Raw genomic sequence first — 72,089 nt, forward strand, 5'->3', positions numbered from 1 at the left:
GTAGCTGTAACTTAACATTGTAGCTGAACATTAATTTATATCTTAACATGTCCAAAAAATGGTAATTCTGGGTAAAATGTTGGACAGATAGTTGCAAAACGTCGAAATATTGAAAAAGTGTTAAAGGGCAGGCTATACATTTTAATTTAGGGCAGGCTATACATTTTAATCAATATGTTAATAGAATAGCAGGACAATTGTGTCCATGTATTTTACTTATGGTGAATACCATGTCTGTGGAGCATTTTTAACCTAAATATTGACCTTGCACAGAGAATTATGCTCATGCAACTAGTGTTCTTGAGTGTACTGGACCGGTCTTGGTTTCACAACCATTTTTTTCAAACCGCTTTTGTACTTGGTCTCGTCTCAGTCTCAGATTAAGAGGACTTGGGATTTTATTTCAAGACCGGTCAAGACCACAACTGCAGGCATATCATTAAATTGCCAGTGCATTATGATTTGTAAACATCATTAATGCGATTGGATATACAACTTCCTGCCTCAGATGCAATCAATAACTTATTTCTAGTTTGGTTTCTTTTGTGCAAAAATGTCACCAAATTTAATGCAAATGCCCACAAAATTCAACTTGAACAAGATCTTGTTCTGTATATTACTGTATAACATATGATACAATTAAGCAATATCACAAGAGCAAGAGAGCTGTCTTCACGAATATGAGCACGACTGCAAATGTGATATTGATTTTATACAAACGTTCAAAAAAATATATTATTAAGTGTGCTTGCTGAAAGCAGCACACTTATTGTTCTTCTTAAGTTTTGTTCTTATTATTATTATTATTCCCGGGAGAAAAATTTTGGCCAGCTCCTGCGCCTAGGCCCTTTGAGACAGAGACACCGTTCCAACTTTAAAACGTACGGTCAGTACTGCTGTAAGTTGCTCGCGAAGATGACATCACGAGTCCATGTCGTTCGTCCGCAATATTGGATTGAACAGAAAGCGAAACTAAATTTTCACAGGTCACAAATTTGGTCCGAACTTCACGAAACTGGACGTACATGATCCTTGGACTAAGCCTCACAAAAGTTACTAGAAGGATTTTTGATTTTCGGAAGCATTTGCCCGTCACAGCCAAACGAAATCAGCGCCAAACAGGAAGTCGCTCCGAAGGGAGCGAACATGTTCAGTTCGAAGGGCACTGCGCACAGCATAGGGAATAAGGGAACATCGATACATCACTTCACAGGAAGTGGAGAGCGATGATCACCCAACTGTCATTTCGCGCACCACGTCATCACCAGTCAGAACGGTCATAACTAACGATGGAGGAGTTTACATGTGTGTATAAGTATTCATACATTTCGCCATTGTTAGACAGTATTTTAACGGTTATTGTTGTGAATATTACATATACTACTTTTGATGATTATAATTTACCTCAGTGAATGCAGCCAGCTTAGCTAGTTTGTGAAGTAAAGTGATTTTATTTTAGGTAGTTGTAAAATAGTGCAATATAATTGTAAATATATAATATAATAATCAAAATTTAAAGATGTAGTCCTATATATATTTATGTTATATCATAATCTGCGCGACCCCGTCATTGACTTTCTTTGATGACGTTTGCAGGCCGTTTCAAATGAGCGGTTATTGTCAGTGAAGTCCACTTAAACTGATATACCGTGCTCAGGGAGTAGGGGAGCAGTGAACACTGCGTATGGACCCTGTCGAATGGAACGCACCTTAGATGTGTAAAAACAAGTGGAAAGCACGAGCGCGCCACTCTCTCCTTTCCACAAGCGCTTGCTGTCCCGTGGCGTCTGTCGTTGCTATGCAACCATGAACTGTGCTCTCCATGATGACAAGGAAGTATCAGCAAAAGATGTATTGATTTCTAGCCCTTGCATTAGCTTTACTACTAGATATATTTATGGAGATGAAAAATAATAAGGCGCCCTGTACAGCTATGATCAGCTGTTCGGCCGAGCATTCAATGTTTACGCTGCGAGCTGATCAGTTGGTTCGTTGCTGCCGCGCTCTATCACTCGCACACCATAAAGAGCAAATTGTTTTTTAATGTTTCAATTTCGTGATTAAAATGACATCATTTGGAAGCGGATAATTTCTTCACAAACAGCTCATTATGACTCAATGTTAGAATGCTGCACCTACACTCGATAGTGTGAATAAGATCAGCGCAACGCAGACCACTGCATTGACAGCGTGAAACATATGATCTGTCTACAGCCAGGGCTCAGCGGAAGACAGAAAATGCCGGTCCAGCGCTGATTGAGGAATTAAATTCGAAAATAAAAGACAGTTTGACATATTTTTTCTCGCATCTCGCATTCTCGCATTTTTTCTCGCATCTCGCATCTATCCACTACCTGCTAACGTTAGTGCACTGCACCCGAGCAAGCACACTTTGCAATTCCTCCGGAAATGCATTTTTCTAGTTTTTAAAACAATCTCAACATTATTTATGCAGTTGTAATTTTACCAATTCAGATGCAACTTCTGTGCGCCATCTGCATGATTTCATTTGATTAACAGCTCTATAGTGTCTTTTTATTCTAATTGTTTTTATTGATTAAATATAAGACATTTATCAGGCAGTAAATGTGGATTTTTCTGAAGAATTTGAGGAGTGCTGGTCTGGTCTTGGTCTTGACTCGGTCTCGCGTCTCTCGCCCTGCCTTGGTTTTTGTCTTGTCTTGGTCTGAACACACACTGGTCTTGGTCTTGATTTGGTCTCAGTTTGGTCTTGACTACAACATTACATGCAACCATGGTCAGTAATATTAATAAAATATTATTAAAATGTGTGTCATCAAAAAATCAAGATGGCGGCACCCTTTGACGTGCAGTTACTTCAGAAAGAACAAAGAGACAATAATTAAACTAAACTAAAGTGATATTGTTAAATTATTCGAAAACGAGACAAAAAGCAAACAAAATGCCACCAAACAAAATCAACAATGCAGTTGAGGAAGAGTTGGAAGAGATTCTAAAATCTTTAAACTTCATGTCGGATGAGTTGAGCAAAGTTGCTAAACAACAAGCTATGCTACTTGATCTGATGGATGAAGTTAAACAACTGAAGAACCTTGTGAAAGAGAAGGATAAGAAAATTGAAGGATTGGAGAGAAGGACTGATGATTTGGAACAATATACAAGAATGGAGGATTTAATTATAAATGGATTGGAAACAACACACTGAATGTATGCCAGTACAGACAAGCCGGTGAAGACGCCCTGCCAGAGGAACTTCAAACGCTGGAAAAACAAGTCAAAGTTCTTTGAAAGTAAGAATATGAACATTCAGAGTGATAATGTTGTGGCCTGTCATACCCTTCCCCGAAGGAACAGCGGACCAAAGCCTGTCACAGTTGTTCGGTTTGTGAATCGGAAACCCCATACCGAGTTACTGAGGCAAGCTAAGAAGTTGAAGGGTACAGGGGTCTATCTGAATGAACATTTTACCAAGAAGAATGCCGATATTGCTAGATGCGCATGCATTCTGAGGAAACAGAACAAGATACAAGCTACATGGACAAGGAATTGCAAAGTGATGATACGGCTAAATGGAACACCTGAAGAAGCCAAAGTACTCACAATAAGAGAACTCAAAGAACTGGACCAGTATGGATAAGTGAAGACTACTGTATGTGGAGGAATATCCATGATAAACAACAACTGTGGATTGTGTTACAAGTGAGGACTGTGTGGAGGAATATCATATGGACTCAAAAAATTGGAACATCTTCTAAATGAAATTGCATTGATGGTCTTAAAAAGATGATTTGATGATTATTCACTGAATTTGAGTAAAAAAAAGTTCATAATATTTATCAATTGACAAAGTAATAACAAAACTAAAATTAGGTTTAGTAATGAGGAAATAGAGTTTATGAATATACATTTTTGGGTGTTATAATAGATCATAAATTATGCTGGAAATCACATATAAATAATGTAAAAACAAAAATGTGTAAATCCATTGCAATATTAAATAAAATAAAGCATTTTGAACGAAAAAACATTATTGTATTGTTCACTCATTAGTTCCATACATTACTTATTGTGTGGAGGTGTGGGGTCATACATATAAAACTAATACAAATTCAATATATATGTTACAAAAGAAAGCACTGACTATTATGGACCAACAAATATATTATTTATTAATTTACAAGCTTTAAAAATTGTTTATACTGCACAGATTATGTATATAAAGTATATAATAATTAACTTCCAAATTGTGTTAGAGGCTGTTCGAAATAAGAGAAAGTCAGTATAAACTGAGATTAATGTATATGTTTAAAAAAGTAAGAGCAAAAACTAATACAAAAAAATAGTTGTATATCTGTTAAAGGGGTAAACATCAAGCATTGCGTTAGCTCGCATCTGCTGATAGCCAGCTGTTCCTGACGTGTTCCAATCCAGTGTCGACATCTATCACAGCGGCACATATAAACTCCCATTCCTTCAGCATTTCCTCCATAGCATCGCTGCTCGCATTTAAACTCCACCCAACCGAACCTGTCATTCATAGTCATTCTGACTATTTTGTTTTTCCCGTACAGTTCAATACATTGCAAGCTTTTCTATCATGTATTTGTATTTTCACAACTCATGTAATTGAGAATTGTAATTATGTAATGCATATACTGGTTCTGTTCTGTTCCCCAGGGGGGTTTGACTTCTCTCCCCGCTCTATCCAGGCAGAGCTGCATGGACAGGAGTAGGAGTTTTGCCCAGAACAGAACCATACCGCCAACACTAACTGTATGCTATAATGTTAATAAATGTATATACTTGGCGAAGTGGTCCTGACTGAACTATGGAATAATTAAAATTGTGTACTTCACTCTGTAAATTCAAGAAAATGTTTAAAAACAAGGTGATAAATAATTATATAACTCAATATGAATAATTTGTGTACGTCATATGTAAACTATTGAAATAATATCTGATATGTGTACCCTTGTTATCATGTATGTACATCTTGGAAATTGTCTTATGTAACTGTTTGTTTATTTTTAATGGATCAAATCCAGAGAGGAAAGTGACGCTCATTAAATAACCGTATAAAGGGTAGGCATATTTAGCATAGGCTTCAGCCTATTATGTATAAATATATATATATATTTTTTTTTTTTCTTTACTTTGGAAAATTATGTGTGAGGACCGAAATAAATGTTTGTTGTTGTTGTTGTTGTTGTAAAATGATTGACATTTTCATTGATTTATTTATCTGGAAACAACATGATGACTTATATCCAATACCATGCTTAATCAGTGATTCAGAGGTTTCATCAAGTAGACCTCTGCTGTGCAGAAGCCTCCAGTGCACGTGCTTGCTGTAAGAAACCTCATCTGGAGAGCTTTTTAAAGCTGTCTGTTGTCTCGTGGCTGTCCATGGTGCTGAAGCGAAACGGGCAAAGTCATACGGATCATGCATTAGAATTAATGCCACTCTCTAAATGTGAATCATTTATAAGTTACTTATTAGATGAAGGGTACGCTCGGCAAATAAAAACTTTCCTGATGCACATGACACCATCTGCACAGTCACGTGCGAAACGTGATACTCGAGATCCTACTTCTATGCTCAGGTATTCCCAGGATGAGAACACGGTGACTTTAAGATACAAGACATTATAAACTGGCATTCTGTTTAAAACTTTAAAACTAGAAGTGTTTGCGTTGCAGCTGTTGCTCGCACTGCATCAGGTTTAAGTTGAACTATAGTCTGCTAATGACAGCGAGCGCGAGCTACTACTCATCGTTTATTGAGATAAATCCTTTCTCGCGCATGCATGAACATGCACATGTACATGAACGTCAAGACGCTGTGGAGTTTGTATGAATGCTTACTTAATGTTTCAATCCGTACCGTCATCGCTCTCTAACACTCAGCAGATTGAAATGGAAGCTCGCGACGTGGCCTCTAATAAGATGCGCTATTTTCCTCGTTAATGTCACGTTTAAAACACCCTCCGGTTTTTAGTTTGTGTGCTCACTACGCAAATTATCAAAAAAGCTCCTCTGCAGATGCGCTGTAAGGACTGCGGATCTTCCTTAAGCGTTTGTTTAAAAATATCAGTGCAATATTCCAGGCGGTGGGTGAGTCAGTGAGAAGAGGGTTTGTAGAGACTGCTTCGAGGTGATTTTTTTGGGAGAAAGATTCGAGTCATCGGGATTTTTCGGTGAGAAATGCATGCATTCCACTTTATTTTGGGTGTATGCATGCATGCACTGCGGTTTGCCATGCATATTTTTGCATGCATGTCTGACATGCCTTTTACGTGGCAGTGCTCAATATCGTTGGTGTAATAATTAATAGCATGCTAATTGTGATGGAGATGATGCGCTTTGTGTTATTGTTCCAACGCAATGGAAGAGAGCGACAAAGAGGCGAAATCCGGGTAAAATGTAAGAGGATTTGATCCCCAACCACTGAAAGAGATTAAGTCGACAGCAGTGCAAGTGAAATTGTGCTGCATATAAAAATAGGACGGATTGGTCTTTCGATGTGAGATTGGTACCTTCCATTCTGTAACACAATCGCCATGTACTCAAGTGATCTAATTTTAGGGGCATAGCACAGTTGCTGCTCTGCTATAGTAAAGCTTTATTGTTGTGGATTTGGGTCTGGTATATGACTAATTTGCTGTAAACCGGGAAGAGTTTCGATGAAGAGTGCGCGAGAGCTGCGCGCGCTCAGCATCATCATCATCAGCAGCAGTAGCAGCAGCCTCGAGCTCAAATTCAGAACAGCTCGCATCTCAGAGCATCATCTCCTCGCATCCAGACATAAAAGACGTTTGCAAAAGTTTGACGATAAGGTGCAATCTATTTGACGTAAGTGTAGCCTATATGACTTGATGGTTGTGTCTTGGAAATTGTAAAAACCAGTGGTTGGGGGATCACGACGGCATTAGAAGGTAGTGCCATATTCCTGGAAATTTAAAATTGATTATGAGCTACTTTTATATGTAGGATGTTTATGGTGTGCATGTTTGCTGTGAACTTGGCTATAGTAGCGCACTGTTTGCTTAATTACTCCAATTTAATTACTACACGTTTAGGAAGAACCCCGTGGCGCACGCCCAATACTAATTCTGAGATACCTTGAGAGACATGCTTTTGACGACGCGCTCTCGCGACAGAACTCTAAAAGTGTGAATGTTATGGACGGTGTACGCATTATAATCCATGTGAAGTCAGGTAATTTTGCCCAGATATATCACGTACAGTTTTAATGTGTGCATCATGGAAGTGTGATCAAGGTTTTTGCATTAAGCTGTAAATCATTTTGCATGATGTTTATGTAGGATTAGAGCACCGATCGTGTGTGTAATGATTTGCGTAAATGCGTAGCGCCGACCGTCGGAATGAAAGCACACTGCTCTTGCCTATATTTTAAAGCCTATGTATAGAACTCTGTTCATATGATGCACAGCCTTATATGTGTATGAGCACAAAATAATAGTCTAAAAGGTGTAAGTGCGATTAAACATTTAGTGTTTGCGTAGAGGGCTTGTGGCTTCTTCATATGCGGAATGACTGCCGTATTTTGCCATGCACAACTTTGATATTTATCTAATCATTATCCTGATAATGCATATAATTGCTGTAGTATTAATCTACGCTATACATAAGCTGTAACGGGGGCTTGGACCACCACAAAGCACCGATTCACATGAACGCGCAGTATTTATGAATATGCTCAGGCTTTAAATTAGATAGAGGGTTAAAACGAGGAAATATGAACATTTTGTTCAGTACTTGTTAAACTACCTTAAAGGATATTGTGCAATTAAAGAATTTGCTTTTAGATTATTGGTAAAACTTAAAGGTTTAATTAGTTAACATTAGTTACAACTTCGAGTTGTTAAGAATGAATAATACTTCTACAGCATTTATTAATCTAAATTAATGTTAATTTCAACATTTACTAATACATGATTAAAATCAAAGGTTGTATTTGTTAACTTTAGTTTGTGCACCGTGAACTAACATGAGCAAACAATGAATGACTGTATTTATATTCACTAAAATTAACAAAGATGAATAAATACTGTAACAAATGTTTTGTTCATTGTTAGTTCATGTTAGTAAACTAATGTTAACTAATGAAACCTTATTGTAAAGTGTTACCAGATAATGTTATATGCAGCATGTCAAATTACCTTATTGTGAATCAACAAATCACATAACAAAGTTGCTGTTGTTAACTGTGAGTTACGCTAAAGATCTACTTTGAAAAAAAAAATTTTGTCTAAAAAAACCTTCAAGTTTAATCAGATTTTTAAGCATGTTCCAAATGAAAATTGATGCACTCCATATAATCACAAAGCTTTGCTTTTTATGAAGCAGATTATTACCTTAACTTTGTATTTTCTCTTCTTTAGTGAGGATTCATCCTTTGGAGAATGATGTGGGGTGGAAGGGGAGCAGCTTGGCTTTGGATTCGGGCCTGTTTACTGGTGACCAGTGTTCTGGCTGGAAAAAGGTATGTTAATGCACTTGATTTTGGTACATAATGTACTCATATCTTGGAATGATTAACATATTCTCTACTTTTGCTGATCACTCTCTGTTTTTTTTTATATGTAATGACTTTGATCTAAATCTAGGTCTTTGATCTAACCTATGATGTTAACTTAGACCAAGGATCAGAACCTGCGACTTCAAAGAGGATGTTATGCTAATGAAGCTTTCATTAATATTTTCATCCTGCTGTTACTTGCCTTTACTGTTATATTGCGTGGCTCATGGTGTGTTATTCATTTATAAGTGATTTTTTTCTGACATACATTGTGAAGTAAGAAAACAAGATTATACGTGAGTCCATCATCCTTAAGCAATATCACTGAATTAGTTTATTTAGTTGGAACAAGACAAAAACATATAGTTAAGATAGATTTTTTTTTTTTTTTAAACCTTCTTTAAATATTAAGGATAAATGCAGAGGTTTGTAATCAAACCTCTGGGAGGATGTGGCTTCAACGAGTGTACGTCCTGTTCGATCTGATCGAGTTTTTATTTTAAATTTACTGTTACGTTTTTATCAATGCTGCTTGGATTTTTCTGTACTATTAGCAGAGAATTATGCTGCGGTTTAGGAAAAACAACGACAACAAAAACAGTGTTTTAATAATGCATATAATTCCATTTTTTGCACAGATCAGTAATCATGATTGTAAAATAATCACTGCAACTCAAATGTTTTGCTTGCCTTAGATATATGTTATACGTTTAGACAGGTGACAGTCACAGTATTGTATTCATTCCCATTCATATTTTATAACAATACTTTAAAAATGCCATAGGCATACATTGTCTTATTTGTAAGCTGTGTGTGTGAGAGCAGAGAGCACTGTTGCTGTCTATATGACCTGTAGATGGGGTTGCTGTACAATGTTTAATGGAGATATGTTTTCTGCACATGGATTTTAAAAACATGGATTTTACATTGTGTTATTCATCACTGCATGGTTTCTCATTCACCCAATTACCACCAAATGTACCAGTATATATATATATATATACACACACATAGTAGTCTGCTGCGATTTTTCTCTGACTCTGAATTTTGTGCATTCTATTATTATTATTATTATTAACAGAGATAACAGCGGATATGTAATTTTAGGTCAGGCTGACATTACCAGTATGCTGTGAGTGTTGTATGCGTAATATATGAGACTACGTTTTCCTCTCATGACCCCTTTTCAGTGTCGCTCATAGAGTCTGTGTGCATGTGCGTGTATGTCTCTCTGCGCCGATGGGGGAAGGGTGGAAGTATTCTCATTTTAATTTTCTCGTTGTTTTTGTGGCAGTCTGTTGTTGAATTCAGTGAGTTCCAAAGTTGTGAGACCACTTGTGAAAAAAAAAAATCTCTATTTTGCATTTTTATAATAGATTAAAAGGTTAACACATTATTTTAGGCGACATGGTTACATTATTACATGTTCTTATTATAGTAATAACAGTAAATTAAATTAGATAAACCAAACCATAACCCTAATTGTATGGTAAGTACATGTAGTTAATATCACTCAGCACTTATTTAAGTACAATGTCACTACGTCACCTTAAAATAAAATGTAACCGAATAAAATGAAAACAGGAGAAAAGAATCCGAATTTAATACCAAAATATTGAGAGAATACTGTTTGTATAAACCAGCATGATTTTAAAATGTTTGCAATGAAATAGTGATTAAAATGGTCAGTATTGACCAGTCATAACCAATCATAACGTTTCTTTGAAAACAGTTAAAATCCCAGATTTTCAAAGTGAAACTGTTCAGACTTTCAAAGTTCAGACTTTTAAACCGCATAGACCTCATAAAATATGTTCTTTGTGACAAAGGAAATTCTGCTTGAGATGAGTACATAAAACAAGTGCACGACGTGCGCACTCTTCTTCTCGGCTAATTTTATTAAACTGCTTTGAATCGATTTGTCTATGTAGGTTTAGTGGAATATTCCTAGTGAAATTATGTGCAATAACAGATATGAAACAACAAGATACAAGGCGTGTGATGTCTCTCTTTTTGGGGGTCTCTGTTTCTTTCTGTCTGTCGTGCTCTCTCCCTCTATCTTTGCCATGTCAAAACACTCCGATCCGTGGTCCATCACTAATCATGATGACCTCATCCTCTACTTGAAATCTGTTTCCATGCCGAGCTTATTTTTGAAACACCGAACAGTCTGCAGCCGCACTTGTCGTCCAGTACCTTTTAGGAGGAAAAGAATGTCAATGATTACCAAAAAAGCAAGCAATTACGTATGAACGGCCACCGGTGATGGTTTTTAGGGGATGACAAATTGTTCACCATCCTTACAAGCTCTTAATCATAAAATACCATTTTACACTATATGATTAAACTGCATTTTGCTCATAATCGTTTGTCTGAAATACTTATGGGCAAAGATGTTAACAGAGTTCATTCTTTTTGCAGTCATAAGAGTGTCTTTTTAACATTTGGCTTCATGATGCCAGAACTCAGAATATCCACATGGAAATTTGCATATAAAACAGTATTTTAGCTAATTAATAATGCATCGTTCCTCTGAATATACCCCTTTGCTCCTAAGATGGAAGGAGACTTGTTTTTTTGTCTTCAGGCTAATACATTGCAAATTCTCTTTAAACTGGCTGGATGTTTGAGAATTGCCCCGAGGAGGGTGTCTGATTTTACACAACAGGGTGTGTTCTAGCCACCCTTTGCTGTTGATTATTGCTTTTGTTGGGTTTTGAATTAAACATCTGCTGTTTTGCATTGTCAGCTCCAATCAGAATACAGATGAGCAGAAAGACAACACCACAGTTTTCACCAGGATTCTGGACAGCCTCCTCGATGGCTATGACAACCGTCTTAGGCCTGGTCTAGGAGGTAGGTACAGGAGTTTCACTAATGCTTTACACATATGTCCCAGTTTTCAGCCTTGTGGGAGTTCTTTGGTTTTAACGGTAAAAAGAAAATGGCTTTCCAGATAAACTTCTGGTGGTAAATGTAGTCTAGGGGAAAAAGTTTCCACAAACACATACCATTCACCATTTATGTCTAGTCTGTTTTTATCTCTCTGATTTGATGCACTTACGTCAGCGAGGGTGTCATGATCTTGACTTGTTTAGTTTAATAGTTTCATTGTCATGTTCTGTTTAATTTCGTTTTCATGGTTCTCCCTGGTCCTATTTGCTTGAGTTCTCGTTTCTAGTTTGTTTCCATGGTTTTATTAATTACACACCTGTTATCTGTTTCTTTAATTTTCTACGTGTATTTAAGCCTTCTGTTTTCTTTTATCTCTGTTCCACGTTAAAGTTGATGTTAGATGTGCTTTCACATATCGTTCTCCGTGTTTATTAAAGTTTCTTGTTTCATCATCATTCTGCGTCACGCATCTCATCTTTGGATTTAGGTTCATGCTACCCATGACAGAGGGTCACGCTGTTATTATTTTATTAGGATTTAAACCATGTAAGCTTTTCTAAGTTATTTATTGTACCAAAAAACACTTTTCACTGGCCAGTAGCTCAATTTTATTTACTTGCCAAATGCATTTTTCCATCACAATTAAATCATGATAAGAGACTTTTTAAAGTGGCAAACATGTCCTTTATACTAGGGGTGTGCAGTGAAACCAATATCTGTATCTGTTACAATCTCAAAATTATTTGTATCTGTAGCCGGATAAAACCTAGACATGGGCGGAGCTTTAAACGGATTTCGTTAAATTACTTGAGAAGACTGTTTTAATTGTAATTCTGTTCCCTTCATAGTAATCATTTAATAAATATGCCTTGTATAACTCATAAATATATATTTTTTAAAAATTAGGTGTAGCGTCAGTTCTGGCAGGTCACGTTAGTCAAGCTCGCATCAGTGACTCTCAACTGATCCACATCTATCTATAGGAATACGACGTTAAATACAACATCATATTCTTATAGGTATATTACATAAAAAAAAAAAAAAAAAAAAAATGTGAATTAAAAAAATATATATTTTATTTGGACTCTATAAAATACCTGATTAGAGAACATTCAAGTTGATAGAAGATATTCAGTAGTTGAAACAAATACACACATCATGTGTCTCATTGTACAAGGTTTAAAACATTTAAATAGACATATAGTGTATTTGTATGATGTAGTATTTCAGCTTATATTACTCATGGTTATTATCTGCGATCAGTTTACACTCATTCACTTCACACACTCATTATTGCATAGTGATGCTAGAGGTTTATGTATAATTTTGTGCTATCCCCAGCCGAAAATATTTTTCCTATTATTTGATAGAATTCATTATTTGTTTTGAAGCCATTATCCGTGCCTTTACGGATAAGGTATTCGGCTTCGGGCACATCCATACTTCATACTATGGTAATTGTTTTTAATTGTTTAGGTACAGTTTTCACAAGCAAATGGTACATTTTCAAAGCTCATCAAAAATGCTTTTTTTCGCCAAGCATTTAAACATTTTCTATAATGTCTAAATCTATAAAAAGTATCATTTTTACTACACATAGGTGTTTCATCTATGTAAATCTTTCATTCAAAACTGCCTTTCATTATGCCATTACTATCAAATGTTTCATTTGCATGTCTTCTTGTTCAGTTTAATACTATTATAATACTATTATTAATGCATTGTACTATTAACAGATTATCAAAAGATGTTTATAGATGTAGGTGCTATAGAACTGGTTTGCAATTTCCTAAACAGAAAACCAAACAAAATATAAATAGCATATGCAATTTATCTCAGATAATAACCACAGTGTTCCGAAGTGGAACTTCGACGCTGCGTCATGGTGTTGATGATATGTGGGAACACTCCGGTGTACCGGTGCCTAAAATACGTGTGTATACATGGCAATTTTGATTAACTACGGCAGTTGGGTGACATCACAGGCACACCGACAGGCTATAAGAGGGTGCCAGAAGAAAATGTCATCAGCTCTTTTGTCTTCAGGAAGCCACTTTGTATGAGTGTGCGCATGGGAAATCTGAACCCGTGTTTCTCTGTGTTTGAAAAGTGTCATGCAGCATGAAAAGAAAAATTGGGTTAGAAAATGTATCATGCCCTGACCTCGTTTCATTACAAGTAGAGGATACACACGAGATGTGTGTCATCTGTCTTGGAGTGGAGCATATGCACGGTCAGCTCTCAAAGGGGGCTGGCTGTGTTCACTGTAACTGTTTTACAGTGATGAAGCTTTACTTCCACCTGGCTTTCTTTAAAGGGACTGTGTGTAGGAATTTCTCCCATCTAGTGGTGAAATTGTATTTTGCATTCAAACGAATAATGCTCTCCAGCGCCTCACTTTTTCAAATGCGCGTTGCATCTACGGTAGCCGTTATGTACCAAAAAGCTATGACAGGATGTCTTATAATAGCACTTTGAGTTTTTCTTCGGGTGAACAGGTTTGTTATTTAAAACAAACTGAAACTTGAAACAACGAAAAAAAGAATGCTACAGTATGAATTACTGACTGTAAAAACATTAACTATGGTAATTAGTAGTAATGCCTTCTTTACTCATTATATTTTTTGAAGTACGTGCATTGTTAGATATCATCATCATCAGAGCCTTCTCTAACGTTACTTTACTCAATAGCTGCTATTCATCAAAGAGCCTGTTTAACTTTTAACTATAAATGTTCTACTGTCTATATAATAAAGTACACAACCAAGCAATTAAAAAAAAAGCTTGTAATTAAGACCGTAACATTGACTTACCTGTCGAGAAGAAAGCAGGCAACTTCAGGGTCTCTTTTGAAAGCTTTCTCCTGCATTAGCTATCCCGACATTAACCCTTGTTTTTGTAATCTCCGGTCACGTTTCCTTTTACGGTCTAATTTGGACCTTTTCGATGACGAGGACTCCTTATCCTGTGACTCAGCATATGTATGAATGAACGGTGTATAAATAACCATGCAGTGCAGCGTTTTAAACTTGCCGCGGCAGTGACAAGTGCCTCTCTCTGCTCTGCTCCTCCGCTTCTGCTGGCTTCAGTCACTTGATGCTGGTTCTGAATGAAAACGTGTTGTGGAAATGCGTTGGCCTAGTACTTTTTGTCCCTCTCTGCTATTATAGTTTTTCAAGATGGCGGAACTACATGGAAGCCTCCGTGGACCTACCCGTCCCATGTATATAAAGATAATAAATTCTTCGTTTACGAGGATTAGTCAGATCATTGGCATAGGTATTTGTACACCATTGAGGGCATATTTATTAATAAAAATATTGATTTTAGATAATAAAATACCTAAAAAGCTACACATAGTCCCTTTAAGGGGGATAAGAGCCAGGTGTCTGCACCCCGTGGTTCCTGTCCTGTTGCTGCCGAGGCGGCGCAGTGACTTAGAGGTGGATATGCATCCAAGCCTCCTCGCTAAAACTGTAAGCATGGGCAACCAGTAGTTGAGAGTGGCGCTATAGCTCACTAGCCTCCTTCCTGTTTACACTGGATGTTGTAGCTTGATGGGAATACATTGGCTTATTTCCTTAGGAGACCTGACTAACAGGTAGAGTGCTTCTCTTGGGGTTCAGCGGTGACATTCTTTCGGTAATAGGGCACTTCAGAGAAATCGCAGTGGGTGTTGCTCCTACTGTGTGGCCCTCTCTAGCCGCGGAAGTAGCAGGCGGCGACTAGCTTTGTCGACATGATTCTTTGATGATCGGCAATGGAGAGCATGGAAGTGTGGAGCTGGCGTATGGGTTCCACTCTAGGTGCTCTCTCGCCAGATCTCCCAAGGGTACTTTTGCAATTTCTCCTTGAGGAGACTTGAGGGTAGATCAAACAGTTGAGATTGCACTGCTCTCTCCTGAGGCCTCTTCTAATCCTTAAGGACGGGATGCTTAATTACATGCTTCCTTTGGTTAGGTTGCCCTTTAGAGCTTATAGCCAAGGGATTGTTATGGTCGGAGTAGCAGTAGTTTAGTCTGCCCTCTTCCAGTTTGGAGTTGCTGGTGGACGCAGTGAAGCTGCTGCCTCCCTAGCTAGCTCGGCGCCCGGGACAGTTATACAGGTAAGTAAGGAAGGGAGGGTATTGAGCTGTGGACCCCGCACCTCAGGCACCTAAGCTCTTGGTCACTCAGTGCGCTATATGGTAGCTTTTGACTACAGCCAAGCTCGCTTGGTAAATTTCACAGCACAGTGATCGGGCATTTGTTCATACCCCCTTTAGTAACATTTTATAATAAGTTTACAGTAATAAAGTGTTTACAAATCATTTGCAAACTATTAGTTTATATTTAATTAATAGTTTACAAACTATAGTTAATGCATTAATAGACTATATACAAACAATGAGTTCTTCATACATTGTCACTGTAATTAACAAATTATTATTGTTTAATTAGCTCATATATAAAGAATTAAATCATGCATTGTTTTAAAATTAATTAAGTGCTTTAAACCTATGTTGAAAATCAAGCTTTTAATGTTGTTTATATGTATATGTGGTGTTTTTAATATGCTTTAAAACAAACCATGTGCAAATGCATGAGTCAACACCATTTTATACGTCAACACCTAAGTATGTTCTCCTTAAAACTACAGTGAACCAAAAACAGTCTCAAAAACACGGTTTGAAATCGCTGGTGTTTCTGATGTCATAAACTACCTTGTAATTCTTGGATCTCTGAGCTGGTGTGAGTGAGTGGAGGTGGGGCTCATTTGCATATTCACAGAACCGTGTATAGTAATTGAGGCAAGGGTGTAGAGTTCCATTCAAACTATTTTAAGGCATGAAGAAATTTTTTTCCAAGGAAAAAAACTTTTAAATGTAATTTTTGTGATCAAAGATTAGTTTTAAGGGATACAGTTATTGACTACAGGGGGACTTTAAGGTTGGTAAAGGTTGGTAAAGTTGTTGACAAAGCATTATCTAACTCTTTACAAATTAGCTAATTAAACAATAATACTTTGTTAATTACAGTGACAATGAATGAAGAACTTATTATTTGTATATAGTCTATTAATGTACAAACTACAGCTTATAAACCATTAATTATAAACTAATATATATATATATATATATATATATATATATATATATATATATATATATATATATATATATATACAGTGCTATGCATAAATGAATACACCCATGCTAAAGTTGACTAAAAAGAGGAATAAAAAATCATATTTTGGAAATTGAACTTAATGCCTTAATTAAAAAAATTAGGAAAAATCCAACCTTTTAGGACACCAATTTTCTTTGTGAATGAATAATGTATCGTAAATAAATAAATGTTCTTCCTTAAAATACATGGTGCATAAGTGAGTACACCCCTATGTTAAATTCCCATAGAGGCAGGCAGATTTTTATTTTTAAGTATTTTTTTTAATTTTTTTTTAGGATACTATGCATCCTGATAAAGTTCCCTTGGCCTTTGGAATTAAAATAGCCCCACATCATCACATAGCCTTCACCATACCTAGAGATTGGAATGGTTTTATTTCAGTTAGCCTAAAAGCTATTTTGATTTGCATTGAGAGATGATCTTATGGAAAGTACCCCATGCCAATCTCTAGGTATGGTGAATGCTATGTGATGATGTGGGGCTATTTTAATTCCAAAGGCCAAGGGAACTTTATCAGGATGCATAGTATCCTAAAAAAAAATTTAAAAAAATACTTAAAAATAAAAATCTGCCTGCCTCTATGGGAATTTAACATAGGGGTGTACTCACTTATGCACCATGTATTTTAAGGAAGAACATTTATTTATTTACGATACATTATTCATTCACAAAGAAAATTGGTGTCCTAAAAGGTTGGATTTTTCCTAATTTTTTTAATTAAGGCATTAAGTTCAATTTCCAAAATATGATTTTTTATTCCTCTTTTTAGTCAACTTTAGCATGGGTGTATTCACTTATGCATTGCACTGTATATATATATATATATATATATATATATATATATATATATATATATATGTTAGTTTCTAATTAATTAATGGTATAAATATATAAATATATATATATATATATATATATATATATATATATATATATATATATATATATGAGAAGATTTCAGATGCAAAAGCCTCTAAGTGCCATCTGGAATTTTATTCTAGAATGATCATTTTTATCAAGCTCGTATATTTAAGTTCAATAATTTCACTTAAATGGCAATGCAAATTACCTATTAATTGTCATTTAAGTGAAATTACTTTACTTAAATATACAAGCTTTATAAAAATAGAAGAAACTTTCAGATGGCACTTAGAGGCTTTTGCATCTGAACTCTTCATATATATATATATATATATATATATATATATATATATATATATATATATATATATATAATGTATATATATAATGTAATATTTATTAATATTATTATTTTTTTTATTTAGATGTAATGTTTAGGATTGGAGATACAGTTAAGGGATCTCATATATATGTATATGTATATGTATATGTATATGTATATGTATATGTATATGTATATGTATATGTATATGTATATATGGTGTTGATATATGAAGGTTTATGTATAAAGTAAAATAATTTTGTATTTGTATTTTTAAATAAATTTTGTATTTTCAATGATCTAATCTAAAGTGGGATATATTTACTCTGAATTATCACTGACAAATCATTTACTACAAGTTTAAAATTTAACTGCATGATAGATATTAATAACAAGATTTTAATAAAGCATTTAAAAACATCATGGACTCTTTACATATGAGCGTATTAAACAATAATAATTTGTTAATTACAGTGACATTGAATGAAGAACTCACTATTTTGCTGTTATTATAATAACAATGTAGAGACCACAATTTATAAACTATTAGTTAACTATAAACTAATTGTTTGCAAATGATTTATACATTTTTTTCTTTTTTCTTTTTTGTTACTATATACTTATTATAAAGTGTCACCAAACCTTTTGATAACACACTGGATAGATACTTTTACAAACATTATAAATTGTATGTCAATTATGTCACTAAATGTAATTGTATTGTCTAATCTGACAACTGTAGACTCTAGTACTGTACCATCTTTAATTCACAAACAATGTGATTTTAAACATGTAACTTGTTTTGTTTGCAAATGAATGAACTGATTGTTAAAGGTACTATATTGAAAGAAGATCACACTGTTGTGTTTTGGTGATTAAACCGAATGTACTCATTACATATTGCAAATGAGGTGAACTAGCTGTGTTCCAAATGTGATCCGCTTAAATTTTTGTACTAAGAGGTTGGAAAATGTGCAACTTGTGAAAACAGTACCAAAAAAAAGTACTGTAACATCTTTATTTCAAAAACAAGGGTCATTTGAAACATATCTTGCATTGTTTGCTATTGAATGAACTGAATGTTAAAAGTACAAAAAGGAGAAATAAAATCACATTGCTGTGTACTGTGGTGATAAACCAAATGTTCTTATTAATAAATATGTAACATATTAAAAATATATGCATAACTGTAATGAAAGCATGCAATCAGGGTTGGATTTTTTTTAGCTTAGACTTTAGATTTAAAAACATCAGATATTGAATGCAGAAACATTCCTTGTCAAAAATGTCATGAATTAGCTTTGAACAGAACTGACTAATTAGTTAAGTTGGCAAGAATGTCTTCACACATGTGGCATATATTTTTTTAATTTTCAATGTGTTTGTTTGGCCTTACTCCCAATACCTGATAGACTAACAACTTCCATCAACATCAGTCATTATTACATGACCGATAGACAATGTTTTCTTGGAGGCAAGACAGTAAGGTTAATTTCTGCATAAACAACACCAAACTATGCATGCAGAACGTTATAGTGAGGTTTTTACTTGATGTGATTTTAAATTTAAGTACTTTTGTGAAAAGAAAAGATAAGAAAAGAAAACTGGACCAAAATATCCCAGGAATCAGAGAGAGATACTGTAGAACTCATGCAGTTTGAGTGTGGAGAGTTTGCTGAACCTCGATTAGATCAAAGACAGGCAGGTTGAACCTCTGGATTAAAGCGTTGTTTAAACTAATGACCAACTCTGATTGACACTCAAACTCCTAATTTCTTGCTTCAACAGAGCGTGTAACTGAAGTCAAGACTGACATTTTCGTGACGAGTATTGGACCAGTATCGGACCATGACATGGTAAAACCTCTTTTTTCTTTCTTTCTTTAAAAGTCACCCACATTTAACCCTCCAGCTGGGATATGGCTCTAAATGTTATTATTTTGTCTTTATTATACTTACTGACGACTTTCTATTCACACTGTTTTAATACTTAATTTCTTTGATAAAACTTGTCATTTCACCTTGTTTGACTTGTATCAAATGTCCTTATAAAAAAGCGACAAAAACATTCCATTGATATTTACTTTTCAAAAATATTCATAAAACATAATTGCTCCTGGAAGCTAGCATGGGCACTATATGATCAGAGGTCAAAAATTGAAGCTTGAGTCTTAGACCTTTTTAATGATGTATTGTTTGCCAATAATGACTTTGAACTAATGTAAACAAAGAACGCTTCAGGATGCCGGCATCCTCCCACGGGTTAACAGCTTAATATGATTATGTGTCACTCTAGGGTTGCAGCAAGGATTAGTAGAGGCTGAATCTAATCACAAGCAGTTGATTTTTAATAAAAAAAAAAAATAAACTCAAAATAACACTTCTCAGATTCTCAGAATACAAAAAGTCGGCAAACAGAACAACCACTAATACAGACAAGATCGGACAAAGAACACTAGAAACACAAGGCTGTATATACAAAGGATAATCAAAGAGAGGAAACAAGAAACAGGTGTGGCAACTTAATCAAACAATGAACAACTATAGCAACAAATGCAAACACAGGAAACTGAACAGGAAACAGTGCAAAACCAACTCAGAAAACATCTCAAACAAAACACAAACTCAAAAAGAAAAAAAAAAGAAAAAAAAGTGACATTATGGGAATGTACTGTTTTTTAATTATTAATTACATAATATATTTTGCATAATTAAAAATCCTGCAGGCATACAGTATCAGATATTAAGTACTAAAACTGCTAAATCTTAAATATTAGATATTAAAAGATATTATCATATCACATTTCTCCTTTCAAAGTTCCTTCAGAAAGCAATTCTGCATATTGTCCATGCATGCCTGTAAATCAGGTCTAATTTCCTTTTTTTATTTCTTTTTTTTTTATTCATCCAGTTATGTAAGTTTACCTAGAAAAAACGGCTGTAACAGTATCAGTTTTAGGTGTAATGCATTCTTAAGTAATTCATTTCTATAATATAATTACTTTTCCCTTGAAAAAGTAAAGTAAGGGATTACTCTTAATTCCCTATAATTTAATTACAGTTACTTCTGATGTAATTTCATTAAATACTCTATAGGCTATAAAACAATTCTAAAAGCAATAGTGGATTTAACATCAGAATTTAACGTCTAATGTTAAAAATGTTTGTTATTAATGAAACCTTCACGTTTTAAATACTTTGGTCAGTTCAAGAATAATTTATGCAATTTTATATTATTTATTTGAAAGAATTAAAAGAGCAATTTCATGTCTATTCTTGTTCAACTGGTCGAAGTTGATATGTTATTTAGAAAGTAAATTAGTAACGCAATACTTTTTAGACAGAGTAATTAGTACAGTAATCTAAACACAGTGTTGAAATTTGTAGCAATTAATTAATATTTTTTTAGAGTAACTTACTCAACACTAATCAGTGTCATAATGGATGATCATGTGGAAAAAAAAAGGGGGGGGGGGGGGGGGGTGTCGCCCGCCCGCCCGCCCGCCCGCAGCTATGACAATCAGTAGTTGTTAGAATGATTCATGCCACTAATTATAGCCACCAATGCTTCAGAAAGCTCATGGCTCCTCCTGTGACTGCAGTTTTACCAAAATTACTGCACAGCAGCTACTCTACAAGTATCAATTAGAATCCTTTAAAGTATTTGAGAAGATGCTTGTTTTGTCACATTCAGTGACAAGAGTGTAAAAAAATTTTAAACAAAATACTGTTACTAACTAATTATTTATTGAAACTAAAACTACACATGGATTTAAGATAAATTTGAAAACATTATCAAAATGAAACTGAAAATATGTGGTCTTGCAGGAGTACACCATAGATGTGTTCTTCAGGCAGAGCTGGAAGGATGAGAGGCTGAAATTCAAAGGTCCCATGGCAGTGCTTCGTCTCAACAATCTCATGGCTAGTAAAATCTGGACCCCCGACACATTTTTCCACAATGGCAAGAAGTCAGTCGCCCATAATATGACCATGCCTAACAAACTTCTACGGATCACAGAGGAAGGAACTCTGCTTTACACCATGAGGTGAAGCTGCTACTTGTTTTTCATCTGCTTAGCAAGAACAGAAGGTGCATTTGGTGACCTTTTCATGCTATTTACTTTAAATGTTGGTGTTTTATCTCAAGTGATTGCACTTGAGAACCGAGCAGTAGTAATTTATATCTATAAGGGTGGGTGGCCTGACTGTCCAGGGTGTTTCCCTGTCTGTGGCTTGACCCTACAGAGGATAAGCTGTTTGGGAATGAATAGGATAGATGGTTGGATATAAATATTTATTTATATTTAAAAATATATATTAAATATTTAAACAACAACAAAGATGTATATATATTAAATAACATTGTGGTAATGCCAATTTTTGGATAATCTAGTGAAATATATTAAACACAAAAAGTGAAATGTATCGATGTGTACATCTCTAAATTCGGAATGGATGAGCAGTGACTGCATATCAGGTGAATTCCATATCAGTGCATCTAATTACACTGCTTAATAACAGATACATACAAATAATACCAATACCAAGTATTTTTTATCATTTTGAAAGAGTATGTGTTAACTGGGTAAAATTGTAATTAACTGTCAAGGGGTCTAAATATTGTATCCCACCTTCTCCCTTGTGTCTCAGGCTTACAGTCAGAGCTGAATGTCCGATGCACTTAGAGGACTTCCCAATGGATGCCCATGCTTGCCCTCTCAAATTCGGCAGTTGTAAGTGCTGTGCTTTTTTACATTTTTGTTGCATAGAAAGTTCAGATCCTACACTGAGTACCTGTGAGCAAACAGTGACTTTCTCATAGGTCAACAGAGTGTAGAGATCATAGAGTTCAAACAACCAGCCGGACAGATTTAGCCAGCTCTACCCTGACACAACTAATCATTGAAAAGAAACAACAGATGTGTCTATGCCGGAGAAAGAATCAGGAGGAAAAGAAACATGAATAAAAAACAAGCTTGAGACTCAAAGCCACAAGGCTCTAAATATTTCAGTGTCTGCTGCGTCTCTGCTGTGCTTGAGAATCCACTGCAGTATATGACCCCAGGAAGCACTGACAGCTGACAAGTGACTTCTTCACTTTAAACAGTTTATTTTGTGTTTTGTTTGTTTGCACCAGATGCATACACAAGAGCTGAAGTGGTGTATGTATGGACACGAGGGGCAGCGCAATCTGTGGTTGTGGCTGATGACGGCTCGCGCCTCAACCAGTATGACTTGATGGGACAGACTGTCGACTCGGGTGTGGTGCAATCCAGCACTGGTGCGTTTTATACCCTTAAATTAAGTTAAATAATATAACTTTTTTCATTCTGTGGTTTTATTTTTGCAAGTTTACTTCAAAGTATCATGCCCATAATTTTTCTTGTTGATTTATTCTGTTCCCTTTCGTGGTCACTCCGAGTTACGTCGGATGACGACGAATGGGGTTTCGCTTAGAAAGCCTCTCACCTTCGAGTATACAAAACGAGCCAATGGCAATGAAATGCCATGGGTCTGCGGAATTTACATAGCGTAAGTCCGCCCCACGTCGTATATAAGGAAGTACGCTGGCAACATGCAGATATGTTTTTGCTTCGGAGCCAAGAGTTCTCTTCACTCCTACAAGCCATTCTGAATCATCTTCACTCTACGAGACGAGACGAGCGGCTCTTCAGTGTGTTTGTGTGATGGCGCGTTCCAGCGAGATCGCATTGCCTGCTGCTGTTTTGTGCAGTGATCTGCCGACAGTGAGTGTGTTTCTCCCTGGGCGCTTCAGCACTCTGCTAAACTTTTTTCCTCTCTAAAAGAGCTGCACGCGGCACGTCTTTTTCAAGACGGTTCGCCCGTGTATTTACTGGATGTGGGCGCGCGATTCATCTGCCTAACGGTCACGAGCGCTGTTTCGCGTGTTGGGCTTAATCACGCTCGGCAGCGCTCGTGGATGAGTCATGTTTTCATTGCGGGAACATGACCATCGCGATGTTTATAGATCGAGACTCGATCTCAGTGTGGGTAGAGTCCCCTCTGCCACACCCCAATCTATCTCTTCCTAAGAATGGGATACTTTGGCTGGTGGCCAGGGTGATCTGAGGGTTACAGTGTGGTACAATAAAAATAAAAAAATAAAAAAAAACACCCCTCCACATCGCAAACCGTGGGGCTTCCGTGTGTGCCTGGTTCCTCTCGGGGACCCAGTGTTTCATTCGGGGCTCCAGCAGATGATGTCATGTCACTCACAGCATCACAAGGCGGGCTTGATTCCTCTGGAAATGAGGATTCGACTACGTTGCCTCCCTCAGGAGTGTCGCCGTTAGTCGAGTCAGATCCAGAGCTGATGGCCATGCTTTTCCGGGCAGCTGAAAGCATCGTTTGGAGTGGTCCGCCCTCCCCCCGAGCGCTGTAGGCTTTCCCGGATGTGCATCAGGACGCTTCCGGCCCGCGGGAGTCCACGTGACTTTTCGCGGCGTCCTCTGCCTTCGCTGCCCTTGATCGTGAGGCGATCTTGGTCTGTATGTTCTCTGTCACTATTGTGACACAGGCATGCAGTCCTGTGTGTCGCCTTTGCCTTCGAGGCAGTGCTGACTCAGGAGTTCTGTCAGAACCGGCCGCAGTGGAACGCTAGTCCTTCCCTGGCCAACACTGACAGAACGCGGAAACTCGACCACGCCCCCTTGCTGGGATGCTATGCCTCCCATGGCCAGCCTGGTCGTTCCGCCGCGCACACTACTGACCTCGCTCTCGGGCGACATCGGTACCTGCGTGATCCTGGGCCAGGTGGTGTCCACTAGAGTGGTCCAGACATGGGCTTAGCCAGGTTGATGTGAGGCGGTCTGAGAATTCATTTTCTCAGCTCTCCCATGTCACCTGTGGCTGGGCTCTTCGGCGGGGTGGCTTCGGCCACCAGAAGCAGACTCAGGTTCGTCTGCACTGATGGTCATCCATCCGTGTGGTCTCCTTAGTCTGCTTCCCACCAAGGCCACCTCCTTGCAGCTCCTCCCCTCGGGCCTTCACCGGCCCTGGGCAGGAGGAGGTCGCAGGAGGGCGGCGCTGCCCGTCTCCGCCCCTTAGACTGCCACGCCAGCCTAAGCAGCACTCTTGAGACGGGCAGCTTGGTCGGCGGTGTGGTTGCAGACTGCGCCCAACAGTCTTTGATCACTCCAGAAGCAGACTGAGGCTCCTGCACTGACGGTCATCCGTCCATGTGGTTTCCTTAGTCTGCTTCCCGCCGACACCGCCTCCATGCGGCTCCTCCCCTCGAGCCTTGCCCACGAAATGCCCGATCAGTGTCGTGCTTTCCTTCCTGCAAGAAGGGTTGGAGCGAAGGCTGTCTCCCTCCACCCTGAAAGTGTATGTTGCCGCCATTGCCGCACATCATGACGCAGTTGATGGTAAGTTTCTGGGAAAGCACGACCTGATCATCAGGTTCCTGAGGGGAGCGAGGAGACTGAATCCTCCTCGTCCTCCCCTCGTACCCTCTTGGGACCTCTCAGTGGTTTTAACTGCCCTGCAGAGTGCTCCCTTTGAGCCTCTGCAATCAGTGGAGCTTAAGTTCCTGTCAATTAAGACAGCGCTCCTGGTTGCATTGGCCTCCATCAAGAGGGTAGGGGACCTGTAGGCATTTTCGGTTGACGAAGCGTGCCTGGAATTCGGGCCGGATAACTCTCACGTGATCCTGAGACCCCGGCCTGGATATGTGCCCAATGTTCCTACCACACCCTTTCGAGATCAGGTAGTGAACCTGCAAGCGCTGCCCTTGGAGGAGGCAGACCCAGCCTTGGCACTGCTCTGTCCAGTACGCGCCCTCCGTGCTTACGTAGACAGAACGTGGCGTTTCAGGACCTCAGACCAGCTCTTTGTCTGTTATGGTGGGAAGCTGAAGGGAAAGGCTCTCTCCAAGCAAAGGTTGTCCCACTGGATAGTGGACGCCATTGCTTTGTACCAGCAGCAAGGTAGACCATGCCCCCTTGGTGTGACGGCCCACTCCACTCAGAGTGTGGCATCCTCTTGGGCTCTAGCGCATGGCGCCTCGCTAACAGACATTTGTAGAGCTGCAGGCTGGGCGACACCTAACACATTCGCGAGATTTTATAATCTCCGAGTGGAGCCAGTTTCTTCTCATGTACTCGCTTCAACTAGCCGGTACTAGATTCTGCTCAGGTGTCTTCGCTTGCTCGCCATTCCTCTCCACGGACGGGATACGTGCGTTATTTCCTCAGGTGAGCCTAATAAGCCCTGAGTCTCCTCCAGCACTGTTGACGCCAACGCCAGAGTTATGCCACCGGCAGCTTTCGCGCTTGGCTAGGTGCCTCCATGTGCATGGTTCCCCCTCTGGGCGACCCCCACATGTGTATTTCCACTGTAAGCCTCTTTGAGCATGTGTCTTTCCCTTGGCAAGCCACCTTGCCACCCCTGGGGTTGAAATATTCCACCTGCGGCTGGACACCCCAGTGATACTCCATATGCAGCCCCTCTGGGTCATATGTGTATTCCAAGTCCCCCCCCCCTTTGGGCTGGGCATAATTGCATATTTCCTCTGAGATATGCTTCCCAGTGTACCTTGGTATTCCTGTGTTAAGTAGGACTCCTTCGTCCGTGCTAGTCTCACGACAGGGAGCTCAGACTTACGCAGGGCACTGGAAGACAGCCGAGGTGGCGTGATTAGACTGGGTACCCCATTCATCGTCATCCGCCGTAACTCGGAGTGACCACGAAAGGGAACGTCTCGGTTACGTATGTAACCCTCGTTCCCTGAGTAGGGAACCGAGACGTTACGTCTCTCTGCCACTTCCGCTGTACCGCTGGGAACGCCGGAGTTCAGTCTCGGCTCCTCAGCGAAGACATATCTGCATGTTGCCAGCGTACTTCCTTATATACCCACGACGTGGGGCGGACTTACGCTATGCAAATTCCGCAGACCCATGGCATTTCAATGCCATTGGCTCGTTTTGTATACTCGAAGGTGAGAGGCTTTCTAAGCGAAACCCCATTCGTCGTCATCCGACGTAACGTCTCTGTTCCCTACTCAGGGAACGAGGCTTACATACGTAACCGAGACGTTCTCTTTTTTATTGGCCAATTGATCAGAATTCATATACATTCTAAATCATAAACATCTGAATGTTGTTCTAATATGAACTGTGAACAGTTTTACACATGAGCAAATGCTCTACATATCACAGCTTCCAGATGAAAACACATAGCAGATAGATTTCTTGCCAACATATGAGCAATAAGTGGTTATTTGTTCCCATGAGCGAAATTCAGGTGTAAAATAGCAGCATCAAACATAAAGTGCATAAAGCAACATTGTTTTCTGTACACAATAATATGGACAATCCATGACAAAACATGAAACAAAAAAGTGTAGAATTGAATGAACAATGCATAATCTACCATAAATATAAACACTTTGTAATATTTAGCTTCAGTTTATGTTCAGTTCTGTTCAGTTTCTGAGAACCTGGGGTTGAATCTAAACTGTAAAACCTGATGAATATTTGCCGAGAGGACCAACCTGATGTAGCACATACATCGTGAAGTGATGCACTCTCAGCAAAGGCCTTGGAAGACTCCTAGTGAAGTGACCCCTGACCTCTACAGGTGAAGGCATACCACACGCCTTGTAGGAGAGGGTGATAGCATCAGTAATCCAATGCAAGATGCACTGCTTGGTGACCGTATTTCCTCCACTGTGACCACCGAAAGAAACTAGAAGCACAGAGGATCAATGCCACGAGCCTGAGCGGTGGACATACATTGCGTCTTATGAGGTGTAGGGAAGAAAGCCTGCAAGACAACTGGCTAACCAGCCATAGAAGGAACTTTTGTGATATAGTCCGGTCTAGGGTGTAGTATAGCTCTGACATCACCTGAAGCAAAGTCTTAGCAGGAGGAGGCTACTGAAAAGGCCTGCAGGTCTCCTACTCTCTGGAGTAATGTCTGGGACTGATTCCAAGGCCTCAAACTGTTAACTCTGTTAAGGCTCCCAGGACCAATTCTAGGTACCAGGATGAAACTCTTGACCAACAGATAGGCCGCATCCATCTGGGACCATGCAAGAACTGAGAAACTATGGGGTGCCTGCCCACAGAAGATCCGTTCCGAGATGTGTGGCTAGCGGAAATGGCTGCTACATACACCTTTAAGGTAGCAGGAGCCTTCCCTTCCGTGAGATCGTCTTGAAGGAACTCCAGTCCTGGACCAACAGGGCAGTTAAGTGTTCCCTGCCCAGAGCAGGATCTGCTGCACCTGCCTGAAAATGGGTCCCGAACGCAGCCTGCCCTGGTGATTGATATAAGAGAGCACCGAGGTGTTGTCCGTGCGAACTAACATGCGGTGTCCCTTCAAGCTAGAAACACTGACCTCATCTCAAGGCAGTTGATGTGCCATGTATGAGGGCCCTTCCAAAGGCCATGGGCTGGTCGGCCATCGAGAACCGCACCTCAACCTGTGAGAGACCTATTGGCCTAGCTTGATAGTCTCTTACAGTTAGGACTGAATTTACATGTGCAGGTGACAGATGTGCCTGCATTATGGTCGATTCTCACACTATTCCTATAAAAGTGGTTCTCTGTTTTGGAGAAAGCACACTCTTCTTGAGGTTCAGCATGAGCCCCAAATGCTTCATATGAACGAGCACAAGATCTCGAGCACAAGATCTCAAGGATCCATGCCCTTGGTGAACATGTGTGGGGACAGAGCTAGGCTGAAAGGAAGTTCTCGATATTGGTAATCTTCGTCCCCGAAAGCAAACCTGAGAAACGTCCTGTGTTCTGGCATGATCTCGATGTGAAAAAATGCGTCCTTTTAATCTATAGTCGCAAATCAATCCTCAAATTTCATCGTTAGCATCTTGCACCTGTATGTCTGAATAGTACAGTTCCTTTCTGGGAGGGGTGCATGTTCTATGGCCCCTTTCACCAGAGCACAGTTCTTGTTTGAGGAAGACTTTGTCTCCTTCCTGGCACACTTTCGTTACCATTACTCTTTGGAAACGAGGTGGACGGTAGACAAACTGAATCCGGTAACCTTTTGTTTCAGACCTCGGGCAGAAGTTGCCACACTGTCACAAAGTCTGACAGAGGAATCTTTTTTCAATAGAATTGGTCTGTTCGGTGCCCTGAAGCAACGGACTGGCAGGGAACACCCGGACTGACCACAAGAATGATTTGCTTGTGAGCAAAGATGGGGCGAGGAGGTTGATGACGCTTGCTTATGAACATGAGCGGAGGATGGATCCTTCCACAATCTTGACACCTCAGTGTGAAGATCGGGAAAGAATGTGATATGGCGGTGAGGAGGCTGTACTCGCATTGATATGAGGAAGTGGTCACCCAGTTTACATCCATTTTCTCTCATCTGGCCAGATTTCCAGATTTCATTTGGCCACTGCACAGGTAACAACCTCAAGCAGCTCTTCAAAAGTGTCAAACTGAGGAATCTGCTCTGTTGAAGCACTCGGCTGCTTATCCACATCCAGTCCCTCAGGATCAGATGCAGAAAGCATGAGTTCCACGTTTTGGTCTGAAGAATTCGCAGAGAAAACTTCCACTTGTCTGCGGAGAGTGTGTCTCAAACTCTGTTTCTGCCAACTCAACCTGCGATCCCCATGACTGGAGTTGCCACGCTGCAGTTGAACCGAGCAGAACTGGTGCGAGTCCTGACTAACAAATCCTGACTGATTTCACAGACACAAAACACAATGGAGGATTGCAGACACACATTCAAAAAAACATATGGCTTCTGTTCAGATTAATTATAATTAATCATGCATATCAATAATTGCAGAGAAAAGTCCCTAAAATATATTTCAAATGTATTGTTATAGAAGATGAGTAAATCATTGAATAGTCACATAATTACTTTTGAGGTAAATTGATTGTTTTTCCTCTATCACTGTCTATCACTGGGTTTGTCAGTTTTAAAATGATTTTTAATATCAAACTTAAATAATTTTAAGTCATCTTGGAAGTTTGCTGAGCTCCCCTAGTGGACCACGGCCCCCTGATTGAGAACCAATGGTGCAATTTGATTAAACTTGAAGACTCAAACATGAAAGTAGCTCTTCAAGCTTGATTTTTTTTCAGGGGATACGGAAATCCCTTATAACGATTTACGTATGGATCAGGGTGCATGGTTAATTGCATTCATTTCATGTTCATTTCTTTATAGTAACCCATGGTAAAATAACATGTTAAATTGACTGTTCTAATATACACACCAATTCATGTTTATAGTCCTTCTTTCAAAACTTTCTCACTTCAATCTCTTTCTCTGCACTTTCAGGAGAGTATGTTGTCATGAAAACACATTTCCATCTCAAAAGGAAGATTGGTTACTTTGTCATCCAGACGTATTTGCCATGTATCATGACCGTGATCCTGTCCCAGGTGTCCTTCTGGCTAAACAGGGAATCTGTCCCTGCCAGAACTGTGTTTGGTGAGTGTCCAAATTGTTATTTAAGTTAACAATTCAATGTTACCATCACTCTACAGCAGTATCCAACTCTTCAACAGCTCTTTTCCCAAATCTTCAAATCTAGTGAGCTGTTTTACTGTCTACGTAGCTACTTTCTAAATCAGCATGAAATGGAATCTCATAAATTGTTGCTTTTGAATAATCTACTGCCCCTTTCACACAGAGATTCCGGAAAATACACGGATAATGTGTAATCTTTTGATTTTGGTTCATTCTGTGAGTGCATTCACACACATCCCGTAAAAATCCTGTAAAGACACGTGGCGTCAGGATGTCATTGCGATGGCTGTCAAAATGGCTGAAAAGCTAAATTCGAATTTCTTTCTTAAATATTAGCAAAATTTGAATTACATTCGAATTCTAAAGACAATACTTAACGTTAGAGGAAAAAAGTACTGTATTGTCTCCTACGCTCACAAGAGGACGCAAGCGAGTGCAATAAACAAATATAGCCTAAACCAAATCAAGCATCGCATCTTTTATTGAAATTAAATTATATTCACTTTTTAAAGTGCATTAACTTTTCAAACAATTGTTCTTAAATCAAATATAATTTCCTTAAGGACAATGTGCATGCAAGGACAATTAGGCTACAATAGTGCATAAAACTGTGTTTGAGCATCAGTAACTGAGAAAACACGCTTCAACAGACTGAACTACATCAACACAAAATAGCAAACTGCCATTCAGAAACAATCCACTTGCACTCACTACATCTACATATTGTTCGTCAAAAACACCAGAAGCTCAACTTGATCTGCAGCGAGTGCTGAGCGCTTTTTGTTGACAGTGTTTCCAGCTGATGAAAACACATGCTCAGCTCTGACCGGTGCCAGGTGTGGTCAAGTATGTCTTTGCCAGCCGCGCAATATGTGCATACATACCGCACGATTTTTGCCCTAAGAGGGGTTTCGTCAGCAGGAAGCCTTTTCCCACCATTTATCAAATAAACAACGCAGCCGCACCGCGCTGTGTACTAGCTAACAAAAAACTAAAAAACTGCGTCAGTTACTTCATCACAATGTCTCACGCACCTCTTGACACACCAAAAATTCGGATACACGGTTTTTGCATTCGAATGTGTGTTTTTTTTGTTTGTTTTTTGGCGCAAATTCGAAATTCTAATTATTTTTTTGACAGCCCTAACATCACTGCAACACACCCCTTACGGCATTGGTCCTGGCTTTTGTTCACACAGGGCGCGTTCCGGGACTGATCCCTGCAATGTTACTAGGTCCCCATCCTGGCATCGATCCCGGCATCAATCCCGGATCGTGTTTGCATTCACACAGAAGGCACTCTAGCAATTTTACAGCAATTTCCCGGGATCAACGCACTGTGTGAAAGGGGCTTACCTAGGCAGCTGCTCCTTACACCACAAAAACAGTGTTCCTCATGAGACACACACAGGTGTACAGCGAAGTACCTTTGCATCTGTATCTGTAGTTAAAATTATTTAATTATTAAATAATTATAATTAAAATTATTTAATTATTCATACAATAATTATTTTTAACAATAATACTAAATGGTAAATAAAAGGGGGGGAAAGTTCTTTAGTAGAGTACTTAGGTTTCATTTGTGTGTGGGGTGGGTGGGACATGTCCCCACAATTGTTTGATATGATTTTGTCTCTAACACTTTTTGAAAGCCATGACCAAAATAGCTTGAATCCATGTACAGCACACAGAAATAGCACCAATCCCACATTCTCATAATTTAATTAATACATGTAAAACAAAATACATTTGCACCATCGGTCAAATGGTCGGCCAGTTTAAACAGATCTGATGTGCAACTGCTGCCTTGATCATGTGTGTGTGAGAGCAGGCGTGTAACAGTATGCTCCTATATGTACACATTAACGAATGAGGCTAATTGCATATCTCTATGCTTCTAGCTACATTTTCAGTGCTGCCCTTGTAGTAAATCAGTGTAAATGTATCTGGTTGCCGTGACAAATTAATAAGCTTGCTGTTGCACATCATAAACTGTAACATGGCTATTTGATCACGCTGTGCTCATTTTCATTCATAGAAATTTTACCCATTAATTTTATGCACTCAGTATTGCATTGTAATTTTAGATGTTTCTAAAACATTGTGCCGTCACCTGGCTCACCTGTTATCCAGCAAGCACAAAGAGTGACTGCATCTAATGTTTTTTATTTATTTTTTATTATTATAATAATATTTATTAATAATAATAATACTTAATTAGAAATTGCTATTTGTTTTGAAGTCATTATCAATTCCTTTTTTAATAAGGTATTCAACTTCTGTACGTTCCCAATAATTGTGCCACATACTTTTTGAAACAGACTTTGAGTAGAAAGCATGACTATGGTGGCCTAAAATGCTGTCTAGGTTGGCAGCTCACCAGGTAGGCAGGTTTTGAAAATGGAACAGGGTTTGGGGTTCTTGCTATAATTTTGCATAAAAAAATCAAACATCTTTCTATTTCTTATTTGGTCTTGAAAAGTACTTCATTTTTAATAACATGTTTTAGTCAAATTCTTAAGTTTTGTTCTCAATAGTTTTAAATACTTTATTAAAAGGTTGCATGCATTGGTTGCTAGTTCTTTTAGGAGAAGCCTGCAAACTGCAAAATCATAAATCCTTAATTTAGCAGTGATTCAAAGTTTTAAACTGTGCCAGGGGAATTCTGTGTGTCTGTGTAATGTATTATATAACACATATCAGAAAGGAAAGATTTTGCTCTTCTGTCAGCTTGTTGGGCTACCCTTGCTTGAAGTCTCCTGACTGGGCACTCTGAATTCCCAAGCGTTTACATCTCAGACAAACAAAAAGTTGCATCTGAGAGCTGTCTGTGCCTTACTTCTTGCTGGGTAGCTTTACAGCAGCCTTGGAAAACTATATTTGTGTTCTCAATTTTATGAACTTGTATTCTACAAATGCACTTTTGATTGAAAAATGACTAATGGGTCAAATATGCGACACTCAGTTTTGTGTTTGGACCTATAAAATAAAATAAAAATATTGCCTATTTCTGTCAGAACCACTATTGTCAAATACGATTGACCATTAGCATACAGTTTGGATTTGCAGTATGGTTCTGTTCTGGGCAAGAACTCCCTGCACATCCATGCAGTCTAGCATGAATAAGAGCAGCAATACCAATCCTTTTCTTTTTCCTTTTCCGAATCACATATCAGTTCTGAGACACATTTATTTTAATTAAGAAATTCTGAAAATATCAAAAAGTGGAAAATTGCTTAATATGTTTTTAATAGTTGGAATAAAGTGTTAAACTTGTATTCAGTAGGCCTATAGTTGAAATAGGATGTGGCATTCCACTGTCCCCTTGTTGATGGGACAGGTTGACACTAACGCTCATATTTATACGACGCTCATATTGTTACAATGCTCAAATCATGCAGGGCTTCCTTTTCTAGTCCTTTGAGGACACCTTTATTGATCAGCAGGTTCAATATACTGTAGTTAGGTAGTAAGGGTTGGGGTTGTGTTAATAGTGTTGCTTATTAATTATGGCTACAAGCTGTCAGAACTCAGAGGTGGACAGTAACAAAGTACATTTACTTGAGTACTGTACTTAAGTACACTTTTTGAGTATCTGTACTTTACTTGAGTATTATTTTTTCTGGAAACTTTTTACTTTAACTTCACTACATTCGAAAGACAAATATCGTACTTTTTACTCCACTACAATTCTGTCAAGGTCCTTGAGTAGAAAGTAGTAATGTCAGTCAGGGGATGATTTTGGTTGCAGGGACCCGCAGGGGTTGTATTTTTGCAGGAAATGAAAGTCAAATTGATGTCAGAAACCGACTGATGTTGGTTTCTGACGTCAACACGATTTTCTTTTTCAACCACAATACAACGTCTGTCCAACGTTGGAGATTAATATCTATCTGGTGTTGGATTCTGACATCAACCTGATTTTCATTTTCAATGTTGGGTTTGGTCTTCTAAATGCGAATTTTGTCATTGTTTTGGAGCACACTAGCTTATAGATAACAGTAAGGCTAACATATTCATACTAAAAGCCAAAAAACTTTAAATAGGGCAATATTTGAGGGAACAGCCATTTGGGTGTCCGAAACCATTGTGGACGTTATTGAGTGCACTTATTCAGTCTCACATTCAATCCTACTACTGGAACTGTGTTCTAGAAATAAATTTGATATTGATATGAGGGTAGGCGAGCATAGATTCAGAGGCATAAGGTACTGTAAGTATTACATACAACAATGCAACAATAATAAAACAATGCATTGAAAGTTACTTTTGATACTTAAGTACTTTTAAAAACAAGTACTCCTGTACTTTTACTTAAGTAAAAATCTGTCTTTACAACTTTTACTTGTAACGGAGTAATATTTGACCAGTAATATCTGTACTTTCACTCAAGTAAGGAAGTTGTGTACTTTGTCCACCTCTGTCAGAACTATTAATACAACTCCCACCCCACCATACACACATTGTAATAACTTGAGCTTCCCTTTAACGACATAAAGACAAATGACATGAAACTGACATTCTAGCAGCTCAAATGTCTCGGTCAAGTATGTAATGAGGGAATGTCAGACGTGATCTGACGAATTGGGATCTTGCCCTTGCAGCATTGATCGCTGCAAACCAATCTCAGGAACGGATGCATTTGAAAATGCATTTCTTCCTTAGCATCTTGAACGGGAGCCAGTGAAGGGCCCAGCTCAAAACTCGCAGTGCAACTGATGCACCCCCATACCATGACAGATGTTTTTGCATCAGTCGCTGATGAAAGTCTGGATGGTCCTTTTCATCTTTGGGTCTGAGAACTCATTGTCCATTTTTTCCCCCCAAAACAAGCTGAAATGTGGACTCATCTGACCTTGATTTTTAAATTGTTTGACAATTCTGACATGAAATTTGGCACAAAGTAGTGAGCCATGACTCATCTATGCTTGCAAAGTCTGTGCTTTTGGTGGATGTTCTTTTCTGTTCACGATACCTTTACCTATTACCAATTCACCTGCTAATTGTGGACTGTTTCTAAACGTTTAAAAGTTTAAACAATATTTTCATTTTTATTTAGCCTCTGTCCCAACTTTTTTGGAGTGTACAGCCATCACAATCAAAATTTGTTTATTTGTAAAAAAAAAACTTTGGCCAGTGAAAAAAAAAGACTTTTTTCTTTATACTTTTGTCAGTTAAATAAGGGTTCAAGAGAATTCTCCAAGTAGATATTGACTTTGCTTACTACTTTGTGCTTCAAACTAAATTCTAAATCTCTAAAGAAGCTACTAACCTAGAAAACAAATCCAGCAATCAATTTAATAGTATTTAAACACTATTTTGTTTTCTGGCAGACTGATAAAAACCTGACATATACTTGCTTAATGCAGGTGCTTTCCATATGTTTTTTCTTTGCAGGAGTGACCACTGTCCTTACCATGACTACCCTGAGTATCAGCGCGAGAAACTCTCTACCCAAGGTGGCATATGCCACAGCCATGGACTGGTTCATTGCTGTTTGTTATGCCTTTGTCTTCTCGGCTCTCATAGAGTTTGCCACGGTTAACTACTTCACAAAGAGGGGTTACGCTTGGGATGGGAAAAGTGTGGTGCCAGAAAAGGTAAAGCCTTTCAGTTTTCAAATAAAAGGAAAACAAAAAACCTTTACACAAATAGAGATAAATGTAATTAAAGAAGAAAAAAATGAAAATTCTGTCATAATTTTCTCACTCATGGTACTGTGTTTCATATGATATTTTAAAGCTGCTGTTTTCCATACACTGAAAGTGTTTGATACTTTCGATACACTGAAAAATGTGTTCATTTTGCAATGCTAGAGGAAGACGTTATCTGAACATATTGTTTGCCAAGCCACATTATTTTCAATTTGCTGCGCCTGAGTTGTTAGTAGATCACTCACACCTGATGTATGAAGGACTAAAAATGACAGAACGAAAAATAAATAAATAAATAAATAAATAAAAGTAGAAATAAATAAATAAATGCAGAAATAATAGTGAAAATAAATACATTTTGGTATTATAAATGGCTATTTCTGTATTTTTACATGTATTTATTTATTTATTTATGCATTTTTATATGTATTTATTTATGTATTTATACATTTATTTATATATTTATGTATTTATATATTTATTTATTTATGTATTTATATATGTATTTATTTATACATTTATTTATTCCTACATTTATTTATTTCTGTATTTCCACATTTCTACATTTATTTATTTCTGTATTTCCACATTTCTACATTTATTTATTTCTGTATTTCCACATTTCTACATTTATTTTTCCCTGCGCATGTATGCTAATTGACCAATGGCTAACCACGCCCCCTCCACTCACTCGGACAAACAGTCAACATTCGGTAACAGGCGCTGTGGCAGCTGTCACAGTAGGAGACATTTCACAGGAGTCAATTGATGATTTTTTGGAGACAGAAAGATTATATATCATCTCGATGTCACCAAAAGGGCCTTAAATATGCATTGGAGGGTTATATTAATAATTTTATAGTTGAGAAGGTCGATAAGCTTCAGCTCCAGAACAAAGATTTACAGTTCACAGTGTAAACGTTATAGTTTGGTGCTATTTCGCTTCAAACGCTCGCTTTATACGCGTGTCCTATTCGCTTTGGATTCAAAATGTTCAAGCGTCGAACTAGACGCGGATACGCGCGAATTTGACGCTCTATTCGCGTTTGGTGAGCGCAGAATAATGAACAGGCTGCGATGTCAAGATTGCATTGCTGGAATGTGTGTTTGTGTGTGTGTCTGTGTGTGTGTGTGTGTGTGTGTCAGAGAGCGGGCGCGATCGAACAGTGGAAACATAAAAACATACTCCATTTTGTTCATACAGGACATAATTAAAACTGCAAAGTGTTTAGCCTACTTATATTTGTGTAAAACACAACATTGTGCTTTTTTCAAACTGTAAACTCTTGTCAAACTGTAACCTACAACTGTCACCCAACCAAAATCACACACACACGCTGTTTAAAGCCAAAATGACAAGAAAAAACATAAAAACGAATGAAAACCGATAACCGCAATGTATTGCAATGGACAAGGAAGCAAGCAGAGAATGTCCGAGTGTATTGGGTTAGCTATGCGTACTGTGATTGGCTCATCGCGTTTGGGGGCGTGGCTTAGCCATTGGTCAATTAGCATACATGCGCAGGGAAAAATAAATGTAGAAATGTGGAAATACAGAAATAAATAAATGTAGAAATGTGGAAATACAGAAATAAATAAATGTAGAAATGTGGAAATACAGAAATAAATAAATGTAGAAATGTGGAAATATAGAAATAAATAAATGTAGGAATAAATAAATGTATAAATAAATACATATATAAATATATAAATAAATAAATATATAAATACATAAATATATAAATAAATGTATAAATACATATAGAAATGCATAAATAAATAAATAAATACATGTAAAAATACAGAAATAGCCGTTTATATTACCAAAATGTATTTATTTTCACTATTATATCTGCATTTATTTATTTATTTCTACTTTTATTACTTATTTATTTATTTTTCGTTCTGTCATTTTCAGTCCTTTATACTGATGATCATCGGCTCTACTTGTTTGCGACCCTACATTAATTTGTGCTGCTCTTGATAGATTGTTTTGCTCATAATGGAAATGAGCTGGCTGTGTCTATGTTCTTTAATTTTCTAACTGTCAGTAGATCACCCGCAGAACTTTTCACTTGCATTGGCACTTTTATGAGATTACAGGCTCACGCTAATTTGGTTAGTAAATTTGGCCCTTTGAAAAAAAAAAAATCTAATTTTTGCTTGTGCATATTAAAACACTTTTACATGTGTTGCATCCAAGGGGTCAAAGTTTGGCTGTTTTGAATTGTCCAGTTTAGCTGTTTTGCATGGTCCAGTTAGCTCAGTTAGCTGAGAGATTTCGTAACTACACTGTATACCTTTTGGCTGCGAATAGTCTTTCTCCATTTACGGGCATTCACTAATGTTTAATGTGATGGAATCAATCTAAATGCCATCTAACCATCTATTTACGGGAATTCACTAATGTGTAATGTGATGAAATCAATTATTTCAATGCTCTGATAATTGATAGTGAATGGTCTAGGATTGAACATGTTCATGTTCAGCATCAGCATTGTCATGACATACATTTTTTAAGGCCCAGGAATCATTAGTTAGATGGCATTTAGATTCAAGCTTGAAAAGAAAAACGTCTCGGTTACATATGTAACCTTCGTTCCCTGATGGAGGGAACGAGACGTGATGTTGCACTTGGGAGCCCCAAACACCTCTGATATTTCAGAAAAAGCCAGTGAGAATAGGCGAGTGGAATTTGCATTCACCACTCCCCCAGACATACGGGTATAAAAGAGGCATTTTATACCTTCCCAGGGAACGGAGGTTACAACAGTAACGAGACATTCCCTATCTGTCAGTCACTATGACATGGTTTCGATGTGTTAACACTAGGGGTCCCTATGGAAAACTCCACAATGAGGTCCTGGTGATGCAGATGTCGGCAAACAACTGTGTGCCGGTAACAGGTGCACTTGCGACAATGTAGGGTACATTGGGTATGTGGGGTACCCAGTGCCCCACATAAGCTATCTAGTCCGTTGTACCACTCAGGGATCGAAAGGAGAGTAGTTACAATGGGAATAGGTCACTTCAGCTGGATTTCCTTTTGACCTTTTCTGTTTTTCGGTTTTGTTTTGTTTTGTTTTGTTTTGTTTTGTTTTCAAGGAAAAATCTACAGAATCTTCAGAAAGATTCCTCCCAGGTGGGAGAAAGAACACTACGGAGGCCACATCCTGCCTGAAGGGAGGTTCACATGTGGAAAATACATCACATGGACTTACCTTCCAGGAAGTACCACACGTAGACAGAAGTCCTTGCGGTAGGACTACTACAAACACAGCGATTGGCGGCATAGACGGAGCTCTGCCAAGGAGAAGACACAGGTTTAACATCAGGAAATCCGTATCATGGGCAATACATCATATGGAATTACCATTAGGAAATCACAACTTATGGAGCACCAGGCATAGTATACAGACTGACCTGAAAGACCTGAAAAGGCATACATCATGAGTCAGGCCTGGCATTGAATTCCTCAGCTGAATTTGACTGCCTCAGGGGCTGAAAGGCGAAATACATCAAGGGCTCAGCGTTCTAGGAAACTCACATGGACAAAAAAAGTGCAAGTTATCACCTCAGGGAGGGAAAAGGTGCTGTGTGCTGCACCTTTGGTGCCAAGTGGTACACCCGGGAAGTTGCCCGCAGTTTTACCTGCTCGTACCTGACAACACACAGGAAGAAACTGGCTCAACCAGGAGATTGTAAAATCTCGCAATGGTATTAGGTGTCGCCCAGCCCATGGCTCTGCAGACGTCTGTTAGAGAGGCGCCTTTGGCTAATTCCTAGGACGATGCAGCAACTATATGGCTGGTCTCCCTCTTTTCTAATTCACCACTTGGTCCCTAAAAGGGGTAGTGGGAAATTTGGGCACAAAGCCCAGCCAGGGTCTCACAATCTGAGAGTATGCCGCCCCGGACTCAAGGCACATTTCGCTGACAGAGAATGCCTGCAGGTCCCCGACCCTCTTGATGGAGGTAAGTGTGGTCAGGAGTGCCGTCTTCAGAGTGAGAGGGCATCCAGCTAGACTACAGAGAGATCTCATGAGGGAATAAACCAAGGCCTAGGAGGATTCAACCTCCTGGTTCCTCTAAGGAACCTGATGATAAAGTCGTATTTCCCTAACGACCTACCATCTACTGCATCGTGATGTGCTGCTATAGTGGCCACAGAAACTTTAAAGGTGGAAGGGGACAGCCGACCCTCCAGCCTTTCCTTCAAGAAGGAAAGCACTGACCCAGATTGCACATCTTTGAGGGTCTTTCCTTTGTGAAGCACACCAGTTAGTGAACAGACACTGCTGACTCCGGAGGAGATGGCGGCCGAGTTGCGCCATTGCGACATGAGTGAAAAAAACTGCCCTGACAGTTTAAACAAGCTACAGCCGCGGTGCGGTCCATCCAGACCAACACATGCTTGCCTTGGATCAATGGCCGAAACCTCTGCAGGGCCAGCAATACTGCCAGCAACTCAAGGCAATTGATGTACCCATTTCATTTAGCGCCCCAGCCCAACTTGGAGGCATCTGTTTTGACAACAACGTGCCTGGACACTTGCTCTAAAGGAATCCCTGCTATAGAAATGCAAGGTCTTTCCAAGGGCTGAATGTACGGCGACAGATCTGTTTAATGATAACGCTTTGTGTGACACAGCACCATCTCGGGACTCGAGTCTGAAGCGGTCTCATATGCATCAACCCTAGCGGCGTTACTGCCGTGGACAATGCCATATGCCCCAGGAGCCTCTGAAATTGCTTCAGTGGAACCACTGTTCTCCCGCTGAACGTCTTCAGACAGTTTAGCACTGACTGGGCACATCTGTTCGTAAGATGTGCTGTCATGTTCAACTCCATTCTGAGAAAAGAGATGTTCTGCACTGAAATGAGCTTTCTCTTTTCCTGGTTGACCTGAAGTCCCAAACAGCTGAGGCGTCTGAGCACCAGGTCCCTGTGTGCACACAATAAATCTTGAGAGTGCATTAGGATTAGCCAATCATCGAGATGGGGCAAGGGCAGCCTCTGCGACTTTCTTGAAGATGCGAGGTGACAGCGACAGCCTGAAAGGGAGTACCTCGCACTGATATGCCTGACCCTCAAAAGCAATCCAAAGAAACAGTCTGTGTCGAGGTAGAATCGAGACATGGAAGTAGAGGAACCTTCTGGTCTATCACCGTGAACCAATTCTGTCATCAAGTGCATGTCAAAAATGCATTTCTGCATCTACATCATGCCTGTGTAGAACACGCAGGTCTAGGATTGGTCTCAACCCACCGCTTCCTTCACCAAGAGGACTGCAATCTCTGCATGCAGGACAGGAGCATCTTTCTCATAGCGTCCCAGATCTGTGAATGTGGGTGCATATAGGCACCTACCTTGCTTTGTGTATCCCACTGAAATTGGGATATGACTGTAACAGACGGTTGAACATGCGGAGGTGGGGTACTTGCATCAGGCATGCTCATGCCGCGAACTGTGCAACCCAGGGAAGGAGGAAACTGCTGCACACTGACACCTGGAAAATAACAGTCTCTGCCATCCCTGGGTTGCCATCCCACTTGTTCTGTAGGTGGCACTGGAGTTGCGCCGAGTCAGGATGTGTTTAATAGCCTTTGTCTGCTTCTTGACTGCAGAGAACTGCTGACTGTGTCGCTGAAGAGGCCAACCTGCGAGATAGGGGCATAGAGGAAGGCAATATAGTAGGTATGTGGACAAAGGCCCATCCAAATAGGTTGCCATTGTACCCATAGGAGGTGCAATAGATCGCAGGCTCATCTCAGCAAGGTTAAACCAGAGATGGTGTTCCACCATGATGGACATTGCTTGGCCGAGAGCCCGCACTATGACTTTAGTCACTCTGAGAGCGAAATCAGTTGCCAAACGGAGTTACTGCATTAATCCCGGCTCAGAACTAACCCAAACAACTAACTGCAATGCAGAGGTGGCCTGTTGGTCACTATGGATGAAGTTAACTTCCAGAACCTGGATGAGAGTCGGGGATGATTTTTCTAGGTGCCAGTGTTCTGCGGGCATAAATGCACCGCAATTTTCTGCCCCACTGTCGCAAAGCGGGACCGGGCAGACCTCCAGGAAGAAAGGCACTGTGAGTTGCGCTCCAAGCCCAGATACCAATCATACATTCGCAAGCGCTCAGGACAGGGCGAAGGATTCCACTCTAGTCCAATGCTCACGTTGGCCTGGGCAAGCATGGCTGCCAACTCAGAACGTTAGATCCCAGCCGAGTCTTCAGCATCATAAGGTGAAAGCCCACCCCAAAATTCTGCTATTGAAACATCGCCCTCACCTGGAGCCCCAAATGAGAACACAATCGGAAATGCATCTTTAAAAAGACACTTTCCCCCAGAGTTTTGCTCTTTTAGAGTTCTGAAACGGCTCTTTTGCTAAAGCGCCCAGGGGAAACTTGCTATATTTATCCATGCGTGGGATGGAGAGACCGCTGCAATGTGGCGTAAATTTCCCTGCAAAGCATGTAGAGTGAATGGAAATGAGTGTTTGTCTGCTGACATCCGCTCGGCTCTGATGAACAAATGTGAAAGAAAGGATGTGCACTGCCTCCTTTATACCCGTATGTCCGGGGGAGTGGCACATGCAAATGTCACTCACCAATTCTCATTGGCCTTTTCTGAAGTATCAGAGGTGTTTGGGGCTCCCTAAGTGTGACCCCTAGTGTCATCACATTTACTCACGTCGAAGTGACTAACCGAGAGGGAAGCCTATTTCTGCCACAGTTGAGTAGAAAAATATGATTATTTCTGAAACTTTCTAATACTTCTAACTTGGTATCTCATAATACTGAGAAACTTCCTCATAATTATGGGAAAGATGTCTGTTCTTCACATAAAATCACTAACTCGGAATATACTGCACTATAATTGATTTTAGGGTGTTGTGTTGTTGTTTTTACTTTTTGAGCTAAGCAGTTAATTCTTTTGATGACAGAATTTTCATTTTTGGTTAACTTCTTTAAAAACCTGGGTGTAGTAGACAAATAATACGTATATGAAGAAGTATCTTAAATACTCTATAGTTAGGTTTAGAGCAATACCCAGTGGTAGTAACAGCTGATGACATACTTCCTGTTGACCTCCTTTACAGCAAAAGAAGAAGAAGGAGTCATTGCTGAAAAAGAACAACACCTACACTGCTGCAACAGCAACAGCTTTTGCTCCAAACATTGCCAGAGACCCTGGTTTGGCAACTATTGCTAAAAGTGCCCCCCCTCCCCCAACTGAGCCCAAGGAAGAGCCAAAACCCAAAGCTCCTGAGGCAAAAAAGACCTTCAACAGCGTGAGCAAGATCGATAGGATTGCCAGAATAGCCTTCCCGTTGCTATTCGGAACCTTTAACTTAGTGTATTGGGCAACTTACTTGAATAAAAAACCCAAATTACAGGGCGCCGTGCAACCGCACTAAGTCTATCTCCTCTATCTTTTTTTCTCCTTATGTTTCTAAACAATTACAAAAAAGTGAAAAGAAACAATTTGTCTCAAATTTGTTTCAATGTTAGTCAAGTTCCCACTTTCAAGTTTGTGTCAACATATGTAACATACTGTATATTCCTATATGATTGCAAAGTTACTTATTGTTAGTAGAGTGTTTAAAATGGACCATCGAAATAGTGTAACAATAATAGTTTAAAACTAATTTCCTTAAGGAATAGTTCACCCATAAATAAATTTTCTGTCATTATGTACTCTTCTTCATGTTGTTCCAATGTATGATCTTGTAGAACACAAAATGAGACACTTTGTTCTTTTTGTTACAATGGCAGTTTAGTGACTATGTCTGTCGAGACCTGAAAAGGACAAAAACACCAATAACAAGCACCATAAAAGTAAAAATATACCATACACTTTATTCCAAGTCTTCTAAAGTCCCATTCTTCACATGACACTACCATATGGCTTTAGAAGATTTACAGTATAGATTTTGTATAGAATATTTTTATGGTGTTTTTTTTTTTTTTTTTTTTTTTTTTTTTTTTTATGTGGTGACTATGTAGGTGTACGTGCAAAATAAAAAATAAATAAATAAAATATTCTACTTCTGTGTTCCAGAAAAAAAAGCCTACAGTTTGAGTAAATTGGGTGAACTATTCTTTAGATGTTTATTTCAACATTTAAATACTATGTTTTTGCATTGCATTAGCAATGTACATGGAATAAGTTTGCATGGGTGAAGCTTTTTTATACCCAATCAACAGCTTGATTTAAAAGAGTCATGTGTTTCTCTGTTTTCTTTAGCCTGTGTTTTGAACCTTTTGTTATTTGACTTTATATTCTACTAGGGTTCCATTAACAGCAATAAAACATGTCTCAGTGGAGAAAAAAAAATACTCATGGATATAAAAAATTGAAGAGAACTTAAAAAAGATTAATGTGTATATCATAAAGCATACTATTTATTTAGTTTTCATGTAAATATAAAGTGTTAGAGATGTCAATATTAATTTTGAGCTTTGCTAAATGTAACTACAAGGTACAAACTCAGTGCTTGCCAGAAAGAGAGCTTTGTGTTTCGATTTGTGCAGATCATTGAGAAAATTTGGGTATGGATTTTTTTTTTTTTTCTAGATCTACTAGATCTACTAGACACTAGTTTGGATTTACTTTTTCATGATAATAATATATAAATGAAAGTATATGTGTGCAGTTGCACAGTTTATAATGAGTTTAAGAGGAGAGACTACAGTAGATACTTAGAAGAAAAAAAAAACTTCTGTTGATGTCAGAATGCAATTTTATATTAACATTAAAATACTCTTTAGTCTTTATTTTGGTAGATGGTTTTTGAAACATTGTGGGTGGTGCACAATTATGGCACTAGGGTTATCACTTGTGTGCAGTTACTTGCTAACATCACTTTAGTGTGATCAAGTCAGAATGGTTCATGAGTAGTGCCTTGTATATATTTGCAAGTTGAAAGGGTACTTTCTTAGAATGTGGTCTACTTATTTGTTTTAATTTTATGGGCAACCTTTTAAAAACATCACTGAAGAAAGTATCAGCCACACTGCCTTTTGTCTCACATGTCATAGTAAGCATATAAACATAATCCAACATAATCCATTACAGACATGTTTGTCCCTACTTGTTAATGCAAACTAAAAGAAAACATTTCTAGATATTATCCATGTATGCGAATACACTGTTCTACATATAAATATGTCTTGCAATGCTATAACAATGCCACATTTTTTTATGTTTGTGGCATGTCAGTTGCTCAAGCACCTATTTAAAAAAAAAAAAACTTATAAAGGAGTATACTCTCTATTTTTGGATTGAGAGAGAGAGAGAAAAGTTCTTTAAAATGAGGAAATTAGGACATAATCATACTTTACTTTGATGTAGCAATATAGATTAGTAAGGGCTTTTTTGTGATTGAAGTGATAAAAGGCACACCTTTATAATCAATTTGAATTGCTATTCTTGGAATTTTAATGTATGCCTAAATTGGCAGTGCTCCTCAGTTTTGTCAATTTGTTACTTTCTTTTTTTTTTTAATATACTTTTTTTCTTTTTCAAATTTTTTGAATGGATGTTGTTGGTGTATGTCACTGAATAAATATATTTCTGACACATTATCTGCACTTGATGATGTAGATAAATGTCATGTTACCCCAATTTAAAAACCTTTTTGATAGTACCTGGGAATTTGCTGAGTTTGTGCCAGATCAAGCAAAGACCGAAAGTTTACTCTGGGATATGTGTGGAAACAGTATGCACATGCAAAGTCATGGTGTCCTATGGAGCCAGACTTTTGTGAATGCGGTAAATTTAATTAAGTTAATTGAGGTTTCAACTCAATATCTTGAATTGATGTTTAATATCATGTTGAAACAGTATATATAAAACGAGATCCATGATGATACTTCTAAAGATGCAGCGTTTTATTTGTACCAACCTGTTGTTATGCATTTTGCACATTATAGGCACATTTGATATTTATGTAGTCAGCTTTGTGCTATGCAAGGATAGCTTTAACCCATATTAATTAGCTTCCCACCCCTCATCACTGTCGTTTTCAATATATATATTGTACAAAGTCAGTTATAAACTGTGCACCCTATTTAGCTGTAGGACTGTTTGTCATTCAGAAAATCTAAAAATGGGTTGTTCAGTTTTGGAATAAACAAATTCAAAGATATGGTAATGTTGCAATAAAAAATATTATTCAATTATTAAAAATAATTCAGTTAGTGTATTTATATTATTTACACATCAATTAATAGGTACATTTGGATTGTTTTGTTGCATCTAATAATATATATTTTTAATGTGTTATGAATTAAGAATTTGTATTTTTTTTATGGGAGATTATAGCATTTCATATGCATACCAGATTATGAACGTGGTTTTATTTTTGATTTTGCAGTGTACTGGAGAAATTCAAAACATGCTGTAATTAAAAAAATAAAAAAATAAAAAACTACATTTGTGCTTGGCAAAAGTTGAAGTGACCACTAACTTTAAAGGATGAACTTGTGCATACATGGTCATTGGCACAAACAACTTTGTCAAGAGGGAAGAATGATTTATTCTGCACTGTATACTGGGAAATGGCTATTGTCTTCGTAAAGGTTTGCTGTCTTAATGTTATAGCCCTGTATAATTTGATTATCTTCATTAGCCATACAATAAAATAAAATAAAAGAAATCCATAGATTGTCATTTTTGTTTGCTTAATCCATATTTTTGTCTTGTTTTCCAATACAAATATTAGTGCATTAATTGAAATCACAATACAATTAATACAAACCAAAATTCACTTTAAAGAAAAGCTTTCCAAAAGAAACAAAGTCAAATGAAGTGATCAAAAAATGCATCTCACCCATTCCATGTCTTGCAGCATTTTTTTGCTGTTCACTCCATTAGCCGCAGCCTTATGACATATCAATCATGGTCTACTTTCATAATTAACAAATTTAAATAAATGGAATGTTAAACAAATAATATTTAAATATTTAAACATCAATACTAAACTAAGTATGTTTTCTTTAATGGCTACAACACACCTGTCACGGGTGGTTGCAGGAAGGCAGACGGAGACGAGGATATAATTCCAAAATGAAGGTTCATTGGTAATTAAACACGACGGCAGAACAGGCAGCAACATGCACTAAATATAACTGAGATCGGACGAATACTGACAGAACAGACAGAACTTAAATACAAACACAGATTACACTGATTAACAGAACACAGGTGATAAAGATGACGATGATGACTAAACAGGTGATACAACTGAACTGATGATGACAGTAACCATGGAAACGAAGGAGTGGTGGGAAAAGAACAAAGGAAAACAGGAACATATCAAAACAGGGGGCTCAGGAGGAGGACGAAGAGCAATTGAAGGGCAGACAGAAGACAGGAGGGACCAGGGCGGAGCAGACGGTGCAGGCAGCCAGGGTGGAGCAGGCTGTGCAGGAGGCCAGGGCGGAGCAGGCGGCCAGGGCATAGCAGGTGGAGGGCGGAGCCGTGGTGGAGCCAAGGCGATGCTGAGGATCCCAAGGGACATGGCGATGCCGACGGCTCTGGCGACTGAGGTGCAGGCGGGATCCAGAAGGCCGCAGTGGAGCCGGAGTGACAGATGACCAAGGTGGAGCTGGAGGGAGTGAGGAGCCCAATGGAGCCAGAGGGACGAAAGGACAAGGCGAAGCCAGAGGAGTGTAGTCCCGAGGCGAGGGCCGGGGGGACGAGGGAGCCCGGCGGAGCTGGTAGACTGATGGGCCATGATGGAGATGAGGGAGGTAGGAGCCAAGGTTGAGCTGATGGATCAACGGGCTGAGGTGGAGTCCTAGTCGCGGAGGTTGGAGGTAGAGATTGGGGATCCACCGACCATGCTGGAGCTGAACACTGGTAGACCCGTGTAGAGCTCACCTCACTGAAGGTGGAATGTGGGCAAGCTGTGGGGCTAGCAGGGGGTGGTGACAGCATGGTTGAGGAACGGCCGATGGGAGGAGGTGGGAGAGGGAGGCTGGGTGGGAGTTCAGGAACAGGCTCAGGAACCATCTCAGGCTCAGGCTCGGGAACAGATTCAGGCTCAGGAACAGATTCAGACTCAGGCTCGGGAACAGATTCAGGCTCAGGCTCAGGAACAGATACAGGCTCAGGAACAGATCTAGGGACAGGAACAGGCTCTGATGTGGCGGTGGCCATCCTGGATGAAGGCTCAGGCGGTGTGGCGTCAGGGCCATCCTGGCTGAAGACTCAGGCCGCAAGGCGGTGGCCATCTTTGCCGAGGGCTCGACAGGCATGACGTGAAGAAGCTCTATAAGGGTGGTCTCGACGGGATGAGACTCTGGAAGGGCGGTCTCGGCGGGACGAGACTCTGGAAGGGCGGTCTCAGCGGGACGAGACTCTGGAAGGATGGTCTCGGCGGGACGAGACTCTGGAAGGGTGATCTCGTCGGCTGCTGGTGATGGTGGTTGTTCTCTGGATCAGGACGCGACGCTCACCAAACACCTGCTGATGGCTTCCCTCCAATTCAGTCCATCTGTGTTTGGGAGGTCGATGGCCTGGTGGAAATTGGCCCCGATCCAGAAAAGCAGCTTGAGGGTTTTGTCGTCAAGGGGCTAGTGACGGCTCGACGAATAAAGTTCTCCATGAAGGAGAAAAACTCTGTGCTCTCTTGAGCAATAGCGACAAATGAAGCCCTGTCATCCATATGGGCTGGTCCAATCTTCTATCATGGGTGGTTGCAGGAAGGCAGACAGAGACGAAGATATAATTCCAAAACGAAGGTTTATTGGTAATTAAACACAGGATGGCAGAACAGGTAGCAACACACACTAAATATAACTGAGATCAGACAAAGACTGACAGAACAGACAGAACTTAAATACAAACATAGATTACACTGATTAACAGAATACAACTGAACTGATAATGACAGTAACCTTGGAAACGAAGGAGTGATGGGAAAAGAACAAAGGAAAACAGGAACAAATCAAAACACAAACTGAAAGTCCAAACATACACTGACACGTGACAACACTGGCCCTGCTGTTTTACAATCAGTTGCAACATATCATAAGTAGCATAATAATTAAAGGTGAACTAAAGTCATCAGTATACTTTAATTGAAGCTCATAGACCATTGTATTTCATTACCATTTACAGTCCATTCAAAAGGTCATAAGTCAAGTCACTATTAATATATCTCTTTAAAGCTTTACAGTGATAACAGGAAAAGGATGCATTTCGGCTGTTGTTCAGCTGAAGTCAGTTCAGTGTTGCTTCAGTTCCACTGTAAAGATCATCAATTATTAAATTAGTTATATCTATAATATAATCTATACATTTATAAAGTAATATCTATAAAGCAGTTCTGCAAAAAAAAAGAAATTATGTCATCGCCCAGCTCAGTTCAGTTCTTATACAAAAGCGTCAGTAGAGTCAGATCAATAATATTGTTGAATATTAAGTGTCCCCAACTAAGCAAGCCAGAGGCCACAGTTGCAAGGAACCCAAACTCCATCAGGTGACAGAAGGGAGAAAAAACATCTTGGGAGAAACTAGGCTCAGTCAGGGGGGCAGTACTCCTCTGGCAAACGAACGAACATGGTGTGATTATGATTCAGGCTTCATCACAAGTCAGAATTCAGATCAGGATTAGTACCATTCAAATATTCATCCAGTTACTTTTGCTTGAAGATTGGATTCATCATGCCGGTATGGAGTCGAAGCTGGCCATAGGGCTATGAGGGCTGTCTCTGCTGACATTCAGGGTAGCGATGTGGTTGTGTCTAGGTGCAGGTCCACCTATGATCTGGGTATGAACCAGATCCGACTGACTGCGGTAACCTCGGGATAAGTATGAGATAGACAGACTAATATTAGCGTAGATGCCATTCTTCTTACAATGTAACAAGTATAATTGGTGTTATAGGAGGTGTTCCCGGTTCTGGTTGACCTAATTTATGCAGCCTAACAATTATTTAACTGATTTGAATAGTAGAAATTGATAATGTGTTATGTGTATGCCTGGTTAAACAAATGTGTTTTAGTCTAGATTTAAACGTACAATGTGTCTGCTTCTCGAAAAAGACTAGGAAGACTGTTCCAGAGTATCAACTGGCCAGAATTTTGAGATTGCAATAGACGTGAAGGACTATAATGCGTTAAGAACTTGCTCAAGTTCTGAGGAGTTAAACCTCTTAGTGTTTTATAAGTAATTATTAAGATATTAAAATGTATACAATGTTCAATAGGGAGCCAATGCAGTGTTGACAGAACCAGGTTAATATGGTCATACTTTCTGGTTCTAGTAAGAACTCTAACTAGCAGGCAGGGTAACCACCCAGGTAGAGCATTACCATAATCTAGCCTTGAGGTCATGAACACATGAACTAACTTTTCTGCATTTGTCATTGAGAGCAAATGTCGTAATTTAGATATATATTTTAGGATGGAAGAATGTGGTTTTACAGTAGGTGCAACTTTACTTAGAGTCAACATAATGTGTTAAAGGGACCATCAAAATAAAGTGAAACCAAAATTTCAATGTATTATGTAATTAACTTAAAACAAAATAAATTAAAGATTACAGATTGAACTATTATTACAATTACTTGATTTTGTATTATTAAAAAACGGACAAGTACTTGGACTTTGTGTTCGGCAGTAGATCCTAAGATATAAATTATCTACCACATGCTCAAGAAATGTATGCATGTCCTGCATAAATGTAAAAACAAACATCAGTTGTTCTACAGCATCATGCTCTCTGAATAAATGTTCCAGAGCCTCAGCAGCTTCTTCATTCTCCATGCAAAGGACACAAGAAACCTGAACTTCTCTCAGATACATCACACACATAAGAAATAACACAATACAAAAGAGGATAAATAAAAATATGCTCAACAATAATGACAACACAAATGAAATGTTAAAAAGCACAAAATAAATCAAATATTGCTTGGCCTGATGCAGCAACCATCTCAAACAAAACCTACTTTTTGTGAACCACTGAACCACTGCCTTCTCCAGTACAAGCTCCAGGGGTGAAATATTTGTTACATCTGCCTAAAAAAACCAAATATGAATTTTCAGTTTGAGCCGGTTACCTTTAGTACTACCTTTTTTGAGGTAACTGTCACTTTTCCTGACGAGCTACTACACAGTCGCAGGTACATGTTACCTGTATGTGATGGAAAGGTTCTTCCTCTTTGTGGAAAAAATACAGCATAAGTTTACCTAGTGTCATTATAACATGCTATTTTTAACCATCTGATTCCCAAATATATGCTTTTACCTGAGAGATTTCTTCAAACCTCCTTTTTTGCCACCTAAATACAGGCTGCAGATCACCTCCCAGGATGGCTTTGGACTCCTTGAGTGTGATAGATATAATATAAAAGTAGAATATATAGAATATAAAAGTGTTACATAACATTTCTCATTAAAGCTTTACATATTATAAAATGTAATGTGTACCTATCCAGTCCACAATTCTCAATTAACATCACACACCAATATTTCCTCAGCTCTGCCATGTCCAACTGCTCACAACATAAGTTAATGCCCTTTATAAATTACATTCTGAAAGTGGTTAACACTTTATTTTAATGTGTCCTCACAGTGTAATTATACATTTAAGTACTGAGTAATAGTGATTTACTACATGTACTTACTATATGGTCCGGGTAGGTATAGGGTTTGGTTTAGGGCTATTTATAGTTATTAGTAAATACACTGAAAAAAAACATGTAATCCATTTTAACACTCTTCTAAATGAACAGATCAGGTTGAATGGGTACAGTAGCATGACACTATACTGAACGTCTAAGTTCTTAAGGAGGATTTGAGACAGCAATTTCACTACAACTTGTATAGAAGAAAATGTATTGTATTGGTACTATCAAATGAAAATAAGCTGAAAGTTTGCAAACATACAGTCAATAGAACCAAGAGGAAATCCAATCAGGCCTGTTGGTATGATAAATAAAAGAAATGTTTCCCCAAACACAGTTCAGAAGTCTTTTCCTTATGTTCTTGTTTGTCCTTTTATGAAGTCTGATCCTTATGGAGAAAAAAAAAAGAAAAAAAATAGAAGTAGAAAAATAGAAGAAGTAGTAGCAGTCACATGACAGAAGAAAGATTTACTACCCTTAAACTCTGTTTCACTTAAGGCATCCGAAGTGTATGGTGTTGTATTCTCTTATCTGTTTCTAGGGATTGAAGACAGGTTAAGGCTACTGAATTAGCTCCAGAGAAAGACGCGTTGCGACAACAATTAGACACAGTTGGCTCACCGTTTACTAGTCCAAGGTCGACTCAAGAAGTATGCATCAACAGAAAAAAATAAATAAAATAAAAATAAACTGCATAATGGAGAGAACTTATCACTCATTCACATTATCTGATTTGACAACAGATATAATCGCATGACATTTCAGATCTCTTTCTCTTTTCTTTCTTCAACTGCATAACTTATTTTACAAAGAAAATCCTGGGAGAGTATACCCACCTAATTAACATTAAACAGAGCTTATATATATTATTATTGTATGACTCAAATACCAAATAAAACAACTGTATGTCATACATGTCATCAAATAATCACATAGTCTGATTCTTTTTTTTAACAGTATATCATCCAGAGTTGATTATTAATATCAAACTATCAAAAAATTACTCAGTTTGCATGAACCAATTTTTTCACTTCTAACGGAGAAATTATGCATTTGTTTCACATTAAAACTACCCGTTTGTGCACAGGAAATTACTGTATACAAGTTCACAGAATACTGTGTATTTAGTCCAAAATTGCAGTAATGAAAGACTGTGATAATCACAGTAATCAGCAATGTAAAAGAACACATAATCCGTTAGTAATCGGATTGATGGCTCAATCGGACTGAAAAGCCTTCATGTAAACCCCTTAATCGATGCGACTGAGCTCGATCCGAATGAAATAGGGGTGGTTTATTCCTTTGCTAATCCGATAGAGAACATGTAAACACTTGATCGGATTGAAAACCGAAACTGAAAGCACTGTGCATGTGCAATGATGTATGTCACGTGGAATGAGCTGTTCTTCCTGTTAAATAAAGTGTCATATAAATTAGTGTCCCGTCATTCTAAAATTCTCCTTTTACTCAGCGTCTGTGAAGTGGAGCAGGACAACGTCCCACCAGTCCTTGTTTCAGATTCTCATCCACAAACGGTTTTGGGCATGGGGAGGGGCATTTTTACTGCATGATAAATATAAGTAGCACAGCACAACGGTTCATATGCTCATTGTCTCACAATTATGACCAGAAATAGATAAATATTAAGTCTGCTGTTTAAAATGAATAAAGAACCAATGTAGGAGAATGGTTAGTATGTGCAAACAGTGGGAAACTCTGTATATTCATGCAATGTACACGTCAGAAAATCTATTCTGTTTTGAACCGTCATAGATATGAACAGGACCAGGGTTATACACAAGAGAACTCAATTAAACACAGGTGATAATCAGTAAAGTGTAAATGAAAGTGTCATGTGAAGGTCAAGTATAGTAACAACCCATACTCGAAATTTGTCCTCTGCATTTAACCAATCCAAGTTAGTGCAACTGAGGGAACAAACAAGCACACATTAGGAAACTAGAGCTGCGTCCGAAATCAAATACTCTCTGGAGTAGATCTCATTTTGAATAAGCAATTACTTCACTATCGGTTAAAAAAGTATGTTCAATAAAGTATGAGTGTGTGTAGTATGAATGTAATCTGGACGTACTACATTCGTCATGTTGCCCTTATCATGTGACCTACCAGTGTCAGTTACGTCACTTTACTGCCATTCACAAATCCTCTCCCGTGGCCTTATGGGATAGTAAAGTGTCCATCGTATGCACACTTCAGAATCTCGCCGCAAGAAGTAGGTCATTTGAGTACTTTTTGCCTACTCTTTTATGAGTAGTGTGAATTCGGACATACTTCTTTTGTCACTGTTTTTTGCCTACTATATAATGTAGTAGAGAGGCTTGCTAATGCTACCAACAGCTCTGTGTGAGAGGAACAAGCTGAGGCTCCAGTTAGCCAATGCTCTGATATTTATACTTGGGGTGCTTCTCAATATCCCTCTTCGTTTCCTCGCTCCTCCGTCATCCATCCTATGACCCAGAAACCGATTGAGCTCAGCCATCTTGAAGGACATCTCAATTCTTTAATTGCACCGCGAGGAATGAGGAGTGAGGAAGCTTCCAGAGGAGTTATGAGCAGGTGTATCCTGCAGAAGTCTTTCTTGTTGAGAAACCTTTCGTACGTATAAATTCTCCTCCCCCTTCATGTCACAATAATTTTAATTTATGCTTTACCTTTGCAGTTTAAATAAATTATATATCACACATATAAAGAGGGTATCTTGCTTTATCTGTATTATTTATCAATTTCTTAAATAAGCAAACTTTAACAACATAAGGGCAGATAATTTGAGCACAGCTGACGATGCAGTAAAGTGAGGCTTGAGTGATCAAGAATATTCCAATATAGAAATAAGGCACGATTTCTAAATTGAGGGAAGAAATTAGTAAATCGTGCACACGAATTAGCTTACTATTTTTTTCCTGCATGTCATGTGCGGGGCTCCGTAGATATGAAATATAGTCTTGAGTCTTGCCTATAACTTCACAAATAGTGAGGGGCAGAGATTTTGGCTGAACTGAATTTTCAAATCCAAGCTGACAGATTACACTTTGGATTGTGGTGCTTTGATATTAGACAGTTTTTAGTTTGAATAAACATAAGTAATCACAAATGTAACCAGTAGTATGTGCCCATTACATATGTTTAACAATGTCCTACAGCAGCTGAATGAGAAACCATAACGGTTCTTCCATGCTCATCTGCAACACAAACTGTTACATTTTATTCATAAACTTCCATAGCCTGCATAGGAGTAGGTCTCGTCTAGGAGAAAACATAAACCATGAGTACTTCCACCTGCTCACCCTCCAAAACGTGGCCAAGGATAGCCTATGGAGATCACAATAAAACCAGGAACCTTGTTGCACTCAAGTTTGGTTTGTTCTGGGTACAGATTGCCTAGAATGAGGTGCTGAACATGAGGATGGCCCAGAGTGTGACTGGCTGAAGAGAGTGAAGCCTATGTAATCCCTGCTAACTCTTCTGTAAAGTCTTGCCTTTTTCCTTTCTTATCTTTACTTTTGAAGGTGGCACAGTTTTGGTTTAGGCATGTGGAAGGAAGACCGGGAAGAACCTCGGTTCAACATTTACTTCCTTCTCATGTTTTTTGTTTAAATTAAAGATTTTTTTAACCATATTCCACCATCTCTGGTGTTTTGAGGCAGCTTAAAACCTCTCTTTGCACTGGAGGCGTGTCACAAAGTGTATCTCCTATCATCATACTGTGTGTGGTTGCCATGGTATGCTCACCCATTAAGGACAAGAAAAATGTTTGCTTGCTATTGTTCAGCAATTAAGAATAAATAGTATTGTTTGCTGCCTTTCTGCAGTTATTGTTGTTTTGTTTGGGAGTGGATAATGCACAGTTAGAGCCGGAGGGTGCTGGCTGTGCAGACTGTGAACAGCTTCCACTAAGGATGCTGCGCTTTCGCCTGGCGCTCTTTGAGGAGAGTGCTCAGGCTCGCATTCCCCACAGTTCTAATCATGGGGATCACAAATGGATCTTTCAGAGGGCTTCGACACGGGCCTAGCCTTATCTCAGCCCTCACCTGATAGATCCAGTGCCTTTTCCCAGTGTCAGGAAGCATGCGCTGCAGTTCCCTCACTGGGTGAGGCACCTGTGCTTCATATATCCAGCTCTGAGGAGTTGGATATTGAAAGCATTGACACAGGAGAGGCTGAGGACTCACTACCTCACTCTTCAGCATATGAAGAACAGGTGGAGGTTGTCTCTCGTGTTGTCGCCAGATTAAACATTGACTGGCCAGCTGAGAAGCAGGACGTTCGTCCCAAAAGTAAATTAGATGATCGCTGCCTACCTTCACAAGCACAACCTCCACGTCGGGGCCTTCTGTTTTTTCCCGATCTCCACACAGAGGTGTCGAGATTGTGGAAGAAACCGGTCTCCTATAGAGTACACAGTGCACAGACATCACACTACTCCTCTATAGTTGCCCGTAAAAAACATGGTTATGGGGCGATGCTAGATGCTAGCCAGCTATCTCTCCCCTCAGTCTGCATTGTCCCTAAAGGCCCCGACACTGCCCACCAAGCTGGTCAGAACCACTTCGGCTTTGGTGGGCAAAGCATATTCTATGTCTGGTCAGGCAGCAGCATATTTGCATACAATGGGTGCTGCAGGCCTACCAGGCGGATGTGTTCGGAGACCTGAATGAGAACGGGGGAATGAGGATTGGCCCTGACGCAGTTGCAGAGCTGCGTTGGGCCACAGATCTTTCTTCCCATGCACCTTTGGTTAAATCTAAGTGCCATTAAGGAAAAAGATAAGAGCTTCCTCATGGACCCCCCGCTATCACCCCCGGGCCTCTTTGGCGAAAGAAGGGGGATAGAGGAGGTGCTCTCAACCGCAGCCTTCAAGGGATAAGATGGATCTGAGGACCACCCTTATCGCTAAGAAGGCTACGGGATGCCTATGGCGCCAGACCTCTGAGGGAAGTCCCCTCTAGAGGGAAGTGGTCAACACCTCAGTATACATGTCCATTTCCCTTCGGTGCTTCAGTACGCAGTGGTCTCTGGCAAGCCCCGATCTCATTGTCTGCCCGGAAACGTAGCGGCACTGGGATGCTTGTCCCCTCTGAGGAGGGTCCCAGAGCTACCAGTTCGGTTGTTCCCTGCCGGTGCGCTACTTCAGGGCACCGAATTGGTTGCTCGAAAAACACCAGAGGCCAGCCTCGAGAGGCTGGTTTCTTTAGTAGATTTTCTGGCGGCGTGGAGGCTACTACCAAATCTATGGGTCCTACACACAATCAAAAAGGGTTACACACTATTCAGTTCGGGTCTTGCTCACCCAGATTTATCAGGGTCCTACCCACAGTGGTGGGCCCTGAGCAGGCTCTAGCTATGGAACAGGAGACAAAAACTCTGCTGGGGAAAGAGGCCATAGAACGAGTACCTCCTCCCAACAGAGAGACCAGTTACTACAGCCGGTATTTTATTTGTTCCAAAGAAGAATGGAGGATCTGCGTCTTCTGAATCAGTCAGCTCAAATTCAAAATGTTAACCTCGAGACAAATCGTACCACAGATCAGATCCGAGGACTGGTTTGTTACGATAGATCTCAAGGTCGCATACTTCCATGTATCCATCCTTCCACAACACAGGAAGTTCCTGAGGTTCGCATTCGGGGGCGAAGCATACCAGTATTGGGTTCTTTCAATTGGCCTATCTTTATCACCCCACACTTTCACCAAATGCGTGGATGCAGCACTAGCACCACTGCGTCTGCAAGGCATCCACATTCTGAGCTACATCGACAATTGGTTGATTTTAGCGCAGTCGCATCAGCTAGCGTTTCGGCATCAAGATGTCGTTCTCGCGCACATGGAAAGATTGGGATTCATGGGAAATTTTTCTCGCTCCACAAACTGTATGCCCTGTATGCCCTGAAGTGAAGAGTGTTCACTTCTTGGTGCAGTGGTCATCAGCTGGACCCAGTTAACTGCCCTGTTGGTACAGTGCTGGATTTCCTGCAAGACAAATTTGCTGCAGGATTATCCCTGTCCACTTTAAAGGTTTATGTGGCGGCCATAGTTGCTTACCACATTCCTTTGGGTGGTATGTCTTTAAAGAGAGACCCCTTGGTAACACATTTCCACCGTGGCAATTTGAGGCTGAGGCTTGTAATATGCACTAGGGTACCAGCATGGTATTTACCCATGGTGCTCCAAGGCCTATCCATGGCTCCCTTTTGCCTATTGAGGAGTTTCCAGTCAAGTTTCTGACTCTCAAGACGTTGTTCTTCCTAGCTATCACATCTCCTAAAAGGCCAGGAGATTTTCAAGCTCTGTCGTTTGCCCCTTCGTGCTTGGATTTTGCACCCAGCATGGTAAAGTCATTGCTTCACCCTAGACCAGGGTACATTCCTAAGGTCCCCTCTAATGTGGCTAGATCTATTGTTTAGAGGCCTTCTGACCTCCTCCATTCGAGGATTCTGAGCAGGAAATAAATAATCTGCTTTGTCCAGTTATGGCATTAGATGCCTATGTCCACAGAGCTACCCTGCGGTGTAGATCTGAACAACTGTTTGTGTGTTTTGGATCCCCTAACAAAGGGTCCCCAGCATCTAAGCAGAGGATGAGCAAATGGATAGTCAAGGCAAACTCTCTTGCTTATGAAGTCGACCAGATTGGCAGTCCGGGCCCATTCTACTAGGAGTATGGTAAGCCTCTAAGGCTCTAGTGTAAGGAATTTCACTTCAAGATGTTTGTGATGCGGCAGGCTTGTCCTCACACCACACATTCGTGAGTTTTTATGACCTGGACTTGAGCTCTACACCTGGGGCTCAGGTGCTCTCATCTTAGTGCTTTCTTCACAATTCACACTAGACAGACACTGGTCATTATGGCAGCAAGGGTATATACGTTCCTACAGTGTCAATCGACGCAGTGCGAGTTTTCTTGCAAGTGTCAGCCTATTAGAAGCTAGCGTTACATTGTTTGGGCAGGCTTTTTAGTTTCCTGGTTAGTGACGTCACCCGCCTCTGACGTTTCATCACACCATTGGACTGATTTCACATGTGTTTCACTACACAATCACGCAAAGCTTTCCCACAGTGTCAATCACGCAGCATCTCGTTCCCCCTTTAGGGAACCAAGGTTACAGTTGTAACTGAGGCATTGCATTACTGGCACTGTAACTTAAAAATACAGAATTAAACTTTCTAGTTTACAGTAAAAATAACTGTATTTTATTGTAAAGTTAAAACACTACTGCTATAACCAAAAATACACTATTTGGAAATTATTTTTTTATTTTACAGGGAAACACTATTGACATTAAAAAAGCAGTACTTGCAAATTAGTATGTTTTACTTTACAGTAACATGGTTGTTACTGTAAATGAAAACAGCAAAATTATGGTTATTTCTTCTACAGTGAGTTACTTGACAATTGTTGCCAGTTAAATACTGTGAATATTTTACAGTGTTACTTGTCACTTGCTTCCAGTTAGTTACTGTGAACATGTAACGTGTAACGGACACATTAAAATAAAGTATTACCCAGACTATAAATGAAAAACAAGACTGTATTAGGGGAAAATAATTTTAATTAACCACAAATATACTGTACATCTTACCATCAACAAAACAGTACCACAGTCATTTCCATACAGTTGTCCTGGAAAACCCTTAAATATAGTGAAAGAAAGTAATGAGCTCAATATTGAAATGACCTTGGTTATTTGAAAGATTCAGTGTTTATATTCAAATCAAATCAAATCAAGTATATTTGTATAGCGCTTTTCACAATACAGATTGTATCAAAGCAGCTTCACAGTATTAAATTAAAATAAAATAATACAACAAGGTTTGTTTCTAGTGGAATTTATTGATTGATAAAATAAAATTAAATATCCCCAAAATATCCCCAACTGAGCAAGCCAAAGGCAACAGTGGCAAGGAACCGAAAAAAACTCCATCAAGTGACCTAATGGTGTCCTAAAACTCCATCAGGTGACCAAATGGAGAAAAAAAAAAAACCTTGGGAGAACCCAGGCTCAGTCGGGGCCAGTTCTCCTCTGGCATTTATGAACTAGAGGCCGGATTGTAGTTTGAACTGTAAGATTAAAAATATTATATGAATGCCTGGCCGAAAAGATGCGTCTTTAATCTAGTTTTAAACTGGGAGAGCGAGTCCGAGCAACGAACAGTATCAGGAAGACTATTCCAGAGTTTCGGAGCCAAATGTGAAAATGCTCTCCCTCCTTTGGTTAATCTGGATATCCTAGGTATGACCAAAAGCCTCGAATTTATTGATCTTAAAGAGCGCGATGGATTATAGGGCGATAGAAGATCCGTTAAATAGACTGGAGCTAAGCTGTTTAGGGCTTTATAAGTCAGTAGCAATACCTTGTAATTAATACGGAACTTTATAGGTTACCAATGCAGTGATGATAAAATCGGTGTTATATGATCATATTTTCTTGATCTAGTAAGAACTCTAGCGGCTGCATTTTGGACTAACTGTAGCTTGTTTATTGAGGATGCAGGACAACCGGCTAATAAAGCATTACAGTAATCTAGTCTCGAGGTCATGAATGCATGAACTAACTTTTCTGCATCAGAAACTGATAGCATATTACGTAGCTTAGCAATGTTTCTAAGGTGGAAAAAGGCTGTTTTTGTAACATATGAAATATGATTTTCAAAAGACAGGTTACAATCGAGTATAACACCCAGGTCTTTTACTGTAGAGGATAAAGTAACAGGACATCCTACGATGTCAAAGTTGTATTGTGAGAGGTTCTGTGGGCGGTTTTTTGAACCGATAAGTATTACCTCTGTCTTGTCTGGATTTAATAAAAGAAAATTACGCGTCATCCAATCTTTTATATCTTTAACACACTCTGTCAATTTGGATAATTTAGCGTTTTCATCCGGCCGTGATGAAATATATATTTGAGTGTCATCAGCATAACAATGGAAACTAATTCCATGTTTCCTTATAATATTTCCAAGTGGCATCATATATATTGAGAATAACAGAGGGCCCAACACAGATCCCTGCGGCACTCCATAGTTTACTGAAGTTATGATCGATTTTTCTCCATTCAAATAGACAAAATGGTAGCGGTCAGATAAGTATGATCTAAACCAGCTTAATGCTTGTCCTTGAACACCAGTATAATTTTGTAGTCGATCTAAGAGTATTGTGTGATCTATAGTATCGAACGCAGCACTTAGATCAAGTAAAACTAGTATTGAGATACAGCCTTGGTCAGAAGCTAAAAGTAAATCATTTGTGATTTTAACGAGCGCAGTTTCAGTGCTATGATGCGGCCTGAATCCTGACTGAAACTTTTCATAGATATCATTTTCTTGCAAGAAAGAGCCCAGTTGAGCGGACACAACTTTTTCTAGTATTTTAGACATAAATGGAAGATTTGAAATGGGTCTATAATTTGCTAGATTATTATGATCTAATTGTGGTTCCCTTTCAAGGGAACTCGCGTTGCGTCGAGTTTGACGCTATGGGAACGCTTTGCGTGATGATGTCTTGAAGCACATGTAAAATCAGTCCAATGGCGTGGCGGAGCGTCAGATGCGGGTGACGTCACGTACCAGGAAACTATAAAGCCTGCTTGAAAACAGAGAGCGACAGCTTCTGTGTCTTCAGTAGCGCTTTATGTGAAATCTGTCTCTGTCTATTTATTGTTGTCTTTCACATTATGCAATCCAGCGATCAGTTCAGAATGTGTGTGCATCCCTGCCCGCGTTTTTATTACGGGTAGGGACACTCACGTTCTGTGTATTGTTTGTTTGGGAGAGGAGCATGCCCAGTCAGCACTCGAGGGTGCTGGCTTGTGTGCATTGTGAGGCGCTGTCCATGCGCTCGCTCCGATCCCGACTGAGTTTCTTCCGGGAAGCTCACGCTCCCCAGGGCTCGGGTCCCGCTGCTGCCGAGGCACAGCGGCGATCTCAGTCCTGGGGTTCGCAAATGGATCTATCAGCGGGGTCTGAGACGGGCTCTGCCTTATCTCAGCCCTTATCTGATAGACCCGATGTCACTCATCAGGGTTCGGAAGCACGCGCGGCGGTTTCTTCCCCCCTGATGGTTACACAAACACTGCAATTGTCCAGTTCTGAGGAACTGGATGTTGTTAATGTTGAAGAATTGCATGTAGTGACAAGAGCAGTCGATAGACTACGTATTGTGTGGCCAATCTTATAAACAGGACGTTCGTTCAAATAAATAAATAAATAAACTTGACGAACGCTTCCTGCCCTCACGTGCACAATCACAACGCCGAAATCTGCCGTTTTTCCCCGATCTCCACACTGAGGTGTCGAGATCGTGGGAGAAACCAGTGTCATATAGAGTGTTTAATTCCACATATATCTAATTATTCCTCTATTTTCTGGTTAAAGAGACATGGTTATGAGGAGATGCCAAAGGTGGGAGAGACGCTCGCGAGCTATCTCTCTCTCTAGCAACAGCATCGTCCCTAAGTGTTTCGGCATTGCCTAAAATAAGCCCCTCAGAGTGACATAAAAAAAAAAAAAAAAAATCTCTGGTGGGCAAGGCTTATTCCGCGTGTGTTTATACACGATGTCTTTGCCATTTTTGCTAACCCTGCCACTTTGTGTGTTTCGGGGCGCATTGGTCTCCGGCGAGCACATATCTCAGGGTCCACCCGGAAATGTAGTGGTCCTGGGATGCTTGCCCCCTCCGAGGAGGGTCCTAGAGCAGTCAGTTCAGTCGTTCCCTGCCGGTTCGCCGTACAGGGCACTGAATTGGTCGCTCGAGTAACATCTACACCAGTCTTGAGAGGCTGGTTCTCTTAGTAATTTTTTTAGCAGAGCGTCGCTTCCCGTGCTCCCCCACAAAAATCTTGGGGACACGGAGGGCGCTCTCAAACCCAGCAGCCTTTGAGGGGTAAAACGGTTCTGCGGGCCGTTATTATCGGCAAGAAGGCTGCGAGAAAAATTTTTTGTCCTGATGCTCGAGGGCTCAGGACAATGAGGGTAGTCCCCCCCCGAAGTGCAGCGGTCAACACCTCTTTTCACGGTGCCCGTCTCTCTTCGGTACCCTCAGGGGACCGTTCTGCCAACCCTGCCACCTCTGGTGTTTCAGGGCGCAGCGGTCTCCGGCGAGCACATATCTCAAGGACCACCCGGAAACGTAGTGGCCTCGGGATGCCCGCCCCCTCTGAGGAGGGTGTTAGAGCGGTCCGTTCAGTCGTTTCCTGCCGGTGCGCCGTTACAGGGCGACGAACCGACTACGAAAAAAAAAAAAAAAAAGGGGAAACCGTTCTGCCAACCCTGCCACCTCCGGTGTTTCAGGGCGCAGCGGTCTCCGGCGAGCACTTATCTCAAGGACCACCCGGAAACGTAGTGGCCTCGGGATGCCCGCCCCCTCTGAGGAGGGTGTTAGAGCAGTCCGTTCAGTCGTTCCCTGCCGGTGCGCCGTTACAGGGCGACGAACCGACTACTCAACAACAACAGAACCCAGAAGTCAGTCTCGAGAGACTGGTACCTCTAGTAGAATCTTTGACAGCGTGGAAGCTACTGTCAAATGTTTCTCGTTGGGTCCTGCAGACCGTGGCCCACCTCGGTTTATGGGGGTCCTGCCCACAGTGGTGGGCCCCGAGCAGGTTCTGGTTATGGAACAGGAAGTGAACACTCTGTTAGAGAAAGGGGCCATAGAATATGTACCTCCCTCCGACAGGGAAACCGGGTTTTACAGCCGGTACTTCATAGTTCCGAAAAAGGACGGGGGATTGCGTCCCATTTTAGATCTTCGAGTTCTGAATGAGTCAGTCATGCAGCTCAAGTTCAAAATGTTAACATTGAGACAGATCGTGCCTCAGATCAGGTCCGAGGACTGGTTTGTCACGATAGATCTCAAGGACGCATATTTCCATATTTCCATCCGTCCGTGTCATTGGAAGTTCCTGAGGTTTGCTTTCGGGGGCAAAGCATACCAATATCGAGTTCTTCCATTCGGCCTAGCTTTATCACCCCGCACTTTCACGAAATGTGTGGATGCAGCTCTGGCGCCTCTGCGCCTCCAGGGCATTCGCATTATGAACTACATCGACGATTGGTTGATTTTAGCTCAGTCGCATCAGGTGGCGGTTCGACATCGAGATGTCGTTCTCGCACATATGAAAGAGTTGGGGTTACGGCTGAACGCCAAGAAGAGTGTGCTTTCTCCACTTCAGAGGACCACTTTCTTAGGCGTGGTTTGGGATTCTGTGTCGATGCAGGCGCGCCTGTCACCGCCACGTATAGAATCTATCCTTGCAGCTGTGAAAAGTGTAAAGCTAGGCCAGCTACTCACTGTCAAACAGTTCCAGAGACGGTTGGGTCTCATGGCAGCAGCTTCCAACGTGATACCTTTTGGACTGCTACACATGAGGCCCCTGCAGTGGTGGCTCAGGACCAGGGGGTTTTCCCCGAGGGGCAACCCATTTCGCACAATCAAGGTCACGCGGCGATGCCTACGTGCCTTGGTTATGTGGAGGAAACCTTGGTTCCTGTCCCAGACCCCAGTGTTGGGAGCTCCTTGTCGTCGCAAACTGCTAACGACGGATGCTTCCCTCACGGGCGGGGGAGCGATTCTAGAGGGTCGCTCATCTCAAGGTCTGTGGGAAGACCATCATCGCTTATGGCATATCAATCGCCTAGAGATGTTAGCTGTCTTCCAGGCTCTGAGGAGCTTTTTCACAGATCTCAGGGGACACCATGTGCTAGTTCACACGGACAACATGTCGGTAGTCGCCTATATCAACCAGCAAGGGGGTTTGCGCTCGCGCCCGTTATGCAACTTGGCACGCCATATCCTCTTGTGGTCCCAGGGGAAGCTGCTGTCTCTCAGGGCAGCGTACATCCCCGGGGTCCAGAATATAGGAGCAGACACTCTGTCGAGACAGGGGCTGAGGCCCGGGGAATGGAGGCTCCACCCCGAGGTGGTGGAGCTGATATGGAGGGAGTTTGGCCAAGCACAAGTGGATCTGTTTGCGTCTCGAGAGACGTCTCACTGTCCACTTTGGTTCTCCCTCACGCATCCAGCTCCTCTGGGACTGGATGCTATGGTGCAGACGTGGCCGAGGCTACGTCTGTACGCTTTTCCCCCAGTTGCTCTGCTCCCGGGAGTTCTGGAAAGAGTTCGCAGGGACCTGGTTTGCCTGCTTCTTATAGCCCCGCACTGGCCGGGCAGAGTATGGTTTCCCGACCTCGTGTCTCTCCTTGACAGGCCTCCTCTGGAGCTACCCGTCAAGAGGGACCTTCTGTCCCAAGCGGAGGGCTCGATATTTCACCCCCGACCAGAACTGTGGAACCTGTGGGCTTGGCCTCTGAGGGGGCCCAGCGCATAGTGTCAGGTCTCTCAACTGAGGTTGTTGAGACCATTCTACAGTCCAGAGCTCCCTCCACGAGGAAACTTTATGCCCTGAAGTGGAGAGTATTCACTTCTTGGTGTAGTGACTGTCGGTTGGACCCAGTTAACTGCCCACTTGGTACAGTGCTGGAGTTCCTGCAAGAACGGTTCACTGCAGGTCTGACCCCGTCCACTTTAAAGGTTTATGTGGCGGCCATAGGTGCTTACCACATGCTTTTGGGTGGAATCTCTGTGGGGAAAGACCCCTTGGTATCTCGTTTCCTTCGTGGCACTTGAGGCTGAGGCCTGCAGTTCGCTCTAGGGTCCCTCCATGGGGTTTGTCCTTTGCGCTGCAAGGCCTTTCCCTGGCCCCTTTTGAGCCTATTGAGGAGGCTCCAGAGAAGTTCTTGACACTGAAAGCTCTGTTCCTTCTAACTATTTTCTGCAGGCCTTCTGTCCTCTTCCTTTTCACGGACCAGGAAAGAACTATTTGCTTTGCCCAGTTCGGGCGTTAGACGCTATGTCCACAGAGCTGCCCTGTGGCTTAAAACTACCAATTATTTGGGTGTTTCGGGTCCCCTAACAAGGGATATCCAGTGTCTAAGCAAAGGATGAGCAAGTGGGTGGTTGAGGCCATTTCGCTTGCTTATGAAGCAGCCGGACAGCCTTCTCCTATGGCTGTCCGGTCGCACTCTACTAGGAGTATGGCGGCCTCCAAGGCCCTTATATCAGGAGTTTCCTTACAGGACGTTTGTGATGCGGCAGGCTGGTCCTCACCGCACACATTCGTCAGGTTCTACTCTCTGGATTTGGACTCTACTCCAGGGTCTCATGTTCTGTCTTCCTAGTGCTGCTCACTTGATTTCACACAGGACAGACATTCGTAGCTATGGTGGCGTTGGTATAGACGTTCCCATAGCGTCAAACTCGACGCAACGCGAGTTCCCTTGAAAGGGAACGCCTCGGTTACGACTGTAACCTCGGTTCCCTGAAGAGGGAACGAGCGTTGCGTCACCTTGCCATATCTCCTTCATGCCTGTCAGCGGCTACTTCAGACTTTTTACGAAGCTGTCGCTCTCTGTTTTCAAGCAGGCTTTATAGTTTCCTGGTACGTGACGTCACCCGCATCTGACGCTCCGCCACGCCATTGGACTGATTTTACATGTGCTTCAAGACATCATCACGCAAAGCGTTCCCATAGCGTCAAACTCGACGCAACGCTCGTTCCCTCTTCAGGGAACCGAGGTTACAGTCGTAACCGAGGCGTTTCTTAATGTGAGGTTTTATAACTGCCAGTTTAAATGTTCTTGGAACATGACCTAAAGATAAAGATGAGTTAATATTGAGGAGAGGCTCTTCCACTACAGGTAACACTTCTTTCAGTAGTTTAGTTGGTATAGGATCTAATAAACATGTTGTTGTTTTAGATGAAGTGATAAGTGGATTGTTTTGGTTGTTTTCTATTAGTTTGCGGAGGTGCTCAGCCCTGGCCGCTTTTAGGGCCTTTTTATAACGTGACATACTGTCTTTCCACGCGATTCTAAAGACCTCTAAATTAGTTTGTTTCCATTTACGCTCTAAATTACGGGTTTCTCTCTTTAGAACATGCGTAGTATTATTGTACCATGGTGCTTTGATTTTCTCTCTGACCTTTTTTAATTTAATGGGTGCAACAACATCCAATGTTCTAGAGAGAATGGTGCTCATAGTGCTAGTTAGTTCTTCTAGTTCATCTGTTTGTTTGGGTTCAGGCAGCAGCTGAGACAGATTAGATAAGCAATTTGAGAAATTATCTATGGTGGATGGAAGGATTGATCTGCCTGGTCGATAACGCGGCGCAGCATGACATATTACAGCAGTACGTAATATGCAAGTTACCAAGTAATGGTCAGTGACATCATCACTTTGTGGAATGATATCTATATTGGTTGGATCGGTTCCATATGATATAATTAAATCGAGTGTATGATTAAGACGATGAGTTGGTCCGGTGACGTTTTGCTTGACCGCAAAGGAATTTAATAAATCTATAAACGCAGCCCCTAACGCATCATTTGAATTATCTACGTGTATGTTAAAATCTCCAACAATTAATGCTTTATCGACATTGACCAATAGATCTGAGAGAAAATCTGCAAACTCTTTTAGGAAATCAGCGTAAGGCCCAGGCAGTCTATATACGGTAGCCAAGGCTAGAGATAATATGTTTTTTTTTCTAACATCTAAGAGCGTAACATTTAGTCCAAGTACTTTAAACGAAATAAACTTATAACCCGTTTTCTGAGTAACATTGAGAATATCTCTATAGATTGTTGCAACACCGCCGCCACGACCAATCAGATGGGGCTCATGCTTATAGGAGTATCCAGATGGAGTAGACTCATTTAGACCGAAATAATCATTTGGTTTAAGCCAGGTTTCAGTAAGGCAAAGTACATCGAAGCTATTATCTGTGACTATTTCATTTACAATAACTGCCTTAGGTGTGAGTGATCTAATGTTTAGAAGACCTAGCTTTAAAAATTGTTTTTGTTTACTAATAGCAACATTTTCTGTACATTTTCTTTTTTAATAACAATTAGATTTTTCCTAGATCCTGCAGTAGAATTATTATTTGATCTCACTAAACGAGGAATAGACACAGTTTCTATGCAATGTTCTACACTAGTATTTATATCATTTAAATTGGTGCAGGAGAGACTATGATTTGGACTTTTGGTTACTAGTCATCTAATGGTATTTAACATTTTGGAGATGTTATCCGACAGAAGATCCACTCCGAATCTGCTTGGGTGTAAGCCATCGGCACGGAAAAGCCTAGGACGCTCCCAAAACAGATTCCAATTATTTACAAAGAGCAGTTTCTGCTCATTGCACCATGACATTAATTTAATCCCACCGGTCACAATAGTGACCGTAAAAAAATGTTTCATTTCTAAGGCTATAAAAATGTTACTGAATGATTTATCAATGCATTTCCAGCAGATATTGAAATAATAAAGGGTCTCAATGAAATATGTGCAGTGTCGCATGTTTACTGTAAATTGTCACATGACCAGAGCTGTTTACTTCTTGTTTGCGCCAAGAGAAGAGGATGGCAGCAAGAAAGCTCCCAAAGAAAAGGGTGGTAAAGTATGTTAACATAAAGATAGGACATAGATTTTTGGTACACATAATGTTTAAGGTGTCTAGTATTGATATATGCATTTGCAATTACTCAACTTTGTTTAATGTGGTCACAGAACTCACAAACATGTCAACGGCAACAATAGTGACCGGTGGGATAACCCATTGTATCTACATACTAATACACATAGGCTAACTGCTCTACCTTACTTTCTACCTAATTTTACACACACACAGACAGACACACACACACACACGGTCACGTCTCTTCTGATGTCTGATCTCCACACACACACACACAGACACACACACAGACACTCACACAGACACTCACACAGACACTCACACCCACGTCTCCTCTGATGTCTGATCTCCACACACACACAGACACACACAAACACACACACACACACACACACACACAAACACACACGGTCACGTCTTCTCTGATGTCTGATCTCCACACACACAGACACACACACACAGAGAAACACACACAGAAACACACACACACAAAAACACCATCACAAACACACACACACACACACACATTCACACATGGTCACGTCTCCTCTGATGTCTGATCTCCACACACACACACACACACACACACACAGAGACACACAAAAACACACAAAACACACACACACACACACACACAAATACACTGCACAGGTCAAATAGACCTATATTCAATCTGTACAAAGGTTGATACAACACAGTATCCCACCGGTCACAATTGTGACCGATCATAAAACACACTTTTTCACACACTTTTCCATGAAAATTTCAAAAAATTATGATAAATTGTTTAAAAAGGGATACTAATGACACATGATTTGGATATTTTTGTGTCTGGGAAAAATTTGGAATTAAATGGGTTAACCATTAATTTAGCGCGAAAAGCAAACTTTTCATGTACTAGTCAGTGTTGCCAAGTCCGCTTATTATAAGCGACTTTGGGCTTGTTTTTCTGTAAAGTCGCTTACAAATATTGGTAGTCGCGGGTCGCGGTTTTTTGGGCTTGTTTCTAAAGTGTAGTTTCTTATTTGGGCTTGTTCCCAGCTCCATAATAAGTTGTCAAGCAGAAATTTTCGATATGTTTTTTAAACGTGGGAGTTTGTCTTGCCTGTTCCCTCTATCCCTCCCCTTTCCCCATACACACATGATACAGCAGAGTGCAACGAGTACTAGCCAATCAGAGGCAAAGTAGGGCAATCTGTTTTACGCGCGAGTCGCAACTGATGGTGACTGGACTGTAGGAGAGTTTTTCGAGGGACAAAAATGCCCGGGACAAAGTGGGCGAAATACGGGAAGAAATAAAACAGACTGGGAGAAAGAGAAAGATAATGGTGGTATTATTCTTCATATAATGAGGCTAAAGTGTTATGAGTCTTAAGAAAAATGTTTTAGACCAAGCCTCATCCTCACCTGTTCAAATGGTTTTGACTGGAATGGTTTTTAAACCAGTTTAGTTCTTTTCTAACTCATTTGTTTATCAGAGCAGGAGCCACTTTATTGCTGCACACTAGATTATCAATAATTTCTCCTGTTTCTGGGTTATAGTTATTTAAAAATGGGATCTTCTGCAGTCCCTGCAATAATAAATAAAGAATTTGTGAATTCAGGATGATATTTATTTGTGTGCAAATTTTAATTTTAGTTTAATTTTTAATTATCAGGTTTACTGTGTATATAATGTCCTGAAGCTCAAGGGGCCCCTTGTCAAAAAATCCTAAAGGATTCCAATAAGAAAATTGTACAGGATTCTAATTAGAATTTCTATCATATTTTGGAACCATTCCTATAGGATTTCCAATAGGAATTGTCTTATAGGACTATACATAAATATCCTATAGGATTCTGATAGAAATTGTCTTAAAGGACAATGCATAAATATCCTGTAGGATTTTCTACAGGATTTTAATGGGATCCAATTGGGTCACTACTCCGATTTATATGGGATTTCCCTTTTTTTTTTAAGAATCCTAAAGGTGCACTTTACTAATGTTTTTCTTTTACTAATAGTAGTTTTTTGATTGTGTCTTGCAGTTTGCTTAAACTCACCTCAATGTAGACATTGTTCACTGTTTAATGTATGTTGTGCAACCTGCAGTCACATTATAAACAACATGGCAGGTGATTTGGGAAATAAAAACAACAAATGCATTTTCTGTTATTTTAATTTCATTAGTATTTTATTTATTCATTTCTTCTTTCATAACTAATGAATTTATTACTTTTTACAAGATTATATTCATAACAGACTTACACACACATACACTCAAACACACTTTCTCAGACACACACACACACACACAACGATAACTGAAATACAACATTAAACATATCCTGAACAAATCAGTCTGATTCACACAAACTCACACACGCATACGCACACACTCACAGAAACACACACACACACCAATTGTGAAATGCAATATTAAACATCCTGAACAAATCAGTTTGATTCAAACAAACTCACACACAATCATTGTGGCGCCTTTTTGACATCTTGCATTCATCGGCACATTTCTGTGAGATGGCCTTCTTAATTATACTTGCTTCAATATTGAATTTATTTTTGATGTAGGCTGTAAGGAAAGAAATAAACAGAACATGCGTTAACAAACCATAATGATTAATGAGGAATGGTATTGGGCATCTATGTTCACAATAGAACTCCTCAAGGGAAGCCTGTGCCTATATTCTTGTTCACTATTACGTACTAGGGATTAGGGTTGAGAGAAAAAAATCGCTTCACCTAGCTATTGCAAAACATTTTTTTTACGATTCTAAAATATTTTTTTTTATTCCAGAATCAATATCAATTCCCCAACTACTTAAACGAACAACGACTAGTGCTGATGTCTCAAATAGGGTGGGCAAACTTGTCAATGACTGGCTAGGTGTTTATCCTCTTGTTGCTAAGGCGCAAAAGCTAGAGGGTCTTGTTTTGCTGGGATGTTCTCGACAAAAAATGTTAGATCACAAAGAGAAGTTCTTAATGCTCCCAGTCTGTGATCTATCTGAAAATGATGAGTACTCTGCAGAGACATATGACAGAGCAATTGTGAATGGAAAACTGTTAACGACAGAGAAATACGGAAAGGAGTACAAACACAACAGTTTTACTGTCCAGCTAAATAATGGTTGCATTGGAAAGATTGAGTCAATTGTAAAGATCATACATGATCACAAAAACAATCCGCTCATCCAAGTTCAGCTTTTACAAACCACACTTGCTGGTTTTGTGTCTGAAGGATCTCCTTCCCATATAAAAGAAGTGGTGGCAACTCCAACACGTATGATTGTAAAACCTCTGGAAATTGTCCGCAAGGTTGTGCACATTCGCTTTAAAAAAACATGCTATATTGCATTACAACCAAACAGCATCGAGCTTGACTGATGTAGGCCTAGCATAAAGCTCAGCTGATGGCTGAATATTTTTATAGTAACTGAGCTGCATGGTGTTCCTGCAAGTGTAAATAAATCCTGTTATTGTGTCTACTATATGACATTCTACCTAAATTGTATTTATATTATTTTATTTATGAATCTATCTATAATGTATATAATATCTGAATTGAAATGATTAAAATGATCTTGCTGTATAAATGTTTATAATATTTAATATTATATATTTAATGTTTAATATTATATATTTAATTTAATATTTAATGGTGTTCCTGTAAGTGTAAATAAATCATTTTATTGTGTCGACTACATGACATTCTACCTAAATTGTATTTATATTCTTTTATTTATGAATCTATCTATAATGTATATAATTTCTGAACTGAAATGATTAAAATGATCTTGCTGTATAAATGTTTATAATATTTAATTGTAATTACCTGGAAAAACAGCACAACATATAGAAATACAGATATAGAATTTTTTTAAAAATATACTACAGGACAAACTGTAAATAAATGAAAATAAATCTGAATGAAGGATTCTAAGAATCTAATAAGATCCTATAATGTGTATGAATGAGTGAGTGAATGGGTGAATGTGAGGCAATGTAAAGCGCTTTGGTGGCCATAGGTCTGTGAAAGCGCTATATAA

General features: G+C 39.8%; 1 protein-coding gene across 5 annotated transcripts; it reads left to right on the top strand.

Moving 5' to 3' along the window:
* The first annotated feature begins 5,388 nt into the window (after positions 1–5,388).
* gabra1 (gamma-aminobutyric acid type A receptor subunit alpha1) lies at positions 5,389–43,731 on the top strand. Of its 5 annotated transcripts, none has more exons than XM_084136348.1 (10): positions 5,389–5,585; positions 8,388–8,488; positions 11,274–11,380; positions 19,559–19,626; positions 21,598–21,818; positions 22,423–22,505; positions 22,910–23,053; positions 30,058–30,210; positions 35,646–35,848; positions 43,011–43,461. In XM_084136348.1, exons 2-10 carry the CDS (start codon positions 8,409–8,411, stop codon positions 43,326–43,328), a joined length of 1,377 nt encoding a protein of 458 aa, XP_083992474.1. In that variant the 5' UTR covers positions 5,389–5,585; positions 8,388–8,408; the 3' UTR covers positions 43,329–43,461. The 5 variants fall into 5 exon arrangements, with proteins under 5 accessions (XP_083992474.1, XP_083992471.1, XP_083992470.1 ...); XM_084136345.1 differs by lacking the exon at positions 5,389–5,585 and adding an exon at positions 5,594–6,179 and having other exon boundaries at positions 43,011–43,731; XM_084136344.1 differs by lacking the exon at positions 5,389–5,585 and adding an exon at positions 6,475–6,834 and having other exon boundaries at positions 43,011–43,721.
* Positions 43,732–72,089: the final 28,358 nt, after the last annotated feature.

Source organism: Abramis brama (assembly GCF_963993115.1).
Source record: "Abramis brama genome assembly, chromosome: 15".
In the NCBI taxonomy this organism is placed as follows: domain Eukaryota; kingdom Metazoa; phylum Chordata; class Actinopteri; order Cypriniformes; family Leuciscidae; genus Abramis; species Abramis brama.

Coding starts and splice junctions, on each gene's coding strand:
- gabra1 (XM_084136348.1), top strand. CDS start 8,409: ATGATGTGGGGTGGAAGGGGAGCAGCTTGGCTTTGGATTCGGGCCTGT. Junction 23,054..30,057: donor TGTGGTGCAATCCAGCACTG/GTGCGTTTTATA, acceptor CTGCACTTTCAG/GAGAGTATGTTGTCATGAAA. Junction 35,849..43,010: donor AAAGTGTGGTGCCAGAAAAG/GTAAAGCCTTTC, acceptor CCTCCTTTACAG/CAAAAGAAGAAGAAGGAGTC.